General features: G+C 41.7%; 4 protein-coding genes across 8 annotated transcripts; 3 read left to right on the forward strand and 1 right to left on the reverse strand.

Moving 5' to 3' along the window:
- The first annotated feature begins 5,723 nt into the window (after window positions 1-5,723).
- LOC147887183 (pentatricopeptide repeat-containing protein At3g09040, mitochondrial-like) lies at window positions 5,724-9,962 on the forward strand. 2 transcript variants are annotated; one of them, XM_087394731.1, is made up of 2 exons: window positions 5,984-6,161; window positions 6,403-9,962. In XM_087394731.1, the coding sequence occupies exons 1-2, from the start codon at window positions 6,117-6,119 to the stop codon at window positions 8,773-8,775; spliced, it is 2,418 nt and encodes an 805-aa protein (XP_087250857.1). In that variant the 5' UTR covers window positions 5,984-6,116; the 3' UTR covers window positions 8,776-9,962. The 2 variants fall into 2 exon arrangements, with proteins under 2 accessions (XP_087250856.1, XP_087250857.1); XM_087394730.1 differs by having other exon boundaries at window positions 5,724-9,962.
- Window positions 9,963-31,722: 21,760 nt separating this feature from the next.
- LOC147887184 (uncharacterized) lies at window positions 31,723-32,719 on the reverse strand. Its single transcript, XM_087394874.1, has one exon. It carries the CDS (start codon window positions 32,673-32,675, stop codon window positions 32,133-32,135), a length of 543 nt encoding a protein of 180 aa, XP_087251000.1. The 5' UTR covers window positions 32,676-32,719; the 3' UTR covers window positions 31,723-32,132.
- Window positions 32,720-54,760: 22,041 nt separating this feature from the next.
- LOC147887185 (uncharacterized) lies at window positions 54,761-58,541 on the forward strand. 3 transcript variants are annotated; one of them, XM_087394926.1, is made up of 5 exons: window positions 54,761-54,892; window positions 54,977-56,048; window positions 56,333-56,800; window positions 56,982-57,537; window positions 57,728-58,541. In XM_087394926.1, the coding sequence occupies exons 2-5, from the start codon at window positions 55,554-55,556 to the stop codon at window positions 58,189-58,191; spliced, it is 1,983 nt and encodes a 660-aa protein (XP_087251052.1). In that variant the 5' UTR covers window positions 54,761-54,892; window positions 54,977-55,553; the 3' UTR covers window positions 58,192-58,541. The 3 variants fall into 3 exon arrangements, with proteins under 3 accessions (XP_087251052.1, XP_087251055.1, XP_087251053.1); XM_087394929.1 differs by having other exon boundaries at window positions 55,422-56,048; XM_087394927.1 differs by lacking the exon at window positions 54,761-54,892 and having other exon boundaries at window positions 54,911-55,290; window positions 55,422-56,048.
- A 5,658-nt stretch (window positions 58,542-64,199) lies between these two features.
- Window positions 64,200-65,928, forward strand: LOC147887186 (uncharacterized). 2 transcript variants are annotated; one of them, XM_087394999.1, is made up of 6 exons: window positions 64,200-64,409; window positions 64,518-64,666; window positions 64,765-64,830; window positions 64,923-65,144; window positions 65,235-65,343; window positions 65,505-65,928. In XM_087394999.1, exons 2-6 carry the CDS (start codon window positions 64,603-64,605, stop codon window positions 65,593-65,595), a joined length of 552 nt encoding a protein of 183 aa, XP_087251125.1. In that variant the 5' UTR covers window positions 64,200-64,409; window positions 64,518-64,602; the 3' UTR covers window positions 65,596-65,928. The 2 variants fall into 2 exon arrangements, with proteins under 2 accessions (XP_087251125.1, XP_087251126.1); XM_087395000.1 differs by lacking the exon at window positions 64,518-64,666.
- Window positions 65,929-72,089: the final 6,161 nt, after the last annotated feature.

Below are 72,089 nucleotides of genomic sequence, written 5' to 3' on the forward strand. Positions count from 1 at the left end.
ACCCAGTAGTAGATGACAAGGCCAAGTCTCCACTTTGAGCAGCCAGCCAAGATGCTCCAGTGACACCCCTCCAGTGACTCATGTAGCAAGCCTCTGAACGACGTGCATGCAAGTTTGCATAGTAGTGGATTAATTCCAATGGCCTCTTACTCTCTTGAACATGTCTAGGAAATGGTTTCCTTGCCTATTTTCCAAATTGACAGGCTTCACATACCTTATGCATTTCTGCAACCTTGAACTTAGGCAATACTGCAACAATATTTTGGGCCTGCATTAATTTAAGTCGCTTTACATTAACATGACCAATGCGTCTATGCCAGATATCAATATCTACAACTACATCGGTCCCATGTGCAAACATTATTGCACTCAATTCAGGCATGTCCGCATCCAACATAAACATCCTGCCCTTCTTCTTCCCTTTCGCTATCAAGCGATCTTTATTTTTCACATCCTCAACAGAGAATCCATGAGGATTAAATCTGACTTGCAAGCCCTTGCTCAAGCATTTGACCAATAGAAACCAAGTTCTTGGTGATATTCGAGACATGAAATACATCAGACAGGTATTTCTTTTTTCCATCCTACATAGACAAAGGAATTTTACCAATCTGCACAATAGGATGTGCATTATCATCACCAGTCTCCACAAATCCTAGTCTTTCCATTTTCCTTGCATCTTGCATCCATTCTGCATGACCTATCATGTGGTTTGATGCACGTGAGTCAATATACCACACATCATTGCTTTCTTCTGCACTTGTCACAGAATTGGTCATGTGTTGCACCATCAACAGATGCTCATTTCTGTCATCACCCTGTCTACTAGAGGATGCATAATTGCCTTGCTACAATTTTCCAATCATGATGTCATTCTGCTTTTTATAGCAGTCTTTAACCATATGACCCATTTTACCACAATAGTAGCATTCAACATTGTTGTTTGCCTTTTGGCCTCTCTACCATCCACCATGACCTCTTTGGCTCCCCCTGCCTCTAAAGTTACCACGTCCTCCTCCATAGGATTGGTTTTCTTGAATTTGCTGCATATTTTGATTTCTGCCATGGCCTTCAAATCGGCCTACTCTACCTCTACCTCTACCTCTACCTCTACTCTACCTCTACCTCTACCTCTTCCAGCATTTGAGTAGAAGACAGCTTCTTTTGAAGTTCCTCCTGAATAAGATGCACCACCATTTCTCTGCTCTTCAGAAATTAGAAGAGCAATCAACTCCTCAAAATCAGGAAAATTCTCACAGACGGCAATGGATGTCCAGAATTGTGCACAATCCTTTCCTAGACCATTCAAGGTCACAGAAACTAAATCATCATCTTCCACTAGTGACCCAATAGAAGCAAGTGCATCTACAATCTTCTTCACTTTCATGTGGTAGTCATTGATGCTCATATTTTCTCTCTACACATTATGCAACTCTTGCTTGAGCTACATTTTCCTGGCTTACGTATTTGTGCTATACATTTTTGTCAAAATATCCCATGCCTCCTTCGGCGTGCTTGTATTCCGAAATATGCACAATCATAGAATCTGAAATATTGATAGACAGCTAGTACATAACTTTTCTGGCTCTCTCATGCCAGCCTTAAAATGCCTTCGACTCCTGTTGATTGGGAACATTAGGAATAACTGGTTCTTGTTCAGCTCCAGTAATGAACTCTCAATAGCCTTTTCCCTTAAGGAAATTCGTCATTCTAAACTTCCATGCTTGGAAGTTGTTCTTATCAAGCTATTCAGTGATAATCTGTGAAAGAGCATCAGACGCTATTATAGAACACTGCAAAATATTCTGTCATTGCAAAAAAACACAACTTCTACCTCACAAGAGCAAATCTGCAAAACTAACGAGAGTGGTATTTGGTGACACAGTCACTTCCTAGTGACGATATGCATCAATAGGCAATAAGAATGATTCTGTCACTCCCAATATCTCTGTGCACAGGCATATGATGTAATTTCTACAATAACATTTCACTGACCTGCAGAATAGTGGTCGCACAGCAAAAACAGGGTACTTTCCTGAGTGCCTACGGAAACCTTTTGCCACCAAAATGGGCCCCGAAATGGCCTCAAATCAAAGGGCGCTGAAATGTAGCATATACTGCCCTCTCACCACACTGCAAAGGGCATCCCAATCTGAAACAATGCACTCTTGCAGTGTCCGGCTGTGCTACTTGCAGAGATTTGCTCCCAAACTCGAAAAAAAAGGAAAGCAACACTGATTTTCTTACTAGGACACCATGAAGTTGGTTTGCTTTCTTGAGCTCCTTACCACGAACCGAGCTCTGATACCATGTGAAGAGAGTGGAAGAGAAGGAAGGAGTCTTACTTGCAGCTTTCTCACATACACAATGGGGGAATATACACAAAGGTGGAGGCTGAAAACTGTTTTCCTCTTCTTAGTTGTGAAAGCCAAAAGAACTCTAAGTACAAAAGAATAGGTGAACCCTATATGTGGGTCTCAAACCAAACTCAGCTAACTAAGGTGGCATACTAACTGAGCCATTAACTAGAGTACATAAGATAGCTGTCATCCAGCTATTATTCATGGGCGGTGTACCAACCGCATCTGCAGCTAACAAGTCGGTGACATGAATGCACAATGGTCACCTTGGCATATCATGAGTGGAGCTCGATATCTCAATAGTTGGACCTACCTTTTGATGGGTTTCCAATTCGAACACTTATATGAACATACCTGGATGTGTGTGTCTTCACACCTATGGGCTACAACAATTGTCTCCAGGTGCTATTACTCAAGTCAAAAGTTGTGGAGTGTTTTGCTATAATGATCTGATGATCTTCAATGCATAAATATCTTGTGAATATATAATACCAAAAAAATTTTCTATCCTCCCTCCAAAAAAAAACCATGAGCAACTCCCTCCTACCCCCAAGTGCTTATGTTACAGAGAAAAACTTTGTCAATGATTGCTTCAGTCTCGCCTGCGATGAGTCTAATGCAATGACTCCTGACCTAAAGCACTATTAATGCTGACCCACTACTATATAACACCAGTCGTTAATAATGATGCTAATGCCAATCATTGTTATGCTACGAATAAAGCTGCTAATGTCAGTCATCACTATGCTAATAATGCCAGTCACTACATTAATGCTAATGGTGACCTGCTGCGTTATTAGGTCAACTATATGAGAGGGTAGCCTCATTCTGCAAATTCTCACTTGGCAGTGTACTTGGACTCTATCAAAATTTTCTCTAAAATTTCAAATCATTCAGACAACCCCAAAATCAACCCAACTTTTGTACTCGCTTCATGTTGGCCTCTTCTTCATGTCCTCTTAGTGCCCAAGACCTTTTTCTGCCAACAAGCTCAAGCTCAATCCCAACAGCAAAGCTTCTTTAGCCTTCCACCTTCTACCACTCCCTCATCTTCCTGAACTCTCTCTATTCCTCTCCCCTCTCAAATGGAACATGAGTCCTCTGCATAATAGGCTCCCAATGATCCTGGACCATCTATTGAGAATCTATCCAACAATCCACCACCCGGCCATTGAGAAAGGGAAGAATAACCGATACAAAGGACATGCAAAACTACTTTGAACATGGCATGCCAATGACATGGTTCTCCCCACCACTGAGAGCCAAATGCTTGGAAAGAATACATGAAGTGGTTATCCACGCACAATTCAAGTGCAATGCCAAGGAATTCAAGCTCTACTACCACAATGTAGAGGCATACCAAGCACTACAGGACCTGGAGCTCGTCCCACACATCTAAGCCATGGGCTTAGATATCGTAGACATGTTTCCCTACCACATGAACCTATGGCAAGTGGTAGATTTGGTCGACAAGTTCAACAACTCCTCAGGAACCACTAGTTGGATCCCTTCAAATGCCGAGTATCATTCCTAGTAGTTTACTATAGAGACAATCCACCAACCTTATGGGCCACCCCATGTCAATAAGCCTTACGCAACACTACAAGGCATGGACAAGCGGCTTGAAGGCCTAATCGAGTATAACACTAAAATTTAGAGGGATGGTTTCCAAGCATCAACTTAATTTATAATGCGACCTTGGCGAAAACAGCTTGGGTGGTCACCCTCCTCGCACAAATCCAAACATTGAGCATCACAATGTGATACTCTCAAATATGTTGGCGCATCTTTATATGCTAGAGGAGCCTAATTAGGTAGATCACTTATATATATATATATATATATATATAGGGAGATCATCAATGTGTCCACACATTCTAGGGACAAGATTGGCATCCCCATGTTCATTATTCCCATAATCCATTTTCTTTCCAATGATGCAATTCCAAAAGGGTACGAGGATGTTGCTAAAGATTGTGCATTACTCTTGGCATCAGCTAGAAGGACAACTCCTACCAAGCCGTCACCCAAAAAAAGGAAAGAGGAATAAGCAAACAAGCAGGTAGAGGAAGAGGCAGAGGTTAAAAGGAAGCAAGTGCAAGATGCTCTCCTCCAATACTGCTGGCCTTCATGTGAATTTTCAGAAATCTCGTTTGTTGTACGGTGTTGAAGATTCACCTGGGCTTTTGGGGGGATGATCTTCATTCTACTCCTCCCTACTTTGTCGAACGCCCATCCTGATGGTAAAGGGAGCAGGGGACTTGAGGTACACGTAACATCAGAGGTAAGAACTGAAACATCAGGGATCCATCTCCCCATCAACCTTTGACCTTCCGAGCTCCATCTCCTCCCCATGGATCTTCCCTCTTCTCCCCTTGCTTCCTTTATCTAGATCCAAATGGAGCTCTTGTTTGTTTGCTTTGCTGGAATCCAAGAAATGGATCATTAAAAAATTAATTTAGAAATGGCCAAGGTTGAAACAAATGCATATCCTCCTTGACCTTCCATATCCTCCTTCCTCCCAAAGTTGCCTCTTGTCTTTCCACCTCCTCCTCACTCAAAGTTTGCCTCTTGTCTTTCCATCTCCTCCCGCCTCTCAAAGCCTCCATCTAGGAGCTCTTTCTTTGTGACATGTGGCAAGCTTGGCTAATAGGTTAAAGATAGATAATAGATAGATAGGTAGAAGACTCTTAAGTGACCGCTATTTGTCTAACCATTCAACTACAATTTACCTTTACTCACCACGCCTCTCTAGGATTCCCCCTTGGCAAGCCGTGGTATCTTCTCCGCTCTCTGATTAGTTACGGAGCAGGGAGTCCCTAGTTGAGGTGGCACAGAATACATAAGGTGGGGGGAAAGAGGCTATTTACACACTGCCAAAGGATGCCCTAAGTGTGGGCACCCAAAAACATTCAGGGCGGGTGGAATAGACATCCCTCGTTACACACTAGCCGCCCATTGAGAGATCATTAAAAGAGAGGTGCCCACGGATGGGCACTCCTTTTACACACCGCCCAAGTACAATCCCCTTTTGTAAAAATGAGGGCCCGGATGGGTGTGCAGCTGGATGGGCACTCCTTTTACACACCGCCCAAGTACAATCCCCTTTTGTAAAAATGAGGGCCCGGATGGGTGTGCAGCTGGACCCAAATCATGATGGTGATTGGCTGCCCATCGGTGGGCAGCCAAGCTTGAAGGTCTTTGTCAGGGCATGACGTGGACTGTCTAAGCTTGGGCGCCGTATGTGTAACACGTGGCTTTCTATTGGTCCAAGCGCTGCCCAACCTTGGGGGGAGTTTGGTGTGTAAGCAAGTTCTCCAGGAGTTGTAAGTGCCTCTGAACTCAAATCAAAACCATTGAAACTTTTTTCCTTCTTTAGACAGGGAATAATCAGAAATAGCTAATAGTTTTTGCTCATCAGAAGAGAATGTTCCCACTGTGACCCCCATAGACGTCCAAAAATGACTGTTTTGAGCTGCTTAGCATGGTGCTTAAGCTGCCATGGCAACTTCCCCGAGCTGAGCGACGCAGCATCTTTTACTACGGCCACGCATGCCATTTGCTTCGTTTTGCGAAAACGGTGCAGGTCGGGCGGGGGTCTCTATGGCTGGTGCGAACCACCGGGCTAGCTAGTGGGCGGCCTAAAGCATGCAATGGTAAAATCGAAACCGTGTTTCTTCCAGCGTTTGCACAACGGAGGACTCATTCTGGGGCACTTACGCCGCAGACAGTTGACGTACTGTCCGAGGAGAGATCATGGAAAGACGACCTACATCAATTGCACCCACAAGACATCGAGGGGTTGGCTACTTATACTTCTCGGTTGCGTTCGTGCAGAGATACGAAAACTCTGTCCGACGGCAAGCTTGTTTTTTACCATATAATTAAAAATGGGCTCGAGCAAAATTTCTTTGTGGAAAACCTTCTTTTACAAATGTATGGCAATTGTGGGGCTCTGAAAGATGCAAGGGTTTTGTTTGACAAAATGCTTCAGCGAAATGTGTTCTCATGGACCTTCATTATTAGAGTCTATGCTGAGCAGGGTCAGGTTAATGAGGCCTTCCGACTCTTTGGACAAATGCAGGGAGAAGGCATGATACCAGATAAGTTTGTTTATCTCAGCATCCTGTCTGCATGTGCCAGCGAAACAACCCTTTATGAATGCAAGATGCTCCATACTCACATTTTGAACAATGGGTTTAAGTCAGAAATTATCGTTGGAACTTCCCTTGTTAATATGTACAGGAGGTGCAAAAGCCCAGAAGATGCTCAGAGGACCTTTTTAAAACTGTTACATAGAGATGTGTTCTTGTATAATGTGATGATGGCTACACATGTCCAGCATGGGCAGGAAAATTGTGCTCTTCATCTTTTTTATGAAATGCATCAGGAAGGATTGATACCTGACAAGGTGACATTTATCAGCACTCTTTCTGCCTGTGTTTGCATGGGAGCCTTTGATGAAGGCAGGCAGATGCATGCTCGCATTGTTGGCAGCGAATTCGAAGGGGACATCAACGTGAGCAATGCTCTTGTGAGCATGTATGGCAAGGCTGGCATCCCAAGAGATGCTAGGGTAGTCTTCAATAAGATGTCAGAGAGGAATGTTATCTCTTGGAATGCCATGATTGCAGCTTATACTCAAAATGGGCAAAGTAAAAATGCAATTCACCTATTTGAACATATGCAGAATGAAAATGTGAAGCCAAACAGGGTCACCTTCCTGAGCATGCTTTCAGCATGTGCCAGCCAAGCTGATCTAAGGGAAGGTATGTTACTACATTCTTGTGTTGTGGAGGGTGGGTTCGAGACCAATGTTGCAGTGGGAAATGCTCTTGTCACTCTGTATGCCAAGTGTGGCAGTCCAAAGAATGCACAGATGGTGTTTGACCGAATGCCTGAAAGGGATGTTGTCTCCTGGACTGCAATCATCGTAGCATATGCTGAGAACGGTCAGAGCATGAGTGCTTTCGAGCTCTTCAAGGAATCGCAGCTGCAAGGAATTACTCTAGACAAAGTTGCTTTGGTAAGTATCGTTTGTGCATGCACAAGCCAGCTGTCGCAGATGCACAGTACCCCTGTAGCAGGTGGACACCTGTTAGATGATGTTGTTGGGAATGCCCTTGTCAATGCATGTGACAAATCTGGTGGCCTTAATATTGCTCAGAAGATATTCGACAGATTACCTGCACGAAATGTTGTTCTATGGAATGCCATGATTGCAGCATATGCTCAGAGTGGACAGGGTAAAACTGCCTTGGACCTGTTTGAACAGATGATCTGGGAGGGGGTGATGCCAGACAAATTTGTTTTTGCAAGTGCTCTATGTGCATGTGCTAGTCAAGGAAACCTAACTGAGGGCATGCGCATTCATGCTTCAATTGTAGCCCATGGATTTGAATCAGATACTGTTGTAGGAAATGCTCTTATCAACACGTATGGCAAATATGGCAGCATAGAGGATGCACAAACGTTGTTTGACATGATGCCTGAACATGATACAGTGAGTTGGACTGCAGTTATGGCAACTTATGCCCAACATGGGCATGGTGAAATTGCCCTCCAACTTTTTGAGCAAATGCAGTTAGAAGGGTTTATGCCAGACAGAGTCACCTTTGTTAGCATATCTTCTGCATGTGCCAACCATGCAGCTCTAGCCCAAGGCAAGCAGATACATACTCGCATCTTAGGTAGTGGAATGAACATTGATGTTGTTGCAGGGAATGCTGTCATCAATATGTATGGAAAGTGTGGCAGCCTAGAGATTGCTCGGAGAACTTTTGAGAACATGTCTAAGAAGGATGTGATATCTTGGAATGTGATGATTGCAGCATATGCTCAGAATGGACAAGGTAAAGATGCTCTCCTTTTGTTTCTGCAGATGCGGCAGCAGACAATTTCGCCAAACAAGGTCACTTTTGTGTGTGTTCTTTCTGCATGTAGCCATGGTGGTTTGATGGATGATGGTTGGAAGCACCTTACATCAATGTATCAAGATTATGGCATAACACCAGTTGTAGACCATTACAACAGTATGATTGATTTACTTGGTAGGCTTGGGCGTCTGGATGAGGCTGAAAGCTTGATCAATAACATGCCATTTAAACCTACAGTGGTTTCATGGATGGCATTGCTTGGTGCTTGTAGATATCAGGTTGATCTAGAGCGGGGAAAACATGCTGCAAGCGTTGTTTTTGAATTAGATCCACTTAATACTGCTCCATATGTGATGCTAGCGAACATTTATGCTGCAACTGGCCAGATGGAAGAGGCAGCATTGATCATAAAGGTGATGAAAGAGAAAGGCCTGAAGAAGGCCCCGGGATGTAGCGATATTGAGGTGGATGGTAAGGTATATGAATTTTTTGCAGATGATCAGGTTCCTTCACAGTATATGCTGGGCTGCAGAGTATAAGAAGACAGCTAAATGATGCACGGTGTGCACCTAATGCAGACCTCCTGCCATGTGGCCTGGTGAAAATGAGTATATTCTCGACAGTCATAGTGAGATGCCAGCAGTTGCATTCGGTCTTATTAGCACAACTCTTCTTGTTACAAAGAACGTTAGGGTGTGCACTGACTGTCACTCGGCTACAAAGTTCATATCCAAGATCTATGCTCGGGAAATTGTTGTTAGGGGAGGCTTATGCTTCCATCATGTGAAGGATGGAGGGTGTTCATGGGGGGGACTATTGGTAAGTTTTGCCTAACTTACATATGCCTTCAATGTTGGAATGGTCACCTCCCCATCTGTGAGCCCCCAAATGAGGAGTGCATCGGGGGGGTGGAACAGAGATGGAATGGCCTGCCACATGGACAGCATCTTGGCTGTCATGGGCAGCACCTCACAAGAAAAAAGGCAGAAGGGCTGCCATGTGGGCAGCACACAGTAGCCTGGACATGGCGACACATGGCGGGTGACATCAGCAAGGGTACAGCCACTGTACGGATCAGTACGGGCTGCTGCAGGGCAGTGTACGGAGGTGTGCAGGGTGCGCCAGGGTCCTGAACAGAGGTGGATCAGTAGCAGCATGGAGTCGCACTGTTGCAGCAGGTATTGGGCAGGTCTATGGCCTGCAGACAGGGCTGGCAGGTGGCAGGGTAAGCAGTCCAAAGGGGCTGGGCCCTGCATGGAACAAAGGGCCAGCAAAGGGCCCTAAATAGGGTTGGATAGGCAGCCAACCAGCCAACCATCTGGTCGGTTGGTTAGGGCTGCTACAGACCAGCCAGTCGGCCCAATTAGGGCTGGCTGGTGGGTTGGTTCTGGAGGGCCTTGTGCCCTATATAAAGAGGGCCTTTATGCCCTCATATCTCATCTGGAGCAGCACTTCAGGGAGCAGGAAGGAGCAGCAGAGCAGCACCAGTTGGGCCTTTGACCAGGAGGTGAACTGTGCTGAGGAGCTGCAGACTTAGCTCACAGAGGGATGCCTACTTAGGCTGACATTCATGGCAGCAAGGTTGAGAACATTTTGGACGGAAAGTCTACATTTGCTCGAGGTGGAGCACACGAGCTCGAGTCTAGAGATAGCTGGCAGACAGGAGAAGGACCTTGTGGTAAGATCAGAGGACCACACACGCGATTGGTGGGACTCTGGATCTATCTCTTTTGTATTGTGTCCATGTCTTTGGACGGAAATATATTATTTTGGTGTCTTCTATATTTGGCTGGTTCATTGTCTGTTGATGAGTTTGTGCACCTATAACAATGCACATATGTTTTAGTCATTCCACACCACACACCACAGTGTGAGCTCTTGGGAAATTCTGTGTCTTCCGTTGTGCGTACCCTCTGTTGGTTGATTTGCAACATTCGAGTCTCGCTTTGCCACGTCTCTTGGTAGATACAATCACACTCTTTCCCAACTTTTAAAACTCTGCCTAAAGGGTTTTCAGGCTCCTAGATTCTCATAAAGCATATCTACAAGCTCAAATTTCAGCATAGTGAGAAAGTCACATTCGAAAGAAAAACCAGTAAGTTTAATTCTAGTGGAAGCAACAAGGAAATATGATTGGTGCACAAGAATGGTTGTTAAAGGCTTCTCCATTTGCCATAAACACATTGGCAAGACCCTTTGCATTTCTTGTAAAAGATGGTATTTCTTGAGCGACTTACAATGCATATGTTGTATAAAAGATGCATTTCTTGCATGAATAAAACTAAGTGAAGACCCCTTGCTCAAAGGTGACAATCTCATTTCCTTTTGGGAAAAAGAACTTTAGTTTGGTATATGTATTGTTTTGTGGGGAGACATTTGACTAGGCTAGCGTATCTAAAAGAGAGCTCACATGCAAAACCAAAGCTTGACGGGTTTTGTAATGCAGATTGGTGAGGAGGTCCCAAATGCAAGTCTATATCTTTTTTTTTTCCCAAAGAAAGGAACCTTCTATTAAAGCTTTAAAGAAAACCTCATACAAAACAGCAGCCCTGAAGGTGCTGAGTATGGAAAAAAACTGGAAAAGGCTGAAAGAAGAGCAGCCCCGAAGGTGTTATGAAAAAAAACCGGAAAAGGCTAAAAGAAGAAACCAGCCTATTCCAGAGAAACCTAGCTCACTGCCTAGGGAATCTCTGGTACAGGGGCTAACAGCCAAGTAGGGGGACTACACAACTAGCGACTCCCTCTCGGAGTGAATGTGTAGAAAACTCTTGAAGGCCAAGCCTTGCAAAAACGTGCACGCCTTTCGATAGTCGCCTTGGAGCTTGGAGTCCCACGCTCCCAAGTGGACCGTCGAGTGTAAATGATATCCTGCCAAATGGCAACCAGGGTAGCCGAGGGTGAAACCGGGTGCTCACCCATCACAAGATTGCAACGAGCCACCCAAATGTTCCAAGCCGTGATGATGGCTACCACCTCCCAAACACTATCCTCCCTAGGAGGAGGAGCTAGACTATCAGGAGGGACTCCTCGTGGAGTGCTATCCTCTGGATGCTCTGACCCTGTATCCTATAGGCTGGGGAGATCTCATCAATCTGAAACGTGTGTCCTCCCTCTGTCAACCAAGCCACCATCCCCCAGGTGTAGTCTCTCTGAAGACTCTGCATATGTATCATGATCCTGAGGGCTCCCATCCAAATCCTCACTGCGCTATGATAGCTCCACATGCAGTGCGGGATATAGTCTCCAGGACATCATCGGGGCAACAATGGCACTGCCCCTCCACTCGCATCTACTCCAACCACAGTCCGATGGGCAAGCCTCCGTGGGCGGCCAGCTAGAAGAAGTATGAAATCTTCCTCGGCCGCAAACTGGACCACAACTGCGTCCAAAACTCGGAGCGAATATCCTGAGGCACTCTCTGGGTCACCCAATGCCTCTCCCTCGAGGGGGTCCACCTCGACGAGTCCATCTGAAGCCTCTTGCCAATCCATGTGGTGTAGGAAAAGAAGGGCACCTCATCCACCTGCTCAGCTAGGCCACCCCTGGAGGGCCAGAACCACTCTCTCGGATCCCACTGGACCTCCCTCAGGGGTCTACCCTCCCACATCCAAAGGCGCCATCTAGGGGCGTCTTGCTCTGAGCTACTAGGAGGGTCAATGTGCCACTCCTTCCCCAAACGTCCCACCACTCTGATCATCTGCCAGTGAATCCCATCAAGACTCCCATCCATCTTGGGGTCTCTCTCAGTGAGTAGGCCTCCAGGTCCTACACGGAAGAAGCCGGGGTGTGTGCTGCCTCGCTGCATCAATATCCTCAAGGGAACACCACTACGGGAAAACTACCCCAACCATTTGCTATCTCTCCAAACACGAAGTCCTTCCCACCAGGAATCTGGAATAGCTAAGTCAATCTCACCCATCCGCTACCCTGCCCCTCGCAGATGTGCTAGGGCATCAAGCCTCGCCTCTGCCTCCATGGGTAATCTGCTCCAACGGCCAAATGACCTTGCTGGACCACTGTCCCACTATGCCCAACCAATGTGAGTCTGTTGTCCTAGCATACGTCCCTCCTGATCTCTGATCTCTGGGTGCCACATGAGGGGCTGGCAATCAAACTCCTCTCTACATCTGGGCGGAGCACGGATGAGACCCCCTGTCAGTCTCTGCCAGACCTTGTGAAGGCTCTTCATCAAGGGGGAACCGTTCCTCGTAAGGGGGGTCTCTAAGAAGATCCATATATGCGAAGGCTGCCACTGTCCCCCAGTGCGTGGGGTGTTCCTTAGAAGCCCTCGCTGTAAGAGGAGCTTCCAAGGCTCTGCACCTAGGGTAAGGCCATGAACCACCAACTTGCCTAGAAGGGCTCTGCTCTACATCTCTGGATCAATGATACCCAAGCCTCCCAGTGCCTACGGCATGATCACCGTCTGCCAAGCTACTCGGGCTCTAGTGTTCCTCGTACCGTTTGAACTTGCCCAAAGGAAGTTCCGTACCAACTGTCGGAGCTGCCCAATGCAACCTCTGTGAAAGGCACCAGCAGGAGGCGATATACCAGGCTGTGGCAAGAAGGACCTGGTTTGTCACGAAGGCGCAACCTGCTAGCGAGAGTTTGGTCGAGCTCCAATAGAGAAGCTTGCGCCGAACACTCTCAAGGACCGAGGCAATCTGCTGCTCTACTGTAATGTAAATACCAACCTCGCATCTGAGATATCTCGCTGTCTGGCTGTGTGGTATCCATGTGAAGCCAAAGTCACTCCCCCACTCACAAATCTCCTGTGTCTCCTCAAGGCCTGTGAAGAAACCTATGGATTTTGTCCAGTTGATCCGTGCACCCGAGGCCTCATAGTAAATAGCCAGGGCGCCCCTGACTCTCTCCAGACTCGTGGTGGTGCCCTCAACATACGAGGCCATGTCATCTGCAAACTCCAAGTCAAGTAGCTTCTGTTGTCTGATTGGGAGCCTCAACCCTGTGAGACCCACCACCTATGATCTCAAGTAGTAGCCCAAAGCCTCCACTGAAGAGGAAGGGAGCGAGTGGGCAACCTTGGCGGACTGAGCAAGAGAGAGGAAAGGCCTCGCCCGTGTGTCCTCTGATAAGTATCTGACTAGAGCTCCCTGCATATAGCGTTGAAACTCCTCTGACCCATTTGTCTAAGAAACCCAATCTCCGCATAGTGCCCTCAAGGAAGGACCACTCCACCCTGTCGTAGGCCTACTTTAAGTCCAAGAGAAGGATGGCCAGCAGCTGTGACTCCTCCTTGGACCACAATCCAGTGCCTTTTAGAACGTGAAGATGTTGTCCAGGATGTTGTGCTCCTAGACGAACCCAGTCTGTGTGTCGTGGATGATGTTGGTAAGATGGGGTTGTAACCGCAAACTCAAGACCTTGGCGAGGATCTTGTATGCAGTATCAAGCAGAGTGATCGGTCTCCACTGTTGGATGTCTGACCTATCTCCCCCTTTCGGGATCAAACAAATCCACCCCCTGCTCAAGGACTGAGGGAGAAAGCCTGTGTGAAATATCTACTAGCAAGCTAAATGGAAAGGGGTGGAGATAATCTCCCAGATGTTCCGAAAGAAGGCTAGAGTCAAGCCATCCTCACCCGGGCACTTCTGGGTTGGGAGAGCCTTGAGGGCTTCCCAGAGCTCCTCATCTGTGAAAGGCTCCTCAAGTCTGCTGCATAAATCCGACGAGACTACTATCAGAACGTGATCCCAGACTACATCCCACGCCACAAGACCAGCTGGGGTCATCCTCTCCATCAGAAAGAGCTGGCTTAAAAACGGGTGGTCAGGTCTAGAATCTCTTGCGGGTGAGTGTGCATGATGCCTTGCGAATCCCGGAGACGCTGCAGTTGTGTGCCTGCTGATCGGGGCCCAGTGATTTGAAAGAATTGCTTCATCATCGTGCCCCTACTGCACCCACCGGGGCCGGGAGGAGTGGTAGGAGAACTCAACCTGCTGAATCTCCATGTCCTAAAGCTCAAGGTGAGCGCTCTCGAATCTGTCACTAAGCCACTGAGAACGTGGGTCTTTCTCCCTGAGCCACTCGATGGAAGCGAGGTCTCTCCTCAAAGTCCGCTCACACTCCTGAAGGGTCCTCCACCTAAGGGCGTGAGCCTGCAACTCCTCACTGCTCCTCTGAATCGCATCAGCCATCCATGTAGCCCAACCCTAGCATGGCGTCATCTCTGACTGCTCCCAAATCCTTGCCATGACCTGTTGGATCTCCTTGTCCTCCTGCAGGAGGTCCTGTGGAATGCGGAGTCCCTTCTAGGGGAGACCTCGGTGGGGGATGCAAGTGAAGTACTACTGGAGAGTGGTCTGAGATCGTGGTACCTACCAGAATCCCGATAGAGCCGCCTCTATGTAGTCCCCAGTCCCCAACATCGAAACAGTCTAGTCTCTCAAGCAATCCATCATGTCTCCTTTGTCCAAAGGAGAAGAAAAGGCTAGTAGGTGTCTTGCTGAAATCTGGCTCTCACCACGGGTCTTTGCCACTGATCATGAAAATGAACTGCTCCCAGGTGCTACTCTCTACTACTGACATCTCAGAGAAAGAGGCGTCGCCCTGCTTGTCTTCCCCAAACTCCAGGTTGTTGAAGTCACTTGCAACAATCTAGGAGTCTACATCCGGAAGACACTCTGATAGCCTCCTCCAAAAGGCTAGGCGGTGCTATTTGCACGTTGGGGCATACACGTTTAGGATCCCAGTCCTGGACTCTCCTGTCTGAAGTCCCATCCAAACTACCCCATCCCAGAATGATCTCGCCCTGATCGTAAACCTCTGGAAACAAAGACTGTGAGACTAAGATGCAAAACCCTCTGCTCCGCTGTCCTACTGCGGGGGACCACTCCTCTGGACCTCTCCCTCGGAGAAGGTGATGGCATCGTCTTATGGCTGAGGCTGAAAACATGTGCTTCTGAATCAAAGGATGTCCACTGCCCGCCCTACCACTGCCCTTTGCAACTCCTACCAGAGTACTAGGTACTGCGGCTAGCTACAAACACAGTCGTGGAGCCCGTGCACGTTCCAACTCACAATGGTCTAGCTCATGAGGATGGGGGTGTCGAGAACAAGGATCTCCTGTGAGTGGGTGCCTGTTCTAGAAAGACTGCCTTGTGTGACTTTGTCGAGGTTTGGAGGGCAAATAGTATGTGTCTGTGCAGCAACGTTCCAGGGTGGATACGGCTCGATATAGATCTTTCATGCCCACTTCATCATGAAGGAGACTTCCACCCCAAACAACTCTGCACACTTATGGAGGGGCCAGAAGTATATCTGCTCCACCTTTGCCTCCCACGGCAATCTCATAACTCCTATCGCCAAACCACACATCGGCTCCTCACGCATGAAGCACAGCTGAAAGTTCACCTCCACGCCATGGGTGTGCCAACGGTCTCGTCCTTGTGGCCCCATCCACTCGTCCATCATGCATGATATTTGATCTCCCATAATAGCATCGAACACCTCTGGGGACCACTTCTCCAACCCTGTGGAGGCAAATTGGAACCTCCAAACGAGATGTGTATGAGATCCCACTGCACTGATCAAACCCCCCTTCTGGGGCTGCAGGACCATGAGCGTTGCCTCCAGTGGTAGAGGATATGAGTCCAGAATCTCCAGATAGTTTTAGGGTCCTAACCTCTAGAAGTCCTGCGGTAAGGAACACCTAGGTTAGAGGTTGGTAATTGCTAACCACCAGGAGGTCGAGCCTCATCTCTCAAGATCTCTCCCTAAATGGACCGGCTGCTGTGATGAGGAAGCAGAAGGGGGCATCATCTTTCCCTTGCCTGTTGGCAGGGGTGTCAAGGCGGAAGAACCGGCTGTGGAGGTGGAGAGGGGGGTGGCAAGGGAGGGGGGGTAGGGATGCGGGGGGCAGAGGGAGGGGCAGGTGGTGAGAGTGATCATAGCAGGGGGGGCTTGGGGGGGGGGGGGGCAGGGGGAGCCCTGGAGGGGGAGGGGGAGGGGGAGAGGAAGAGGAGGAGGGGTCTAGAGGGGGAGGGGGAGGGGGAGGGGGAGGAGGAGGGATAAGGAAGACTGCAAGCCTCCCTTGCTGATCAGGCTCGCTGGGGCTCTAGATCCACTCCTTTGCAGTAGTCATTGTCGGGCTAACATCCACGACTTTCACCAGTGCCGCATCTGGAGCTCCCGGGGCTCGTTGCTGCTGCAATGGTGAGTGTGGAGGCTAAAACGTTGGAAGCAGGAGGATCATCTGGATGGGCGGTGGCCCTTGTCGCTAGGGGAGGTTCCTCCTACTATTCCTCCTTCGAGGCCTCTTGGTCAACCATGTCCCTTTCCTTGCGATTAGCCCTTTGCCTGCGGCACTTACAGGTCTACTTGCTTGGTTTCTTTTTCTTTTTAACCTGGGTCCAGTCCCCTTCTGAGGGGGTAACCCATGGGGTCTGAGACTCCTGTTGCTCTTGCCTGAGAGGGCGCTAGACTCGGGCTTGCTGACTCTGCCTGCTTTGCGGGGGTTGGGGGGGAGGCACTTGACCATGGCCACGGGGGCAACTCTCTGGTAAGGTGATCCATCATTCTGCAATGGAGACACTGGCCTGGTAACCCAAAAATTTCCACTCGTTGGCGAAGTGTACCCCCTTCAAGGGTATCTAGAAGAATCAACTTTGGGAGGGACTCTGGGCTTTGAAGCACCAATCTGATCCTAGGGACCCCGTCATCTGCTACCACCGCTATGGCCGAATCTGGCGGAGACTCAAGCACTGTGCCAAATGCCCGACCAATGGAGGGGAGGATGGCTCTGTACTCCTTTGGGAGCCCTAGGAAGCAGAGCGTAACCGAGAAGCGGGGAACATGGTGTGTCGTGTCCATGTCCTCCACTGTAAAGCCATGATACCATGCAAAGAGGTACACTAGATGCGGGCCAAGTAGGATGGGGCTCTGCTCCACCAGTGTCAAGGCTGTATTGGGGGAGTTTAGCTGCATAAGAAAAATGCCTCTCCCATAGATGGTGACCTCTTGAATGTGGTTTCCCTCTAGTGCCAAGCTTGCCTGGATCCACTCTCGCAACCTGTCACCTTGTGGGTGTGAGGCTCACAATTCTACCCACAATTGCCTTGTCCTGAAGGTACTGGACTGCTTGCTAAACCTGTTGTTTGTCGGTTGGAGAAAGAATGACCTTAATGGCTCTGGGATTCGAGGGTGCTACCATAGAGCCCCTCTAGCCAGACCAAAGGTCGCCACCAAGATCCTCTTCCTTCTGACAAACACGAATGCTCCTGCTGCTGGTGAAGAAAGGAGGGAAAGGGGGAGTTGGGGTGAGGGGGGGGGGCAGGGATGGACAATGCAGGAGGGTGGAGGCAAAGAAGGTGGAAGAAAGGGAGAAGCGGGGGGGGGGATGAACAGTGGGGGGTTAGGAAGAGGGTGAAAGAGAGGTGGAAGGGGAAGAAAGCATGGGGGGGGGGGGGTGGAGAGGAGGTGGGAGGGGGTGAAAAAAGGGGGAGGAGGCAGGGGGTGAAGGAGTGGAGAGGCGGGAGGGTGAAGAAAAGAAAGCAGGGGAGAGAAGGCAGAGTTGAGCGGGGAGCGAAGGGCGGAAGGGCACAGGCAGAGAAGGCGACGAGGAGCGAGGAAGCGGAGGGCAGAAGGGGAGGCACAGGCGGGGAGGGATGGCAAGGTGGGAGAGGCATCGGGAGGGGAGCAAAGAGGCAACAGGGCAGCGAGGCGACCTAGGCGGAGGCGAAGCGGTAGACTAGGTGGAGGGGAGGCAAGGCAAAACGGCAAGGGCAGGGGTGAGGCAACAAGGAGGCAGAGGGGAGGCTAGGCAGGGTGGTGATGGTGGCAGCAGGAACAGTCAAGTCCAGGAGAATGCAAGTCTATTTCAAGATACATCTATGGTGAATGCTCATTGTGTGTATTGGTCTAATAAGAAGGAAGCAAGTGGTATTGTCTACGGCGGAGGTTTACATATCTCTTTCCGGTGGGCATGTAAAGCAATTGGACTTCAGAAGCCATTGAAGGGTCTTGGTACATGGAGGATGAAGAGCCATGGATGAGGAGAAGACCCTAGGCATGGGAGAGGCTCCCAAGGAGGGGCGTCTTATGAACTCCCAACCTTCTAGGTACCCCCAACCTACGTTGAACATGTGGCACCACAAGTTCCACCCTATCGCCCAATGCAAGGAACCTCTGTGCTAATGCCCCATGACCCACCCCCTCCAGGAGTCCAACCGTTCCCACTGGCAATTGCTTCTCCAATGATTGGAGGCCTTGGTGTGTCCGCCCCAATGTCGGTACCAGCAACTCAATGGATGCCACCACCGGGGCTACACCCCAACATCCCATTAGGCCCACAATGGCCTCCATTAGCATCACAAATGGTGCTATCAAATGAGGCGATGCACTAGGAAAGGGGCCCACAAGGAGGGAGCACGAATCCCTCAAGGAGTCGACCCATAGCCATCTCTAAGTTGATGACCAAATTTCTTGGGGAAGGATACCCGATCTCCCACATGGAGTGATTTGAGCAGATATGTGAAGCGTTTGGAGCTCCTGGAGATCTAGAAATGGCTAATGTGTTTGGTCTCAATCTAGATGCCAAGGCAGGCCAATCATAGAGGGCTCTCACCCTGAAAGAAAAAGTCAACTGAAAAACGTTGAGAAAAGCCTTCATTGTAGGGTTCGCCCCTAGTGGACATAAATGGAGCCCTTTAATCAGTTATATGAGGTAAAATAGAATGACAAGGAATCTCTTTGGGATTACATAGCTAGAATCAAGCATATCAATTCCTCTTGCGAACCATATTGGCCCCACTTTCTCATCAGATTGGCAGACCCGAAGTTGCATGACCACCTGATGGTTATGAATCCTACCTCCTTTGAACTATGCAGCAAGGTAGCTATCCTTATAAGTGAGAATATGATGGACAAGGTAGCTATCCTTATAGGTGATAATATCACCATCGATCACATCTTCCAGTGTGGAGATGACCAAGAAGGATATCAATGAGCCCAAGGGCTTGGATGTGAGCGATGTAGCTTCAAATTTGTTGAATCCGTTGGGCCAATAGTGGAGGTCAGGGACCTCTAAGGAGGTGCCAAGCAACCCCCACTTGTTCCCACGGAAAAACATCTCATGCGGGATATGTAATGGCAACCATCCCTCTAATGAGTGTCCCCACCTTAGGGCAAGGCCAACCCTCTACTGTGCACACTGTCATAGATGGGGGAACCACGATACCTACCAGTTCCAATTTCTGAGGTCCTTGCCCCAACCTATGTATCAAGAGAGACCCACATGAGCCCTGACAGCCCCACCTAATCCTATAAGCCCACAAGGTGCCCCTTTGGCTAGTCCAGGCTAGTACAGAGAACAACAGGCTCTATCACTACCACCCATACTAGGTGGAAGAGATGGTGAAGAAGAAGATGGAGAAGAAGATGATGATGTGGCAGAAATGGGATCAAGGGGGATCAAATGGCTCTGATACCATGTTGGTAAACTGAAAGGAAAGAGTAGAGTGAACACAAACTCAGAATACTTGCATTATGGAATGAAGAAGGGTGAGGTCCTTATGTAGGCACCTCTTACATGCTCACTAACATCACTGATGACTTCAGAGCTCCACAATCATCTCCTCAGTCTGCTCCTAGATTCTCTCAATCATCCTATGTGTCTTTCCACCACCTAACTGTGCTTATGGGCACCTAACTGTGCCTCTAGTACTCACACATAGAAACCAACGTGTGCCTAAGGCATACACCTTGAGATATCCCAACAATTTCCACCAATAGATGATCCATCATCTACCCTTGATTGTATACCTGTGGGAGTATTTGGTAGTACCATTTCTTGCACATTTGGTGCATGGACAACTTGCTGTCTATCAACATATGCAGGTGGATTTACATCCTGGAAAGTGATTCTCCTCATTTCAACATCCCTCATGGGTGCCTTATGCATCTTCTTCTCATTGGAAGACTACATCATGGCTGCGTATGATCTTCTTTGCTTCTGGATCCCAGAGATGATAGCCCATCTCTCCACTTTGACCATAACCCGAAAAGATGCATTTCCTAGACTTAGGATCTAGCTTCTTTCAAAGCTCTTTTGGCACATGTGCATATGCCTCACACCCAAATATACGCAAATGAGACTAAGAGGGCTTCTTGCCACTCCATGCCTCTTCAGGAATACCACCATCCAAACTCTTACTAGGTGATCTATTGATCACATGGACTGCAGTCTTCATTGCCTCAGCCCAAAAACCACTAGAAAGACTTGCATTGGAAAGCATGCATTGCAACCTTTCTTGAATGGTATGGTTCATCTTTTCTGTAGCTGGATTTTGCTCTGGAGTATGAGGGGATGTGAACTCCCTCTTAATCCCACGTGTATCACAGAAATGCTGAAAGTCATGAGCGAGATACTCTCCACCATTGTCAGTCCATAGGCATTTAAGCGTTCTACCTGACTGATTCTCAACCAAGGCCAGCCATTTTTGAAATACCTGGAACACATCACTCTTCCGAGCTATAGCATAAGCCCACACTTTCCTAGTTGCATCATCAATGAATGTCACATAGTATTCAGCCTCGCCTAATGACCGTGTAGGCATGGGACCACATATGTCTGAATGCACCAAATCAAGCTTTTCAAACACTTTCTTTCCCCTTCTTTTATGGGCTGATTTAGTCTGCTTCCCATAGAGACAATGCTCACAAAATTCAAAATCAAAGAAACTCAAATACGGCACATAACCCAAACAGCATAAGAGTTTCATTCCATTTTGGCTCATGTGCCCCAACCTGCAATGCCACAAAGAAGTGTTTGGCTGCTCAGTTATTGCAACAACATGATCAAATACCCCTGATACATGTAAGGGATACAAAGTCCCACACTTGGCACCCCTGGCCAAAAGCATAGAGCCCTTTTGAATTTTCCAACTCTAAAAGCCAAAAGTGGTGTAAAAACCAGCATCATCTAGCTAACCCACTGAAATAAGACTCTTGGTCAACTTAGGCACATGTCACATGTTTCAAAATAAATGTAGACCCATTTGCAAAAGAAAACTTTATGTCACCTACTCCCACTATGTCACATGCATAGTCATTTCCAAGATGCACACAACCTGTCTTTCCACTGTCATAAGTGGAGAACCATTCCCCATGGGGAGTAACATGGAATGAAGCACTAGAATCCAAAATCCAATCTTTGGAATATGCATCATCTGAAGTGGTAAGCAACTCTGCAGATAAACTAGACATGAAGAGAACGTCATTGTCACTATCATGTGTGACTGCATTGATCTCCTCGATCTTCACTTTTCCTTTGTCCTCCCTTGGACTCTCTTCCTTTTGATTTGCACCCCAATTTGCATTCTTTTTCTTATCCTTTTGCTCTCTTTTCAGCTTGTAGCAATCCTTTTTCATATGGCCTTCTTGCCACAGTGGTAACACTCAATGTTCCGTGCCCTGGATTTGCTACGAGACTTCCCTCTTTCTTGGGACTTCCCCCTGAATTGTGATCTGCCCCTTTGCACATTTAAGGCTACATCTTGCTTGTTGCTGTCCATAGACTTCCGTCTAATCTCCTCGGCCAACAAGCTACCCACAACATCATCAAATTTTAGTACTCCACCAGGTGCAGAGTTTCTGATAGCTGTACGGAAGGTATCCCATGAGGATGGCAATGAACATAAGAGAAATATTGCCTTAGTCTCCGCATCAAAATTCATCTTCTGAGCCTGAAGCTGGCTAAAAATAATATTGAATTCATTCAAGTGAGAAGTAATGGAGACCCCTTCCTTCATCTACAGCTCAAACAACCTCTTCATGAGGTAAACTTTATTAGAGGCAGTTTCCTTCTCATATGTGGCACACAGTTTCTTCCACAAATCTTCCGTAGTCTGCTCATTTACTACTGTGAAATAAACTGACTCTACAAGATGAAGTCTAATAGTAGACTTTGCTAATGCATCCAACTCATTCCAATCATCCTCAGACATATTTGCAGGCTTAGCTTCAATCCCTGCCAAGGGTTTAATCTGCTTCTTTTGAATGAGCACATCCCTTCTCTATTCTTTTCACAAAGAATAGTTTGTCCCATCAAACTTTTTAATGTTGAAAACCTCTTTTTTAGACATGGAAGAGGATGCCATGATGCAAATAAAGCAAAATCCCAAATGCTAGTGCCTGCAAAAGAGAATCACACCAAATACTAGGTGTACGCAAATGTGTATGCCACAATAGAGTGAAATATCACCAAAACTCAAAGCTCAAAGCATCAAAAGATGCATATGACTCATGTGCATATACTATGCATCCATATGAGAAAATCTGGCCCAAAAGAAAATGCCAACTGCAATGGCAATCCAAAATGCCAATAAGTGCCAAATGGCTCAAGCATAAATACTGTCCATGGGCATATGCATTACCAATATCTCATCCAAGAGAGCATAACACTATCAGTGCATCACTTGCAATGTGTCAAAGTTGTTCCTCAGCATAAAATAGCATCCATGTGCAAAGCGTCCATAAAAAATAGCATCCCACAAGGCAATTTGGGCCTACCAGCACATCCAATAAGGATCGCAATGCATCCAAATGGCCTATAAATCATCCACTGCAACCCAATGCACACCACAAATGAGCGCACATGGCTCAGACTACATTCAGAGTGATTAGCATAAGGTATGCTCAAGAAATCATGGTCCCACGGCAATGACCGCTACTGAAAATGGAACCTAACTTTGCCTCAAAATATAGGTGCCATTGCATAATCAGACTCAACAAGAAAATCTACAAATATCTCTCTTCTACCGGAACTCCAAAATCCCAACCAATGAATGAGAAATGGGAGTCATTACTTATCCACAACGATGTGGCATAAATCTAAGGTTTCAAAACCTTAGAATGAAAAATGCATAACAGAGAGATGAAATCCAATACATAGAGATCTATAACTTTGAAAATACTCCACCGAATCACGCAAGAACTAACAGATAGGGTTTTTTGGGCGTTTCGAACACAATGGGACAGACGGTTTTGAAAACTGTGGTCTTAATCACTGGGTCCAACACACAGACTGAAAACCGTTATTGGAAACAGAACTATTTGTAAACTCCACTAGAGTGCAAATGATGAGCAACAAATAAGTTTTAGGACCTCCTGAGTCCACCGAAACTGACAGATCTGCAAATGGTTGCTCCAAACTTGAGTTCCAACACCCAAGAATTGACACAATGAAATGATCCTAGATTCAAGAATGAAGGTGTTTCCAAGCTCCTGAAGTGAAATGGAAACCAAAAGCAAGCAATAGATGCCTTTACAAGTCAATGCGGAGTCTCTATCGTCGAATGAAACAGGGAAAAGCTTAAAAAACGACTTTTTTTTTTAAAACACTTAACAGGCTCTCAAAACCACTTCGCAAAGCCAAAGTGACTTTTCCAAAGGTTCCTCCAAGGTCTCTGCACACTCGAATGCAAGTAAAGTCACCCACATAGCTTCCCACAGAGCTTCTCCTTCCTCCCACAAAGCTGATGAGCTTCCAAGCATTCACGCATGCTCAGCTAGATCACCCGGACTCTGATACCACTTGAGAGTGCTCTCAACAAAAGCAAGAACGGAAGAGGGAGAGAGAGAAATAGAGAGCCACACAAGTTTTGGTGGGTGCAGAACCACCCTAATCTTCTTTTTCATTCATTTATATATGTGTTTGAGTATTGTACATAATCGGGGTGAAGGCACAGCGACCTTTAACCCCCACATAACCTATGCTACATAGCACATTATCCATGTCATATAGCACACTACACACCAAACATTATGTGCTCTTATTGTGTCTAACTACACTATGGTAAAGATGAGGTGCTATGTAGCAAAGATAATGGAATATATAGCATAATTTGGGATATGTGGCACCAATTACCTTATATAACACGTAATCTATGTATATATCACCATATAACCTATGCTACAAGCACATTATCCATGTTATATAGCATAGAATAGCACATAATACCAAAGAACATCACAGGTGATCTATGAATTTATTTTGGGTAATGTAGAATGGCACAATTGATGTGATGTATACCAACCATTGATATATTTTGGGTAATGTAGAATAGTGTAGCCTAACGTAGAATGGCACAATTGATGTGATATATACCAACCATTGTGTGATATTCATCACAAGTAATGTGCTCATTATGTTATTTTGGGTATATAGTGGAGACTAACATAGAATGGCACAATTGATGTGATATATACCAACCATTGTGTGATATTCATCTCAAGTTATGTGCTAATTATGTTATAGCCTAGATACATCACATGTTAGCAATGTTATATACCATGGAATAGCACAAGTTATAGATCACTAGCATACTTGATATTACATAGAATAGCACAAGTTATCTATCCAAGTGCTACCTGATCCCTTCCCCTCTACCCCATAAAAATTCAAGAACCATTCTTGAGTACTTGATGGGCCTCATCCACAACAAACTCGAGGTGTCCTAGTCTCAAAATTTCAAGAACCATTCTTGAGTAGAATCGAACACAACAGCACTAGTCTTTTCTTAGCTACAATATTCATCATGCCATGTATTGAGGTTTAATTTTTAGTCTTTATGGGCATTACTGCTATTTCATGTTGTTTTCCCACCTATAATTCTTTGCTATCTACTATATGTCCTCTAGTCTCTGTGTACTCCATTGCACTCTTTGAGAATGGAGCCCATGTAATTGTGGGCGGCCCCTCTTGATAAACACTATAATGTTGATAAACAACCTAATCGGTGAACTCATCTCAAACATGGTAGGTCTTCACTTTCTTCTTTCCTGCAGTTGGTTTAGGACAAGCGAGAACATAGTCCAAGTCTTGCATATTGATAGTTCTTGACCTTGGTCTCAATTCCATGGGATCTAATTTGAAGATGTTTAAATCATACTCATCACTAAACTCATGGTCATACCTACAAAACTTCTTCTATTTAGGCACCTACACAAGAGATATATTTCTTGTGGCCTTGCACCATAGTGGTGACATGACCCAATACCTTTAGATCGAAGCAAATAATAGAGTCAGGGATGTGAATTGAATGGATCCAAAGGAGCTGACAAAGTCTAGCATGCACGTTGGTTTGTGTTCAAGATGGAGCATGAGGAATAATATAGTCTAGGAGATACAAATTCCGCCTATGTGCGGGATGGAGGAAAAGGAGGGTTAGGATTTTTTATAATATGAACAAATGCCAACTACTTGCAAAAATGACACATAAAACCTTTAGTTCCTTGAATTAGTGTCATGCTTTCTCATCATGACATGAACAAACTTTTATATTTAAATTTTACTTATATATACATAAATTCTTTGTTTTTTTTTTCTTGTGCTATTGTGCTATAAGTTTGTGCTTTAGTCTTGTGCTATATAGTCAAAAAGTCTAGCCAAGGGAATAGGGTTGTATGCTAATTATAGCCATGGATTGTGACTATATTGGCATAGCGAGCTCAATATTAGAGAGATTGATCAATATTTGGACAATGATTTATACTAGAGACATGGAAATACCTGACAAACTATGTCAATGCAGCACTCATGATAGATGGACTTAAGTTGGTATGGAAGATGGAGGTCTAGTGAGTGTGGTGGGGTTCTGTGTCTTCCCATAACATCTAGTGCTTAGGGGTGAGTACATTGCTCTTTAGTTGGCTGGTGAGTTCCAAATGCTGCACTCTATGGTTTAGTTCTTATAATGTGATTTGGTACAGATGACGAATTAAGCTTTCAGTTAATCATTTGAGAGTATTTGGATCCCTAACTTATGCACATGTTCCTTATGAACTTAAGAACAATCTTGTCTTCCTAAGATATATAGAAGATTACAAAGCATACAAACTACACTTAGGGGCTTCGCCCCTTAAATATGTAATTTACCATTTGAGTTCAAGTCAAGGGTTAATTCAAAGATTTAAGGCAAATTTACAGAAAACCTACAAGTTTATACAATTAAAGGGGTCACATTATCATGGAAAGTTTATAGATAAGGGATTTCTAAAATACCCCTTGAACACAAATTATACATAGAGTTTCATAGTAACGTGGCCCCTTAGAGAGTGCATGAACCAATCAAAATAATGTTGATTATCTCTAGATATGCCATTACTAATGAAACACCATCATACTCTTTAGTTAGTCTACAATATCCACTATACCTACTCCATCATGACATCCAATAATTCAAAGACTTACCTTGCTAGGACCATTAAATAATGCTTACTCCATAGTGACATTACAAAGAAAAGGCAATTAAAAAATGCAAGAAATTTTGGACACTACAACTATTATAGTTATCAATGATAGACCAAACATTTCCACTATAAATTTTGGATCTTCTTGTCACAGAAAATAACTAGAAAGATGGACTAATACAAATCCAATGAGTTTAATGAATTTCGTAGATACTTTTGGAATAAGAGACGATTCACATCTACTTTACAAAGTAGAATGGAATGTAGTAGGAAGGGAATATAGAGTCATTGTGCAATCAGCTCGATGTACGCTTGATCAAAAGAAAATTCCAAGGCCATATTGTGGGTAGAAGATTATGAAACAATACTCAACTTGATGAAAAGAACTCATGTTACACCATAATTTATTATTTAAAAAACACTAGAAGACACATTCATAGGATAGCCCTCAGTTAATCATTTGAGTGTCTTTGGCTCTCTAGCTTATGCACATGCTCTATATGAACTCAACAGTAAAATTGATATTTAATCCATTAAATTAGATGGGTTCTCCAAAAAAGATTCCATTCAAAATTCTTAGGACTATTGGCTACTTTTTTAAAGCAGTTTATTTTTTCATAGGTCTATCTCCAAAAATAATTGATCCTAGAAAAGAGCACAAATTTTAATGAAACTTTTCAAAGTAGAATAAACACATATATTTAAGTTTTCATACTTAACCACACATGATTTTGTCATGCCAAATTCATTGAATTACAAGAGATATTTTACATCACAAGATTGCCGTACGATTCCATCGTCATTGATGGTAAGAAAATATTTTTGATGGGTCTATCTCCAAAAATATTTATTTCTACGAAGGAGTGCAATTTATACAATTCAAATTTAAAAGTGGACTAAATATAGATAGCTAATTTTTACACATGACTACCGTCTTCAAAACACATGCCAAAGATCGTTTTGTTCTATTGGATTACAAGAAATATTTTATAGCCATAAATTACCTTGCATTTTATTATTCTTGGTCATATGCAAATTTATTTCAAAGCTAGGGAATTTGAGAATCTTTCGTATGACATCTTGCTATTAGCATCAAATTGCATCATATCTTCTTTTCTTAATTGCCCCTAAAAAATATTTAAAAATCAATCTTTTTACTAAAAATCTTATGACATAACTCGGTAACAACATCGAGTTGTGTAATGAATCATGACAAAACTTAGTGCTATTTATCAAGCTATGTTATGCATTATGACCAATCTCGATAACAATATCAAGTTGTGCATCTAGTTATGATAGAACGCAATGTTGTTGTTGTTGTTGTTGTTGTGTTGTGTCATAGCTTACGATACAAAAAACATCAATATAATAGCATCAAGTTGTGTCATATATTTTTTGAATTGGGAACATGTGAGGTACTTGGCCTCAGGGGATGCACTACTAAGAAACCCTATGTATCATGTGTGTTCAAGGGGCATTAAAAAAACCCCTCAACTAAAAGATTTTCCCCAATAAAGCCACCCTTCTTTACTTATGAACTAATGTATTTTTTTTCAAAATTGAATTAAAAAACCCCTCTTGTCATTTTAATCTTGTTAATTTTTTTCCAAAAGTTGAATCTCAGTTGAATTAAAATACCCCTCCTTTTGAATGCACATGGTACACTAAAATTTTGTGAGGTGAATGCCCCGAGTACTTGGCCATGTCTTGGAATGTAAATGAAACTTATCTTTGTCATAGGCTTCCAATTGCATGGCAATGTGGACATTTAGTTAATGTAATTCTAGTTCCAAAAGATCAAGTTCAACTATTATAGAAGACATGTTTATTGGACTAGTAGAAATGTGCTAGTCTGCCGTAGCCTAGGGCAGACATGCAATAATAGCTTTCAAGCTTTGTTGTTTCTATCCACTTGTAAGTGTCCTCTTAGAAGTTTCCATTCAAAAAATCTATTTATGTGGTACTTTCCACCCCCATAATGAGTAATTAGCGAAACAATACACCTAATAACGGTCATCTTAGAAATGGGTGCAAAATTTTCATCATAATTAATTACCTTTTGTAAAGGATATCCTTTGTACCTAGATTTGTCTTGTACCTATCAATGTTACAACCGAATTTCTTCACTTTGTATATCCAATTTGTCCCAATAGCCTTTTTGCCTATGGACAACTCCACTAGGTCCAATGTGTTCCCATGGATTCAATCCAATTCATCCCTCATTCAATGCTCACTCTCTTGAGCATCCTCAAGCTCTCAATTCCATCTACATCACCACTCAAGATAAATTATACAACGTGAAGTGCCACATCAGAGACCCAATACAAAGATGCAACTCACTTTATTGCGGTCGTAAGATAGGAGGAACTTTGGAGGCAATCAATAACAAAGATAAGTCTTTCCACAACTAAATTTAGTAGAAGCTTCTTCAACAACATTTGATATAAAAAAAAGGTAACCCAATGGGAATCCAATGTAGTTTAGAAGCAAGGACGACCCAATTAGCAATGACCACCTTCCAGAAAAAGTTAAGATGAATTGTGGACCAACTTGATTCTAACTATCAAAAGAACTCCATGGAAAGCACAAGCTATAACTCAGGTGTAAATAACTTCCAACTCAAGCACGTGTTACCTAAGGACTAGTAATCAAATCGATTCGACGGATTCATTAACCTTATGTTAACAAAGGGGTCAATAGTAGAGTCAAGTGCAATCCATAAGTTCCATGAGTGTGTGTGTGTGTGTGTGTGTGTGTGTGGAGTAGAAACAAGGATCCACTTATAATAATTTGAGCATGAGAGAATATGTGATAAATATAATACGATAGGTATAGCCAAAACACACTATGGAAAGGATCTAGACACACTGGAAAATTAATCTAGATAGAGGAAATTCTTGCCATATGCTTTGCATAGAGACACAAAATTCCTTAAGAGGAGATCGAAGGAAGAGCTACCACCATAGGAAGAAAGAAAAGTTTTGCATTCAAGAATTGAGAGTGGCTAAGGGATTTTCACCTCCACGATCAAAGCTAGATACCAAAGAAGGAATGTAGGGATGCCACAAGGGATCTATCTAGCAAGATTTCCTACAGCCAAGTTGCAAAGGGTTTGGTCACCAGAGGCAAAGTTGAGAAACGATTGCATCTATTCATTGAGAGAGAGAGAGAAAGAGAGAGAGAGAGAGAGAGAGAGAGAGAGAGAGAGAGAGAGAGAATTTAATGCAAACAAACAAAATCATGAGATGCCTCCTATAGCATTCATCATGCATCTCCATTGAACGGAAATGGGGACTTTGCTTTCAACATTGTTAGAGATCGAAGGAGGGGATTTGCAAGATTTGTGTGAGTCTCCTTTTTCCTACCTTAACACTAGCTATATTGCCTTAACAAGCCATTCTAAAGTTATGTAAACCTTCGTCATTTACATTAGGTAACCAAACATCTTGGAAGGCTATCCTCTGATTAGACTCCATTCCAATCCTGAATCAGTCCCTACATGTTCTTTGTGTAATCCATGGATTCAAACATAGAGTCTAGGTCATTGAAAGACTATCCAGGTCAATAAGGGGCCAGAATGAATGTCGTGTCTACATTGTGAGACACTTCCAAAGGAGCACATTCACAACTTTTTCCTTGTCTAGGAGTGGATCACAATAGTCTCAAAATTGAGGTCTTGTTAGAATTACTATTAGAGATATGGATCTATAGGCAATGATAACCATGGACTCTTGACCTTCAACCCACATCCACCTACCAATCTTACTGGATAGAAAACTTAAGGATTGAATTCAAACGTTTTATGCAAGGTCTAGATCCACAGGTAGTCTTAGCCATTAACTCTTGAGCCTCAACTCTCATTGTTATCTATGGCCAAAATCCTAGGATTTTGATTGTGTCACCGATGGGTGATTTTCCACTATTGAGGAACTAGTCTTTCCCTTTTTTCAAAATTTTACAAAGTCCACTATTGAGGGACTAGTCTTTCCCTTTTTTCAAACTTCTATAAAGTCCACGGAGAAGACCTAAAACTCCATATCCAGGGGCTAGAATACTTATTTGCATGAATTCAATGGGTAGAATAATGGGCCTTGATGATTTCATTTTCTTCATCCTTTTTGCAATCTTAAAAAGGGCCTAAATAGTTCCTCCTTACTAAAACGTATTTCCAATACATCTTCCCATTCATGAGGATTATACACTTATCTAAGAGGACAAGCATTACATTGCATCACGTATTAATTTCCAATTTGCATCATGGATCATTTAGCCTCTATTTACACTTGATAACTCTATCCAAAATAGCTCAACAATGCCAAAAGGGTTGCTACTTTGGGGTGATCCACAAAACCAAACTCACAATAAATTCTATCAACATTTTCCACGACTTTCTTTTTGTTGAGTGATTGAAAAATATACTTAAATGGCCATCGTCCACTAGTATTGATCTCATCCTCTGACTGCATCGCATCTTACATAAGTGCTCCACCTACATCCTCAACAAAAAAAGCAATATGTCATCACATCGGTCGTCCAACCAACGAATAAATCTTTCCTATGATTGGAAAGGTAGCCTTACTCCATTTTCCTCCTACAAACTTGATGCCCCTCAAACTATGAAGCAACACATTTCATTTGGCATTATACCATCTATCCCTTGCAGTATGACCTTGCTTGGTGGAATCTCAGCAACTCTTAGTAGTTGCAATTAAAAATTTCCCTCCCTTTTGTAATGGCATGTTGTGAACTCACAATAGAGGCAATTAAAAAATTCTTTCGCCAAACAAGACTCTTTCAACTTAAATAATACAAAATCTAGCTTATACAAAGAAATAGGATAGATAAACCTCCACAAAATTAAATAGTGGTCACTAATGGTGGTAGTGGTTAGCATTTTACCTTGCATTGAAGGCTACATTAAACCATCCACTACATTTGGCATAAAACTTGTTAAGCCTAGCACGTTTTTCTTAGTACTTGACTTGCTATTACTCCACATAAAGAGGCTCAACCAACCTAAAATTTGAAGTACATGGCAATCACAAAGTTGTAGACAATAGTTAAGATCTTGCCACCTATCAACTTCTCTTTTGAAGCAATTGTACGCTTATTCTCCACATTTGGTCTTCATAAGCTCCACGACGTTCTAATTGCCTCTAATAAGATTATAAATACCATGCAGATCATTTCAAAGCAAATACCAAAACCTTGCTCTCCTAGCTAAATAACTAAAGGCTTAGATTGAAATTGTAACAAACTTAAAGTGCACAATCTTATCTCCATTGCAATAGATTTATCCTCTTAATCTCAAAAAAAATCTCAAGCCTTCAGAGCTCTCTTAAAAGGTTTGGAACCAACAAACAAACTTGTTTGACCATGTATGGGGATAGAGCTTCAAAGACGTGGAACCAATAAACAAAGGTATTTGACCATACATGGTAGAAGTGGAGTACTTAAGGATGGCCTTAATGAAATGTTTCCATCGTCATTGTCTTAAGGGTAGCATTAATGACCAAAGGAGGGCCAAATAAAGTAGCAAGTTCATCAGGCCACAAAAAAGATAAGACTTGAGGACTTAACGCAACAAACAAAGGAGAACGGTTTTATAAGCAGAACGGTTTTATCAAGCAAAAGATTGCACGATGGATATACTTTGCAGTCCCAATCGTCTAGGTGAGAGGATATAGAACTATTCCAATACGATCGGATTGTCCACCACACGAGCTACGCAGAAAGGATTCTCACTGAAGCGATCCGCTGGAAAACTAGCAGAGACAGGCCCAACTCGGAATACTAGATCAGTGCCGCTCACAGATATCGAATCAATACGCCACCAGATGAACAATACATGGACAGAAATACCACGGAGGTTCTGGATACGATCGTCCGTTATAGTGCCGGTAATTGTTGACGAGTATCTAATCTCGTAACTGCCCGGAATGGTGAACCTACAAGCTCCGTCCAGATGCACGACGAAACGTCCATTGCTGTCGAGTGTGTAATCTCTCCCCGAATCTGAGACGGTGCCGGGAAGAAGACCTGGCGGGAACCCATAGCTCTCAAGAACCTGGTAGACGGAAGGGTCGTCAAGAAGAGTGGCAGAGATGGGCAAAAAGGTGATGGAAACGACGAGGAGAAGCAGGAGCAGCTGCGCCTGAGGATGCATCGCAGGTAGTGGGCGATATTTCTTTTCCACAGATGCAGCTGAAAGAGAAGCAAGCGAGGTATGCATGAGAAACAAGCTCACTGGCAGTCTGAAGAAATTGAAGATCTAAGAACGACGACAGCTTTCAGGCAAGAAACATGCTTGCTTTTGAAAGTCATAAGATCGGCCTCCACGGACTAAGGGCCTTGCCTCGTGGCATCTCACTCAGGTGACACATGTCATTATCTGGTAAGGCACGGCCTCGTGCCCTTGCCCGTGTCTCCGGATTCAATCACGTCAGACCATTCTTCATGCGGCCCTGCACCCGGCGCCACACCAGCACCACCCCAGCTTCAAAATACAACTTGAGATGTGCCTCAAGGTACCCCCCCCCCCCTCCCTTGACCTCCTACATTAGATGTAAACCCGAGTGGGGCCAAGGAGCAAAGGATTTGTTGCTTGCAGTGAAGGGGGCTAAAAGGGCCATCAATCAAGTGTGAAACGGTTTTGGCAAACTGGGCATGGGGACACCTTCCCTCCATCAAAACACCAGCTCCCCACCATTTGATAACACCTTGCAAAGATTGGATGCATGGCCTCTTACCATCCACCACCACGTCTCGGCCATGGAAATCCACTTGCCTTGCTAAAGGAAAGTGGTGCACCAATCAATATCAAATTTAACCTGAATGGGCTCTCAAACAGGGAGGTATGAGTGGCCTAATATTTTCTTTATACCTGAACAAAATTAAGGAAAAAATAGAAGTTCTCTCATTTCTAAGATAGGTTCCTCTATAAGATATGAGCTATAGAGTCTTCAATGAACAAGAGCATACTCATGGACTTCATTTCAAAGTTGTGGATATTAAGCTTGGACAAAGGGACAAAACTCACGATGTTTTCTTGATTTCCTAGTAGTTCTCAAACATCTTTATCTAATAGCATTTTTTTATATAAAACACCCACCCACCCATGGTCCTAGGCTTGAAAGCGGCACTCATAGGGAGATGTCCTACCACTGCATTGTGGCTTCTGCTTTCCTAGTAGTGCTCAAACTTGTTTAGGTGCGTGAATCTATTCAAATATCTACAAGACAACCATGAAAAAAAACCTTTACAGATCACCACACATCAATCAAAGCCTTCTCAATGCTTCTAGGTGGGCATAGACAACATGTTTATGACTTTATACATGCCACCTACCTCATTTAAAAGTAACTCTTATGGTGTTTCTATTTTCGACAATTTATCTACTATCACCATACAATTGCCACCTACCTCATTTCAAAGACAAATTATGATGTTTCTATTTTGACTATTTGTGTGCTGGCCCCCTTACCTTACTTCCTTGGTCTACAAGAAAGAACCACTTTCAATGTACCTACTTTCACTTCTCTCTCTCTCTCTCTCTCTCTCTCTCTCTCTCTCTCTCTCTCGCTCCCTCTCTCGCTCTCCCTCTCCCCCTCCCCCTCTCTCTCTCTCCCTCTCTCTCTCTCTCTCTCTCTCTCTCTCTCTCTCTCTCTCTCTCTTTCCTGAAGGAAATGAAACAAATAATCATAGACAACTTCAAAATCAATATAAATATTTCATATCACCATACTTGTTTAAATGGCCTCATAAAAAATATGTACTTTAAAAAAAAAGCCATTTCATGGGCCCAAATTTATATTAGCCTAAACAAAAATGGACTAGCAAATATGAATGGTCCAAAACAAGAAAGGACTAGGGAGAGACTATTAAAAGAAAAAATCGCATTTCATGCTCTACCCATTGATGAATTGGAGTTAGTACAAAAGGTGTCATAAATTCTCAAACCATACACCAAATCAATGAACTATAAAAAGTTAAATATGCAATTTCTCATGATCTATCCAATGATGAATTGAAATTTTAAATTAATAATACTATAAGCCCTATTTTTATGGTGAGATAGGGAGGGGATTTGATATGAAAGACGTTGTCACTTGCAAATGATACCTTACCTCGACAAGATGTGATTTGGCACCCCCTAGTTCCCAAGTGAGCTAGCCCTTGAGGAGGAGGATAAAATAAAATTGGCCCAAGAACCCACTTTCCTCCCATGAGCCATCCAATCCACTCACATTGTCTCCTGAGATAGTTAGATTGTTCTACTTCAACCTGATACCACTCTTGTAGAGCAAATATTAGGGCCATGGGATTAGCTCGAATAGGAGGACTTAAGGATGATAAAAAATTGAAAGTGTCATGGGTTGTCACTTTTTGTGACTTCCAAGTACTAAGGATGGTGAAGGAGTTCTATGCATTCAAAGAGTGAAGCCTTTATATAAGCACCTATCCCAAACCCCCATGGGAATATTGATATGACAACCAACTCAAAGAGTTCTAAACATGCTGAGAGTTGACCCTCCAGTTAAGCACTTATCCCTATTCAACCCACCATCGAATGTTGATATGACGCCCATCTTTGTGATTTAAGGCCTTCTAAGCAATATTGAATATTGGGAATGACAAGATGGATTATGCATTGATAGTTACTCATGACTGTGAACCCATGATGAATGTTTCTAGACAAAGTAGAACTTTACAAATTAAGTTTCAAGCACACATCAAGCAAGCTAAACACACTCCAAGAGGAATATGAACCTTTAAGAGGAGGCCATGAGAAGCTCAATGCCCTACATGTAGAGTGCAAATCCAACATTGCCATGGCCAAGGGAGAAAAAGCTTCAAAAAGGCAAATAATCCACATGGAAATGTAGTCCCAATGTCAACTAGAAGAAAATATCACGTGCTATAGAACAAAATGTAAGGCACAAAAAAAAAAAAAAAAGCACATGAAATAAAAACAATAAAGGGTCAAAGCACAAGATGTCATGGCTCTCACTTAAGAGCATGACTCACTAAGGGAAAACTGGAGGATACTAAGTGCAAGGGGATGAGAAGGCTCAAAGGCTATCCAGATTTAGGACTTACTAATGAGATCACTCTACCTCCTAGACTAGCACCCTCCAAGATTGCCATGCTGACATGACCTCGAGCACCCAAATGAAGGTACTTGCTCCCAGGGCTCGTTTGCCATATCAAACTTGGTGAGCCCTTCTACAACACAAAAGTAAACCCAATCATTAACTAGCTCCTACAAACAGGCTCCCTTTGAATCCAAGTAAAGGAACCTTCTTCCCTTGCAACATATGACTCCCCCTCCACAATCATTATCTTGGGAAATGACTTTAAGTCTATAGTGCCTCATCCCATGCTAAGCGTAAAAGGCCTATGGCCTCCGAACCACCAGCCAAAACCAAGCAAAGCTGGTCAAATCTCTATTCTCTAGTAGCCAATTTTGTTCATGAGGTTGAGCCTCTACTTGTATCATTAGATGTTTTGTTGCCCAAATCCATAGCCCTCTCAAAGAAGGATGAAGAGCTATCTTGGGAAGGATAGTTTAGAAATAAAGTATATGACTTTGCCTACCAAAATAGCTAGGATCACTTCACTATTTGAATACCACCAATCATCTACCTAGGTAAGCTTGTTGCTAGAGTATTTGCTTGACATTGTGAGGCTATACGATCATACGATTGATATCCAAACACAAGGAATATGTTGCAAAAGGAGAGGGCTAAGGATGGGGGAGAGAGGCACATCATCATGGAGCATATTGTGGCTTTGGAGAAGCCTACAACAGAGATGCTACTTGACTACTTCACCCACCTCTTCAAGAAGATCTAAAAGCTTTTGGCGATCACACTCATTGAGTCTTGCTCAATGTAGGCAAATCTTATGATAGTCACAATTATGGCATATTAGACCCATGAAGACCACTCCCATGGGAGTTCCTCATGACCCCTAATTTTGAATCTAGGCTAGAACAATCTCTATAGGATGCATACGCACACACTAGGGCATGGGTTACTCTTGGTAATTGATTTGAGTGCATTTTCCTTACTCTTTACTTGAGTTCATCAATAGAGGGGATTTGAGTCAAAAGTGTGAGATTCATGAATTTGAATGGCTCTATGTGTAATTTGTGTCGTATGAGAGTAGTTGCACTAGTGCAAATTGTTAACACCAAAGGAAAGTAGCATTAACATCGATGACAAAGTCCAAGGACTAGGGGAAAGGAAAAGAATATCAATGAATGAAGCATCTGGCCAAAGGTGAACTGGCCAAGAAGGAACAGCAAAACTCCAGTTGCAAAAGACAAAAGATGAAGGAAAAAGAACAAAGGCAGGCAAAATAAATGGGCAAGGATAGAAATGATCAATAAAGGCAAAGCCCATAGAACCAACAAGTGAAGCAGAAGGGCCAAGAAGGTGGGTATCCTGAGGAGGTAATGAATTGATAGGTGTGGTGCAAAGGACTAACAAACACCACAAAACATGGTAGTTGAGAGTTGTTGACATGATGGTAGGGCAAAATGTCTAGTTGAGGAAATCTAGGCTCAAGGTGCAAGTGGATGAGGGAATCCAAGGACATGTTTGACCATTTTGCAAGGACCAAATGGCTTTTGTAGCCATTTTAAAAAATCAATTTGAACTTGATCTTAAATGAACTCAAGTGTACAAGTATATATTTTCTATTATTTACTCTTTTTGTTAGCAATCTTGTCAAACAAGAGATGGGTGTTTCTTTTTTAAGCACAATACATGAGATTGGAGGAGTCATGGTGGGTACCTAGTGGTGTAGTTAGGGATAGTTTACTTTTGGTGTAGTGAGCGATACTTCACTTTTGAAGCTGCTTGAACTCAAGTAAAACTCAAATTCTAGGGTTTATCCAAGTTATAATGATTTTTTGACATTGAATAAATTCTAGGGCTGATTTTTTATTGATTTCAAGATCATTATAGGTAGTTTTGGTGTAATGCAAAAATTTGTGCTCCATTGAATGAGGGTGAATATGGAGTCCAATTAGAGAGGTATCCCTTCTTTTTCTTATTAAAGAGCATGCTTTCTCACTTAGAACATGATTTTGGAAGTATGTCTAGATTTTGTTCAAATACTATTTTGGCCATGTATATGCTATCAGATCAACCCCTACACTGAACACACATTATTGAAATGAGATCTATTAGTAGCCTTCTCAACCAAGTATGTGTTGCCTTGTTGTTAGGAAACCTACTCAACTAATATATTAGTGCTTTTGTTCATAGCTTTTAGGTCCTATATTAACTCTCCCTTCTTTTGATTAAGATTATTGTGTATCTTTTGTACTTCTCTTATTTACTTCCTAGAAAAAATATCTCAAGAAGGCTTTTGTAACTTGATACAAATCCTATAAGTAGCCAATGATATTAGTTGAACCTCCTGTGCACTAGCCTTGCCATTTGCAAGGGAAGTAGTTCATGTGTTATTCTATCATGCACCCGTTGATGGCATCTACTCAAAGGAAACTTTGAGAATGATTGTGGGGTTCATCATCTTCTACTCCTTTGAAGTCCTAGAACTTCATCTTGATGGGTGGAGACTCCATCTTGTGTGCCTTGGACTCGGGGTGCTCATGGTTTCTCCATCTTTATGCCCTCTAGTCTTTGGGGGTGCTATCCTCTAATGTCTTTAGAGGCTTCTTGACTAGGGGCTCTCATGTCTTAGGCTTCTTGGGATCTCAGTTATGCCCATGCTTTGGATTGTGCCTTTGGTTTTATCTTGCATGCTTGCAAGTTAGAACCTAAGGCATGCTCTCACTTTGGATTAGGCCTTTGGTTCTATCTTACATGCTTGCACTCCTAGTCAAGTGTGTGTCTGGACTCCAGACTTTGTCTTTGATTGTCTTGTCTTGCACAGTGATCTTTGTCACATGCGCATCTAGACTTCCAACTTTTTCTTTCTTGGTCTTGTCTTGCACAAAACTTGTGGTCAGATACACCTCTTGACTTTGGACTCTCTTTGTTGGTCCTATCTTGGATGACACTCTTGGTCAGATGTGTGTCTCGACTTTAGACTTCTTTCTATGTTCTCTCACATATCTTATCCTTTTTCATTAGCAAACTCAATTAGACACCCATATTAGTAGATGATATTTTCATAGAAGAACATAGATGTAATATGCACCAAGTTATCTTCTAAAGTTGAGTTGCTAGCTAGAAGAGAAAATAAATTCATCTTGAGATTTTTGTACTAAGGTCCAATTTATGAGATTAAACATTGTTTTCCCCTTGAAACCTACTTTAGAAGATTATTTGATGAGTCAATCCCATGGATTGGGATATTTTAATGGTGGCTAGAGCAATCTTAGGGTAAGCAAAGGGATAATGGAAAAGATTCAGTGGTATAACAAGGTCTTTTCTAAGTTGCTAATCAAGGTTAAACCCAAAAATACTAACAATGGGATGATGACAATGGTATCATTGATGCTTGGAAAGTTGTAGGAAAAATGCTTACATGGCAAGCTAGTACAAGGCTAAAAGGGGACCTTCCATAGGTGGGAATAGTAGTCAAGGGTAATAAAGAAAGGTAACATTGTTTGTGTTATCTTTATGCCTTCCAAATGTTTCATTGAGGAGGGCCATAATAAGGGGATGGAGTTTTAACACTTTTTTTCTTGAGGGCGATATGTTCAAAACATGAGCTTCAAGTGTTGACGTGATTAAGAAACATTTTTTGACCTTGTATTGAGGAATGTTTTGTAATAAATAAGTGAAAGATTTATAATCATGTGAGTCTATTGTCATTCAAAGTTGCATTGGGGGCCCTCTTCTTTCCTTTGATTTTTCTAAGAAATTGGAAATTTTCCCACTTCATGGGCCTTTTTCGTAAAATAGAGTTTGAAATAGAGATACATCCTCACCCGTTTCCCTTTTCCCACTTTTTCCTTCCATACCATCCTAGTCCTTGACAAAATATGAAGAGGGGAGAGGAGAAGAGTGGAGATAAGGAGAGAGGTCATAGCCAGAGAGCACACCACAAATGACTAACTGTACATTAGATTTAGTTGAAAAAGTAGAATATATACAAACCCATTTAGGGTTAGGGTTAGGGCATCTAACCCTTTCCTTTATAGCACTCTATATGTGTTAGTGCTATGCACATGTAATCACATGATGTTGAGTGTGGTCTCTCAACACCTTCCCTTAAGATAAACATTATGAAGAGGGGAGAGGAGAAGACTAGATAAGGAGAGAGGGCACAGCTAGAGAGCACACCACAAATGACAAACTGTTCAGTAGATTTAGTTGAAAATGTAGACTATATAAAAACCCATTTAGGGTTAGGGTTAGGAAATCTAACCCTTTCCTTTATAGCTCTCTATATGTGTTAGTGCTATGCACATGTAATCACATGATGTTGAGCGTGGTCTCTCAACACCTTCCCTCAAGATCAACATTATGAAGTAGGCCTTCCCTCAAGATGATGATTCTGGGGAATTGAAGAAGGACTGAGCATTACATTCCATCACACCCCTTTAATGGGAATGTCCTTCCTCTGTGTCAGACCAAGAGCTTGATGGTGTTTCTTAGAAAGATCTTTACCGAGCGGTTTGGTAAAAATGTCTGCAACATTCTCTTTGCTATCACAATGCTACAGTGTGATGTCACCAAGTAACACTCTTTCTCTAATGAAGTACTCTATGACATCAGTGTGCTTTGTCCTGGAGTAATATACTGGATTATTGGCCAATGCTTGAGCTAATTGATTATCATAGTATATTGTTGTTGGCTTTGATTCATCAAAGTAGTCTATTTCTGACAATGTTCTTATGAGCCATATAGCCCCACATGCACCTGTAGTGAGTGCCCTATATTCTTCTTCAATCAAAGATAAAGAAACAGTTGACAACTATGATATAGCACCTTGAACAAGGAAAAATGCATATCCCTATGTGGATCTCCTGGTCTCATGATAGTCACTATCATAGTATCTATGCAACCGTGGCTGACTTCCTTTGTATTCTATTCCAAACTATCTTGTACCTCTTATGTATCTAAAGACTCTTTTGGTTGCATTCCAGTGAGACTGTTTTGGATTTGCCATTAACTGTGCTAGTGAACTTACTACATAACAAATATATGGCCGTGTGATAGATATATAAGAGATCCAATGAGCTGCTTGTAGTACCTATCATCGACTATAGGCTTTTATGAATCTTTTGTAAGTTTCAAACTCTCTTCCATGGGAGTATCTACACAAGTGAATTGTCTTTGAATGACATGACTTCTGTTAGATATGCTCAATGCCCCACCCTCCTGGTAACCACCAGTGATCCAAGGTGCTCAAGTTGTAAGGCCCCCATATGAGGAGAAGCCATGTGTGAGCCCGAGACACTAGATGGATCCTGACTTGCATGTGAGATGAGATCTATCAATGAGACCGTTGATGGTAGAGAGGTGATTGTGTGGGAGCCGCTTGCTCTCGCTGGGATCTAAGGGCCAGTTGGCCAATTGGGGGGTCCCAGGGGGGCCAACGGCCCCCCTGGTGGGAGTTCGAGGGTGAGAGCCCTTGAGGCGATGGTATAGGGAATATTCTCTGAATATTCCATGGACAACTAGTCGGTTCCACCGACTAGGTTGACTAGCTAGCTCCATCGACTAGATTGATCTGACTACCGCCCTATTAGCTATAAAGAGGTGACCTTCCTAGTCCATTATATTAAATCAGATTAGGTCAGATCTTATCTTCCATTCGTAGCTCTTCACTAGTATCTATCTAGATCGCCATCTAAGCTCCATTGTGGGAGTGTACAAGTGGACAGAGCCATCATCTATACTAAATCAGTATTGAAGGAAAATTTTGTTCGTCTCCAGTTACTGTGTACTCTCTATTCTTTGTTCAGTTTCTGTTCTTTTGCACCGTGTAATTTAATAACTTCTACAAAAGTTCATGAATGCTAAAGACATGTATTCACCTCCTCTATCTGATCTCATGACTTTGATCTTTCTGCATGTCTCATTTTCTACCATGGCTTTGAATTCTTAAAATATGGAAAACACTTCAGATTTCTCTTTCAGAAAGTAGACCCAACATCTATTGTAGTCATCGATGAAAATCTAGTAAAGTGAACCATTAATGCTGCAGGTCTGGGTCCCATACATTTGTGTGAATCAAATCAAGACTACATCATGCTTGAGAGGTGCCTTTACCGAAGTTGATTCGCTTTTGTTTGCCACAGCAGCATGCTTCGCAAACTTTTCCACGAAACTATAGCTTAGGAATCCCAATTGCCATATTCTGATTCCTGAGCTCTATCAAGCTTTTGAAATTGACATGTCCATATCTCTTGTGGCATCTATTATAGTTGAGCTGACATGGCATGCAAATATGGTATTATTGCTAGCATTCTGAACAAGCGTCCTTGCTTGAATCCTTTCCTACTAGCTGAAATCCTATGGATTTGTTGTCTCTGATATTGCATTCATCTCAATTGAAGATGAATCGGTAGTTGTGTTCCATCATTTGACCTACTGACAAGAAGTTCTTGCTAAGCTTCGGAACATAGAGTACATCTTTCACCGATCCTTTTGTACTGGTGAAATTGTTCATAGGGATAATGCCTGTCCCTTGAACTAGACTTGATGTATTATCTGCCGTGTAGATGACATTCTTCTGACCTTCTAATGGTTTCATGTCTTTGAAACATTCTAAATGCTTTGTCATATGATATGATACACCATTGTTGATGTACCAAGGATCCTGATCTGCTTGATCGACTTGATAGCTAAGTTCCTCTTTTGAATTGTAATCAGTGTCTAGATACATTGTATGTGCATGAATGGCCTAAGTCCTGAGTTTTTCACCAAGTAAAACTGACTGAAGTTCTTCCAATGTTGGAATTTTCCGTTAGATGGCAATATTCTAGACTAGATTCTTGTATCCCTCTCCTAGTTCATTTAGGATGACTTGAACCATTTTTGTTGGATTCATGGTCTCTCTCACTCTTGCAAGTTGATTGTTGTACTCTTTGATCCTATGTACGTAAGCATGACCAGTTTCATTGTGCTGTTGTGGAAACTCTGTTTGATCTGGTTTGTCAGTGTGAGAATCCTGGAAGTGTTCTTGGACTTGTACAGATCTCTAAACATACCCCATGCTTCTTTTGATGTCTTGATGGTGTTGAGATGTCTTAGCATGACATCTTGCACATTCTGCTTGATTAGATGATATACATACTTGTCTTTCTTATTCCCTTCTGCCTGTGCTTGGGCAATGGTAGGATCTATTGCAGGTGTGGAAACTGTTTGTGTAGTTGTAGATCCCGATGTAGATCTCATTGTGCTACTCATGCCATGACAACAGGTGGAGTAGAGCTACTACTAGCTGGATCGTCCAATGGTCTAGGTGTAGATCCATTGACATAGTCCCATTTGTCCTGAAGTACAAGAATGGTGTCCATTCGATATTTCCATGTGCCATAATTGGAGTTGTCTAGCTTAGCAGATGCCTCCAGATTCAGGACTGCTTGAAGGACCTTGTTGGTAGAGAGTCTTATTGTCATTGGAGATAAGTCGTTTAGTCATTTGTAGCACAGATGGAGCCGAACTGTGGGCTGAACCATGGGCTATTGAAGACCGTAGGCTCCAAATAGTTGGAGCCTTTGATGAGTTGCTATTGTTTACCTATTCGCAGAACTTCTCTCACCAACTCTTCAAAGAAGAGAACAAATTAGAATTCTTTGTTGGAGATGTTATAAGGAGCTCGTGAGCTTGGAGACTCACTCTCTCAATGGATTTTCTCTCAATGAAGAACTCTCCCTAACTTTCTCACAAATTCTCATACAAAGAAAATCTCTCACTTCCTCACAAATAACCTCCAAAGAACTCCTCATGAAGTGAACAGAAACCTTCACAAAGATGGAATGAGATTAATGGAAATATCTCAAGAAAAATGGATAGAAATCTTTCTCAATCACAAGTGAACTCTCACAAAAATCTCTCACATATGATGGAATTTTCTCTATAACTCAACGCAAACCTTTCATCATCAGAATGAAAGAACAATCACTCGCTCTCAATCAATCTCACTCTCACATGATGATCTTGATGCCTCAGTGGAAGGTAAGGGAGCTTTGATACCATGACAAAATATGAAGAGGGGAGAGGAGAAGAGTGGAGATGAGGAGAGAGGGCACAGCTAGAGAGCACACCACAAATGACTAACTATACACTAGATTTAGTTGAAAATGTAGAATATATACAAACCCATTTAGGGTTAGGGTTAGGGCACCTAACCCTTTCCTTTATAGCAATCTATATGTGTTAGTGCTATGCACATGTAATCACATGATGTTGAGCATGGTGGTCTCTCAACATCTTCCCTCAACATCAACATCATGAAGTAGGCCTTCCCTCAAGATGATGATTCTGGGGAATTGAAGAAGGACTGAGCATTACATTCCATTAGCCCCTTTCACTCATCCCTTGCCAACCCCTTTCCCTCATCCCTCCCATTTCCTATTTCCCCTTTCCTCCATCTCCTCTGATCCCCTCCCATTCCAACTTTCCCATTTCCCTCATCCCATCTCCCATTTTCTCTTTCCCCCATCCCTTCTCCTATTTCTCCATCCCATTTCCCTAATCCCCTCCCATTTTCTCTTTCCCCCCTCCCTCCATCTATTGATGCTTTTAACCCACTTGACAATAAGGATTCATGTAAATGGTTACTATGGTAGATTCTATTGGTATTAATAAAGGTGTCGATGCCACTAAAGTTAAGTTTAAGGTGATATGTCTGAGGTACATAGATGCTAAATAGAATGGAAAGTATGTTATTTTCCTAAGGAAACTACCTTGCAAATTTTGAAGTCTCCTTTGATCCTTGACTAGCAATCCTCTTGATATTTTGGGTTCAAGATTCAAAGTATATCAGTGTTTGTGCTTTAGTATTGGATCACAATTAGCACCCAAAGGCACATGAACATTTCTAGTTTAAAGGTTCTTTAGAACATGCTATGAAAATAAATCCTTTAAGACAATTGGATTTTGGGATTACTATGAAGGGTAAAGGGAGTTCTTGCATTGAAGGTAATTGCTATGAAACTACATAGCTTCAACTTATTGAAAGGATTTATGCATGCTTCAAAAGATAATAAGATAAGCAATTCAATGGAGGAAAATAGTCAATTCATTGTATTGAAAGCTTACAATTTTCTTGTCTAATGTTGTGGCATAATATTCAAAAGACACTTTATTAAGCAAAAACTTTAACGATAGTTTAGATCTCATATCAATGCTTTAGCTTGCTTGCCTCCTCATAGTCAAAATAACTTGGGGGGGTCAGTCATCATATGTAACCCTATCATGTGAGTTTAACAAAAGGATATTTTTAATATCTAAAATTTACAAAAATTAATTTACATAAGGGAGTTTTTAAAATGATTTTGAAAAAAGTGTACAGATTAGTATAGAAAAAGGGTACATTTTATTAATGGAAAAATTACGAATAAGGGATTTTACAAATAGGTCTTGAACGCACATGATATAGAGAGTTTATACATAGTGACCCCCCTGAGCAAAATAATTCCCCTCTCATCTCAATAGTCATCTATCCACTTCTTTGTCCTCTCTCCTTTTCATAGCCCTCTACTTGGCAACCATCTTCTATTAAACAACTTCCCCACCTTAGAAAGGTCAAGTACCGCACTCTGCTTCTAGCTACCCAAATGTCACTCTTCCCATGTCCATCTAACTATCTAGACCTTCATGCCTCTAGAAAAGCCTTTGCCCCTTGACTTATCATGGTCTACCTTGATTGTGTGAGTTCCTTGACCCTTTGTCTAGTTTGAAGGGTCCTTGTTTTCCCCATGGCCCCCAATATTTGGCATGGACTCAAATTAAAGTGCACCATACACTTTCTAACTTCCCTCCTGATACACTTTGCAATCTTACTATCCACATTATGTCAAGGATTTGTGAGCAGTCTTGTAAATTACCACAAAGATATTTTGCCTTCTCATCTCATATGCAATACATCATATAGCATGCACCTAGAGTTAATACACCTATTCTTGATTGTTCAATGGTTTGATTCCATGTAGATTAATACCTTATTTATATAGCCTTTAAGATAATGGAAGAAGCCTTTACACTTGCCTTAATTTATCTTTTTTGTTGTTGATCTATGTGCAATGGTTTGTTCAAAACCAATTCTTGCACTTATAAAGGTGTTGCAATTTTGACTAGTTAAAGGGTGTGCTCTATGGGTACTATGATACTTCTATTCTTAATAACTTTCCAAATCAAATGGACACTTAAGCATATCCTTCCTCATGATATGAATGATGGGCCATTTGAGTTCATTAATTTTAGCTACTGGTAGTGTCATTTAAACCACTAGCCATAATTAAGTAGAGCCTTACTCATGATATGAAAATGTGGGTCATTCAAGTCCAATAATCGTGGCTAGTGGTGTGGTCCTAAACCAATAGGCTTGTGAAAAACTTGTCTTGTTAACCACTAGAATGTGCATAACTATTCTTATGTTCCAATTTAGTTTTATTTAGTTTACTCTAACTTTCCTCCAATCCTACAATTTTTTCACAATTTTACTATTCTTGTGGCTTTCATTAGCTACTAATCTAGTCCATTGCATTATCATTTCAATTTAATAGGACCAATTGACCAAGTATAGTAAGGCTTGAAGTTAATGTAAAATACAAAGTCCTTTCCCAATAAGTAATGCTCAAGTAATGTCAAAATTTATTTACACTTTAGACCATTTCTACTAATCTAGTCCATCGTGTTATCCTTCCTATATAATAGGTCCAATTAGTCAAGTATAGTAAGGCTTGAAGGTCAATGTAACATAAAAGGTCCTTTCTATTTAGTATGGCCAATTAACTAAGTACTAATCTAGTCCATTTTGTTATCCTTCCTATTTAATAGGGCCAATTATCCAAGTATAGTAAGGCTTGAAGATCAATGTAAAATACAAATTCCTTTCCCAATAAGTAATGTCAAAATTTATTTACGTCTTAGACCATTTCTAAGGCTTCCCTTTCCATGGTGGTGTAATTAATTTCTACGTCATTTAATTGCTACTAGCAAAGGCATCTAGGTTGTCCTTCTTATGTTCACTTGGTGGCATATGACAATCTCATGAGACAATCCTAATTGCATATTTGGATCCATCAGTTGTTGGATCATGGAAGAAAATGGAGGGCACATCAAAAGATGAAACAAGAGGAAAGATCTCAACGATGCTATGCAAGAATGAAAGAAAACAAGTACAAAGTAAACTATGTAGTGTACCCTAGGACAGGGTGTCCTAAAAGTACAATGTGTACCAAGTGACACAAGTACTATGTGCATAGAAGCACCACTGTCAAAAAACCAAGTAGACTAAGCCTCTAATATCGTTAAACAAGAATCATGTATAGAAGGAGCATATTAACACAAGCCCAATTCTAAGAGGCAAAGTTGGCCAATTCAAGGCCATCATTATGAGGAGGAGCATCTGAGATAGCAAGCCTAGACTCTTTCTTCTACTTTTCAGATGCAATGTGTTTTCTGCATTTACTCATATCATGACCTAGCTTCCTAGATGGAGCATATAAATACAATCAAATTGTAGGCCATCAAGCATAGAAAGCTCCCTCTGCAATCACTCTATGACATAGTCTTTTTTATATCCAAAGGCTGGTGATGCTAATGTTTTCAAAGAAATTTATTGCATGCATGAAACAACATAAATTCTTCAATCATCCTATATGATATGTATCATGTAATCCACATCATATGGAAAACCCTAACAAGATGGTGCCCAAACATGAGTTATAGTTCACTTGTGGTGTGGCGAATCGGGTCATTTAAGGTATTCCCATCTTGCTGGAAATGAAAGGGCTAGCCACTTCACTAGCTAGATATGTCTTGGGAGCTAGCTCCAAACTCATGCATTAGAGAGACCACATCATTGTTCCCTATGCCATTGTTAGCCTCTCCATGAGTCCTCATTGTCCTCTCATCCTATGTGCAATTCTACTAAATAGACTCATTATTAGGTAACTATATCCAATGATGGGATCAATAATCAAAGGAGGAAGAATCAAAACCTAATGACACCAAGTAGGGACACTTGGCTAGATGTACATGGTAGCTTTATGCTACAACTAGCTATTTTGGCAAAAGGTGAGAGATAAGGCTTGCAACCTCATCTAGGCTCATGTGTGATATTTGTGACTCTAGGGACTGAGCACTCAACTCAAATGCAAAGGGTGAGGATCTATTAGTCAACATAACTACACATGAAAATAGAAAAACAAGACCCTTTATTAATTAGCTTGTCCACAAGTACAAAAAATAGAAAAATAAATGAACATGGCATGGTTGATAGAGACATGGAGTTACCTTAACAATGGAGTCTAGAAAAATAAGTGAACATGTCATGCTTGATAGAGACATGCATTTACCTTAACAATGGAGTCTAGACTAAGTATGGATGTGATGTGATTCTAGTAGTGAGATAATTGGCTATAAATACAAGCAAAGTGAGGTTAAGACTTATGAAAGAAAAGAAAAATGGAGAAGAGGAAGCACACAAGAGGTACGCTACATTTTTTCTCTGTGCCTTCTTGTTCTCCATCTACCTTCTTACCTTTTCTTTCCATCTCTCTTTCAAGTTGTATTGGAATGAAACTTATATCAACTTAATGTTGAGGAGATCTAGATGGGACAAGGAATACAAAAAAGTGGATATAATCTCCCTTAGAAATTCAACATTCTCCATTTTGAAAAAACCATGCTTGCTTCTTCCTGAATCTAAAGAAACCCAATGTTTGAACACCAAAACAATTGAAAACGAAGAAAAAAATGCATAGAAAAAAAGTTAGGTAAGAAAAAGAATAGACGGAGAGGAAGGAATGGCTACTTGAAAAATATTGACATATTTTTAAAAAGCATCGGTATAGTCATCGATATACCTATGGATGCTTCGTATGAATATATCAGCAACTATACCATAAAAAACAATACAAACCATAATATGGGCTTTACTTAATTGTTTTGTGCATTTTTCTCAAAGGTTGACATATTCGACATGTATGGATGTATATAGATGGCTGGATAGAGTTCCTCATCATTAGGTCAAAGCTAGTGCATGGGAGCTTCATAGAGTATTTCTCATTCATGCATAAGGTGCAAGACGATGTGAGAATCATTTTATCTTCTAGCATGCTCAAGATTAGAGGAAGTATTATTTTGAATTCTAGATGGTGATCAATCAATGAGTGAATGAGTGGTTTGAACGAGTGATTTTCCCATGTTGAAAAATGTCCATTTGTGCACTTTGACCATATATGTGTGTGTTGGTTGGATATTAGACTTTGAAAATGCCCTAATTTAAGTAAATATCATATCCTTGCAAAGCTCCATATGGTTTTGATGTTGTTTGTATGGTTGAGCATGCATGCACGATGCATGTGTAAAGAAATGGGCATCCATGGGCTTCTACTATATCTATGTGTGCTTGATGGGTATATACTTTCCAAAGGCCTTAATTTGAGTAACTTTAATATGCTTGCAAATTGAGGGCAAATTCTCATGTCCTGCAAAACCTTGTACTACAATTGACCACTATTTTTGCGTCCATAATGTAACTTTGTACTGCAGTTCATTGATTTTCATGTGGTAAAAAAATTTCATATGGATCATGTCATTTACATCATTGGGCATCAAGAAATATGCATCAATGGCTTCTACCATATGTTCACGTAGCACATCCAATGAGTATGCTACTTTTCAAGGTATTAATTTGACAAATTTTCACGTTATTGCAAAGTTTTATGTGCATCATATGTCATTTGAATAGTTGGGCATGCATATTGTCTTGTTTTTAGCTATACGTGATGCATAAGCTAAAGAAATATGCACCAATGGTCTATTACCATATGTGTGTGTATGACAGGTATAATCTGCAAAGGCATTAATTTGATCGAGTTTCAAGTGCTTGAAATGTTTCATGTGGGTCAATTTTGATGCATCATTGGGCATGTGCAATTCATTGTTTTTACTCATCCATCATGCATGTGGAAGACATATGTATTGGGTGGGATTTTACCATATGTGTTTGTGTTTGACACTTTGTAGAAGCCTTAATGTTTCATGTGGGTTAGATGTCACTGGCATGGTTGGCCATGCATGTTTCCTTTTTTTGTCCATGCATGATACATGCATATTTCCTTATTTTTATTGCAAGGTGAGAAATATGCAAAATAAATTCCTCCCTTTGCAACCTAATATAGCCATGTAGTCACAAATATTTAAGGTATATTCTAGGCATGTTGGAAAGTCAAAGAGATCATCCTTAGAGTAGGACAATGTAGAGGACTTGCGAGTCATGTATCAAGTAGGTGTTCCCAAGCGGGAGATAGATGGCATGCATCATGGAATTTTCACCATATGTGTATGTATGATGCATATGATACTTTGCAAAGGCATTACTTTGATCAAGTTGCATGTATGTGTGAAGAAATATCCCACCATATGTGTATGTGTCTGATGGATATGAAATTGTGTAGAGGCCTTAATTCAAGGAAATTTAATATGGATTAGATGTTGCTTGCATGGTCGGCCATGGGTATTTCCTTTTTTTGTCCATGCATGATGCATGCATATTTCATTATTTTTATTGTGAGGTGAGGTGCAAACTATATTCCTCCTTTGCAACCTGATATCCATGCAGTAAAAAAAAAAAAAGATCTTCTAGGGACGTTGGAGAGTGAAAGAGAGCATTCTTAGTTGTCAAGAAAGCTTTTTTCTATTTAATTTTAGCATTAGTAGCTCATGTGATTCTAGGACATCTTATGCATTCTCTTTTGCGATCACGTCTGCTAGGCCTTCTTACGTGCAGCTCAACAAATATATCTACATCTGATTTTGATTGATCTTCATACACTCCCACTCTAGATTACCTTTAGATCACATTCCTTGAGCATTCAAGACATTGAGAACATTCAGGTCATTCAAATTATTAAGACTTTCTTGTAGAATATGCCTTAGCATTCATATATTTTTAGGTTTATGGGACAATTTTATAGAGAAAAGTTTCTTATCTGCACGTGCCATACTTGACCCTCCAATTCCCAATGTTATGCAGTCCATGGATCCCTCTCTTGAGAATGAGTATGTAGTTTTCTATCATCAAGCATCATTTCATGGATCTTATTATGCTTCCACTTGTCTTATACAATGCTCCTATCGGATTACATTTTTTAGCTGTATCAATCACCTAAACTTCTAGATTCTTCTTCACATCAGCTTAACAATCCATATCAACTTGTGACATGTTCAGCTTTGGTTCCAATATGTGGCATGCAGCCATTGACTATGTATATATGAAATCAAATAGTTTTTGAGCCAAGAGGACTTTTTACAAAAATGCATATTTTCCTCATCCCTACCACATATGTTTTAAGCTTTATTCCCGAAGGAAAAGGATGGTTTAAATATAATTAAGAGGGAGAAATGAAAATCAAAGTTATGTATAGGATCTAAGCTATGCTCAATGTAATCCAAACTTCCACTCCATAGTCACTGTCATCACACATGCACATACCACTCTAACACTTTTCAATTTTGTTTTTAAATTTTTGGTTGCTATCAAATGCATCAAAAAATATAACAAGATTTTGTACAAGAACCCTCTATTTATCTAGTGCAATTTAAGAGAGGGTGTTGAGAATGGTATAACTTGCACCATAGAGATAGAGTATAAGGACAAACCCTAATCGTAATCCTCCGAGGTGAGCATGTACATATTTCACTTTCTTCAGAATACAACATACTCTCTCTCCCCCCGATCCTCCAATAGAGCTATGTCTACTCATCCATAATAAAATGTAAAACTACATTATAAAGAATGTTCTTACTTAACCAGCAATATTCAAATTAGGTGGACTCTTGAGGGAAATGAAATTCGAACACACTAAGAACATTAACACTAACCTAGTATAGGAAAAATATATACATGAACCTACATAATCTACTTGACTAGCAACCTAACTAGGTTGCTAGTGCCAGCTAGTTTGCCATTTTAACCATTGCTCTAGTTAGACAAGGCTAGGAAGCATGATATTTCAACCATTGAGCTGGTTTGTAAACTAGCCAGGCTATTGGTTTGATGAGAATGAACTAGTTGGATTGGTTCACAACTAGCTTACTATGATAACCATCAAGATGGGATAGTTTAGTACAATAGCTAAAAAGCAAGCTATTGGTTGAACCAGCTAGTTCCCAAATCATTGGGTGGTCTAGATAGGGCCATGAAGCTTGTTGTTCAAAATGCTGGCCTAGTTTCCAATCTAGTCGAAATCAATTCTTGGATGGCAAACAAGCTAGGTAGATTGGTTGGCTAGCTAATAAGCAACCCTTGCAATCCGTATACAATATATTCATTGAACCTCACAAAAAACAGCTACACCCAATCATGATTTAGCCCTTTTAATAAGTATTTAATCATATCAATATTGCAAATGGAATGTGCTCTATTATAACAAGATTGCATGTTGATGGTTATGATCATGAACTATGCAGTGCAAAAGATACTATTGTTATTCATTTGAAATGGTCTTTTCAATCAAAATAACATCTATATCACAAAATTTATCAACCTATTATACTTGCATCACAAAATCTATTTTGTCATTCATTCTAAATGCAATAGCATAAAATTGTGATTGCATCTCAAACCACAGCATATGGCAACCCCCTCACACAATAGGAGTTTGAATATGCAATAGCATAACAATGTGCTTTATCTCAAAAAATAGCATATGGCGAGCCCCCAATACAAGAGTAGCTTAAATATAATCAAACTATAGCATATGGCAACCCCCTCAGACAATAGGAGTTTGAATGTGGATAATGTGCTTGTATCTAAAAAAATAGCATATGGCCAACCCCCAATACAAGAGCAGCTTAAATATAATCAAAAATGGCATGAAGGCTTTGTCCATTTCTTGCCATCTCACACACATGTCGACTCTCAAATGAGCAAGTATGGTTTTCATCATCTTTCCACTCAGCTGGTTTCAATCTACTCAAAGTAAGGTTCTCAATAATTATTTCTTATTGTGTGTTAATGTTGTGTTTGAATTGAATAACATAAGAATCATAGTTTTGGGGTGAGTTATGATCATCTGATATTAATCCACATGGCCAAATCCTGAGTGCATTTTTGTGTGATTATTCTTTTGTATATTTGAATGTGTACTTCAAAGTCCATTTCTTTTGTCTTCAATTTTGTATATGGTGAACTAATACATGTGCATTTTGTAGGCCACAAATCATAAAACATAGATGACATTGAGAAGTCCCCACCTTTAGATAAGACTACACTTGATGGTTGCCAAATAGCCTCCAAAGTGAGGATGATGACTAATGAGACCCATGACTGTGTAGCACCTAAGAATGCTTTATGAGATGCTCTGTACCTCATCTTTGTTACTTTTAATTACAGACATGTTTTGTACACACATTTTTCCCTTTTATATAACATGCCGCATTATGGCATTCTTTTCCCCACATATTGAGATTCTTTTAATTCCATTATGTGTTCCTTTCATTGATAAATCTTGTGCTCAACTTGTCTTTTATGCATTGCCTATTCTTGATGTAAAGTTGATATTACATCAAATTTTAATGTTTTAAGCTTGTGAGTTGTTGTTATATGCGTGACATCATTGCAACACAAAATAAGCCAAAGAAAAAGAAACCAACTTAGACCAAGAATTAGCCACATTTGGCACTTGGAAGTGCACACCAAGGAGAGAGTGGGCAGAAGAGGGAAGCTATGAATTTTGCTTTGCATCTACTTCAATGCTTATGTAAAAGTCACGAGATAACAATGGTTAAAAACATCATCACATACTTGAACTTTGTGGTACTCGTAGAAATGTAATTGCTAGCTTTTTAATTTCAACTTTCAAAAACTCTATGAGACAAACATCACATAGGAATGTTTAGTGATAGTCATACACAATATGATGTTAGTAGCATATTATCATAAAAAGCATAGCTATGGGTTCATCCTTAGCGTAATATTCTGAGGGGAGATGGAAAACAAAATCCCCAAAATCCTTACAAAAGGGGGCCTTGGAATTTATAGAGAGAACTTTTAAATATGTATCTATATAAAAGGGAGTTTGGGGACTCCTCTTTCTTTGTCCTGAGACCTCCTTAAGTCAACCAATAGTAATTATGGTTTACTCTAAGAATAGTATCACCTAAAGACACAATAATAAGATTGATTATTGTCCTTATGCTATAAGGCAATGATTATGACACCATTGAGGTATAGGATGGCCCTATTAAGAGTGACCTTTATCACTTTGCCATGGCCCTTAATGTAATCCGTTCATGCTTACTTTGTACATAGAAGGGTAAATGTGGCTCTTTACGGTACATACTAGATTGTACATCCTTTTATAGTAGTCATATGTCATATGTTCTGGTTTGTACTATTTGGCCTTCTTGGGTGAATACGATCACACAACAATGTGTGGTGCATAATAATGGCATGAAGTTGCACTATACTTGGTTATGAGGTTGTCTAACACATTTCCTTCTAACCTATCACACCTTTTATTTTGACCATTATTGCTTGATATATGTATATCAATAGATAACTTAAGAATGCACATTTTCTTGATTCAAGATATGGGGAGCGCCTCATTTCCTCCTCCTTTAAAATGTGTGAAAACCCAACATTAGGAGAATAACCAATTATACAATGAAGCTTCCATTGACAAGGATGCCAAAAATAAAGGTAGTTTCGATCAAATTTCACCATGAGCAAGGAGGGCTTACAAGAATGGGCATAATAGGTAGTAGGCAAGGATGCACATCTATGTTCAACTCCAACTAGGATCTTAAACACAAACTAGCCATAAATTTATGTAAAAAACGGAGTAGTAGGAGAGTCATCAAATTGGACTTTTACTCTTGGTGAACCTCCCCTTTGAATTGCTCCAAGGTAGCTGAGGAGGTGGCTTATTAGTTGAGAAATCTAGCGTCTATGCTCGATCACAATGCCGTCTAGGGTGATGGGCAAGCACTCCACCTAATTAGGAAGGGTAGGTGGAATACAGTTATTCAGCGAGAGCGGAGGTGAGGTGGAGTGGCAAGCTATCTGCAAAGGGGGTGACAAGGACGACATGACGGGACGTCACTATACAATGAAAAAGAATAATGGCAAGGAACTTTTATTGTGCGAGTTCATGAAGGGCACCCATCTAGCTCAACCCCTAGCCACCAATTCTAGTGTCTGTCCTCAAGGGCTCTTTCCCTTCTGTCTTGGGAAGGGCTCTTTACACATGGGCAGAGGCACCCTTGAAGGAGTGTAAAGAGTACTTTGGGTTTTTTGGCTTTCACTTTCATTTTCCCAATTGTGGGCAAAAGCCAGGTAAGAGGAATGAAATTCTGTTTTTGCTCTTTACAGCATGCAACTCCCAAAACAAATCTCTGGATTTGTAGCTTGTTTGCCTAGCTTCGCTTTCGACAGATCTCGATCTTTCTTATAGTAGTGGGCGTGTCATCGGCATTCAAAATTTTCGACTTCAGCGCCACTGAGAGAGAGAGAGAGAGAGAGAGAGAGAGAGAAGGCGGTAGACTGAGAGAGAGGGTCCTTTCAAAACGGGATTTCTCTCTCAGATGTAAAATTTTCCCTGCATTGGACAAGCCCAGGAGGCGGGGATGCGTACAGATGCTGGAAATGTTGGGTAAATTTGGGTTCTATCAAGCAGGGACGGATAAGGAAGCGCTTGAAGCATGAAGAAGAGGAGCAGAGCCAGAGTAAGAGAGGTGTGAAGAGTTGCGAGGGGAGAGAGAGAGAGAGAGAGAGAGAGAGAGAGAGAGATGTTGCATGATTTGAACTTTACCCGATCAGTGAGCAAGAACATGAAAGATAATCATGTTCTCGGGAGGAATTGCAGGAAAGTGAAGTTGGCTTGAAAATGGCATCGGGATTGCAAATTTGAGCAGCACAAGTGCACGGTGCTTGTTTGTATCTTTTGAAAGTTGAATCATCAGCAAACAACGGAAGATCGAGCGCCGACGCTCCCCCTATGGCTCTGACAGGCTTGGATTTTCGCATTCCAACGAGGGTCGCATCGCCCATGAGGCCTTCCATCGACCTGAACAAGCACGCCTTTGATTTGAACGAGATGCCTGGGGTAGCAGTGCACACGGGAGGAGCACCTGTTGCTGCGGATGCGCACGGCTTCGCGGTGGCCGATATGGGTGCTTATGATGCTTCGGCAATGAACATCTGGCCACCCAAAACGGGGGGATGGCTGGAACTCTTTCGCAATATGTTCGGGCAGGAACACATCAACGGATGTTTTCTTGGCATTCCTCAAGTGGCTAGCAGAGTCGCTGACCGGAGTTTTGATCGCAATTGGGAAAGCAGAAAGCGCAGCAGAATTAGCGATCAGACCATTCATCGTGCTTCCCAGCAGCACAAACGCAGCCGAACTAGCGCGCAAACTCCTTACCGTATGTTACTGCCAAAGCCCCCCAAGACTTTTCAGACACCCTTTCACGGCATCATCCCTAAGCAGGTGCAAAATTGTGAGCAAATTTTCATTCGCATTCCTCATTAGGACAGTGTTTGTGCAAAAATTGGAGCAACCTTTCATTTGGATTTCTCACTTGAACATAGTTTTGCATTTTATCAATTTATCCATTATCAGAAATCCCTCCTCGTATCAGTTCTGGGCAAATTTCTTTACATCTGAGAAACCTTCTCATTGCATTTCTACGTTTGTGGAAATTAGCAGAAATTTTGAGCTCGTCCCTGCATTTCCAAACAATGAATGAAAAATTTATTGGCATGTCTGAGCAGGAGTTCAACAGCAGCAGATGCCAGCAAGCTTCCCCTCACTGTTCTCTGCAGGAGAACCACAGCATAATGTTTCATGGCATTCCTGCACAAGACTTAAGTAACAGCAGATGCCAGCAAGCTTCCCCTCACTGTTCTCTGCAGGAGAACCACAGCATATTGTTTCATGGCATTCCTGCACAAGACCTAAGTAACAGCAGACGCCAGCAAGCTTCCCAGCACTGCTCTCTGCAGGAAAACCATCGCACCATTTGTGAGCAGACTTTTCAAATTCGTGAGCAGAGAAATAGCGAGAGTATTGGCAGGGGCAATATCCCAGACTCAGTTAGACAAGACGAACTTCAGTCACTTTCTGCAGATGAACACGAACCTTTTTCTCAAATTATCGCATCTCCTGATTGGTTACCCGTGGGGTGGATAACAGAGCTGAAGACCCGAAAGACTGGTAGTACGGCAGGTACCAAAGACAAGGTATCGTTGATCTCATCCTAAAACCAAACATTTTGAACAATTTACTGCAAATGCTTCGTTCAGATTTCTTTTCAAAAAACTTACCAGTTGTCTCAAAAGATCAATGTGGCTGCTCATGAAAGAGGAAAATCTTTCTCGATTAATTGAGAAGCCTATCTGACCTGATTATGATTGTAAACAGTACTACAAGGATCCAATTTCCGGTCACCGGTTCAGGTCAAAGAATGAAGTGATGAGTTTTCTCCAGACTGGGCGTATGAGCAGGTATAAACCCAAAGTTAAAAGCTTAGAAGGCAGTCAGTTTTTGCCAACGTCCAAGGAACGGTCAGCCATCCACAATAGTATCCAGTTGCATCCCTCAAAGTGGGTTGAGCCTCCCATGCATCAATCAATTTTAACTCCTGGCCTAAGTACAAGTGCCCTGAAGACCTCGAATTCCAGTGTCTTGCCAAAAGTACCTGATTGTGTGAATGATTGGATACCCGAAGCATCTACATGGCAGACAAAAAGTGTGCCCAATTTAGTTTTGGAGAAACTCGCTGTTAAGAAGGAGAATGGATTGTTGTTAGGTGGCATGCTGGCGAGCCATGATCTTGCTAAATTTCTAAATGTTCAAACTCCAGTAGAAGGATTATGCAAGGCTACTCAGATCAAGGTTGATCCAAAAATCAAAATGGAAAGGGAAGAAGAATTGGGCATACTTGAATGTAGGAGTCGGCAAACTTTTCATGAACCAGGTCTGTGCTTATTCCATTATACAAAGATGATAGGATGCTTCATGGCTGCATGTTTAGATTGCAGAACACTGTCAGCTGTTAAGGCAATTTAGGTGGTGTTTTAAATCAAGAATTGTATCATGTTTGCATCAGGAGGAATTCAATGATGTTCTGTTCTGCTAATATTCAACGTCTTTCTTTTGCTGTACAGTTCTGCACAGTAAAAGTCGAATACTTGGTGATAATTCACTGCGATTGCCTTTTGAGCACAGCTTTTCTAGAGTAAACGAACTGGACAGAAAGGATGTTCAAAATCTACATGGGGTTTTTATTGATTCGTCTCTGCAAAAATCAGAGTCACAAATGGTGTATGCAAGACCTGAAGTTGATGCAAGGATACTACAAAAAAATGTACTTCTTCCATTTGAGACAAAATCAAAGGGCAATACTTTGCAAGTTACTCATGTCTCTTCACCTTCTGTTAGGTTTGGGGAGATGAATCCTGGAAAATGGCCTTTGAACAACACATCATCTGAAAGAAAAGTTGCAAAATTGACACCCAGGCAAGGAAAAGAGTTGCTTGTGTCATTAGGGAGAAAGTTATGCTGGCAATTTTTGGGTTCAGCTGGTAAGACTATCTTGCATCATTGCAAGAATCAGGACAAGGTGCCCTGATATTCTATGCCAATGGTCTTTGTATGTATGGTGATGCTTTAGGTTACTTCATTTTCTTCGGTCAGCAGGGGGCTATATACAGCCCTTTCATAGATATTGCTACGCATTGAAATGCATGGCTTTCCAGATAGGCCTCTCAAGCTGTGCATGTAATGCTGTTAAAAAGGCAGATTTTTTTCATACGGGAGGACTTTGAACTGGCAGAGCGCTTTAAAGGAAAATATGGTTCTTTGTTTTTTCTTTCCAAGGTCGCATAACATTTGCAGCTCGGGTGGATGGAATAAGCTAATGCACTGGGCAGCTCAGCTAGCACAGTGTTCGCAGTGAGCCTGCAAGGCAATCTTGCTTGATTATTACATTTTCAAAGATGATTTTTTAAATTACAATTTTAAATCTCACTCAATTTGATTCATTTGGATAAGCCTGTCTATTGGAATTTGTACATGCCTTTTATTGTTGTGTAGGATTTCTTTTTGTCTTGGGTCATTGCTTACGTTCATGTTATTGGCACGTTGGGGGGGTGAGTCCTTCCTGATGTTGCTTTTAAGGCATGTGCTGGTTGACAAGGGGATCGAATGTGTCATCAATTTTAATAGTATTATGTAGAGGCCTAGAAGATTATTATTTGCTGACGTTTTATGGGCAGAAGAGCAAAAAATCTTCATCGTCGTGAAAGAGACAGTGCATGTAATTCCTTCAGTCCTTGTTTTTTCCTAGTGCTGAGCTTTAAGTTTGAAACTTTTAAGGGTTTTGAACTTCAGTTTTAACAGGCGAAATGGTGACTGGCTGAATCAAGATGGGTCTGCTCCTATGCTTTGATTTTTGTATTTTCTGTCAAATATACTTGTGAATGATATACAACTTTTATGTTTTGCTAGAGTATCCTACCAAAGGAAAGATTGGTGTCTGGATTAAATTGATGCTCTCTCAGTTTAATATAGTTCTGGTGGTTGGATGTAAGCTTCAGTATGGATTTGCAGATGTTTAGCATTGATGAGCAACGAAGAAAATAACAAAATGATCAAGTCTTTGCATAGTGGAGAACATGGATGTGGATTTTATTCATCTATTCATCCTTTTAGATTTTATGGTAATAAGGTGTACATTGTGGGAAGGAAATATTGAGGTGCATTAGTGTATATAATGTGAGTCTGTATAGCAATTTGTCACACTCCTTGGAGAAATTCGAGCGGAGGGAGCTTGGTAAGTTTGCTTGGTGTACTGATATAGCTTGTTAGCCACACATCTTCTGCACATGACACATGTACGGGGCAGATAATACTGCCAAAGTCTGATAAAGTTTGCTCTGCGAATGCTTCTTAGTGTCCAATACATGTTCTGGCGGACAGGCTAGAGGAAAAGCAGCAGGATGGAGGTATAACAAAAAGAGTGGCCTTGTGGCAGGGTTTCATGTGACTGATGCTTCTGAAGTTGCACCATCCTCCAGTGGAACTTGTGAGCACTTGATTGAGCAGAAGCATTGGTATTTGTACAGAATGTTGACAGGTTTACAGCAGAGGCCAATTTACCATGTACAGGCTGACTGTGAGCGGGATGATCAATTTATGAGCGTTGACTTCTATCAAGTTATATGCTGGGCAAGGCCAATGTGGGGATGGGATATTTGGCCTGTGCCCTAATGGGCATACCGTTAGGACTTCGCCTTGGTATATAATGGGCATAGCGTTAGAGCAAACATCAGGGACTCCAGCTTAGGAAGGAATCTATATAATGGGCATACTAATGGGCATACTTTAGAACCAAACATTAGGGCCATAGTCAGAATATATGGCAGACTTTTGCCTCTGTTGGTTAGTTTCTTCTTGAAAGTAGACTCTTCCCATCTAATGAATAGGTGAGACTTGGTACTACAGGATGCTGTTTGTGTAGTGGGATAACCACCTTAAGCTGATATGGAGGTTTGGCTTATTTGTTGACTTTGCCAGCTGTTCCAATAGGGTCTATGCTAGGTGTTCCATGTGGGGCACTGGTTTAGCCAAATGAATCACAGTTATAGAATGCTATATTTCATGATTGTTCTTGAGACAACGTTACATCAATCTATCGTCGCAAAACTTGCTCGTACTACCCCCCCTGATGGCATCTTTCATGCATGTAGTATAAGCAAGGAATGCACTTCTGAATCTTTCTCTTGAGGTAGAGCCAAATTGTTATTCTATCTCATAAGGCCCAGAGCCATTCGATATATCCTGAGTGCTGTTGTATCACATCAATAATATTTGTTGCTCATATGACTGATTATGGCATACTCATACTTTGATTAAAAAAATTTGCAGATTCCAATAATTCACACTAAAAGCCTATTGCCAGTCAATTAAATGCCTCAAATCTTTTTGTGAAGTCCTTAAATTGAGAGGATGAAAGGAGGTTGGAACACTACCATCTAATAAAGGACCTAAAGACTTCTTCCTTCATTTTAAAGTTTTGTGAATCCTCAACATTCTTATTCTTACCTTTTTTCTCCAGATTGAAGTCCGTTCACTGAAAGCCACTAGCAACGTGAGCTATAACGCTCTGGAAAGTCATTTTCATCCTTGCATAAAACTTGTTAAAGTTAGTGAAAACCTTAAATTGAGAGGATGAGAAGAGGTTAGATCAGTGGGCTATATCTTACCATCTAACAAAGGATTCAAGCTTCTTCCTTAATTTTAAAGTTCTGTAAAATAGGGTCTAAGAGCATTCATTCCTCTCCAAAAATGGAGCATTCTTAAGATCAGTTTGAAAATGCGTGTTCAAATCCTCGCTGGATGTTGTCTTTTAAAAAACAAGCTTCTCTAGCTTACCGCTTTCCTCCTTTCAAGACTCCTTAACAGATCTCTACTATTAAAGGTTGGATATTTATATATATATATATATATATATATGTATATATATATATATATATATCTATATATATATAATGGCGATGAAAGGAATTAAGAAACAAGATGGAGCTTCTTCATTATCGATTGATTGGAGGAATGCAAAATTTTTCCAATTTATCAACTACAGCCTCCAGAAACAGCTCACAGCTTGCAACACTAGCTCTGATATACTCGTAAACTGAACAAAACTAAGGGGAGAGAGGGTGGGACATCGCGAGGCATCACATGTCATGTGACATAACTTCTTGTGTTACAATTCGAGAAGCAGTCGAGTACCTACGTTTACAGATTGGTTGCATTATTCCCTCTAAAGCTCTTGTACGGGTTTAAGAGATGCACCACTCCCTCCACAATTCATGTGCGGAAATCAAATGATAGCTCGGTTGCTAACCAAGCTATATTGGGGTGGGTGGCTTGGTTGAGTGGTTGTACCTGGCGATCCTTCGAGTGCCTAGGCACCCTTTCGGACGCGTGCGTATAAAATGGCAAATCTGCTCCAAATACGTAGCTTTAACAAAGCTCGTCGCCCATCTGCTTATCCTGCGTCGCTCTCCACCATTTTCTTCGTTCGCTTCCTTTTCAAAGAAGCTCCACATTTATGCAGGTAGCAACTAATGGGTTACTTGATTCGTGATCAAACTTTGAGTATGCATCCACAAAGGCACCAAAATGTGAAACCTTATATTTCCGGCGAGTTCTCTCACTTTATTGCTCCACCATGGGTTCTTCATAGGACTCATCTGTGTTGTGACTCAAGATGTAGTATAACCTCTAGTAGTGTGTCTCCAACAGAGACCTTATGGGGATACAACCAAAGTGTCTCCCAGAGAGACCTTATGGGGAGGCAACCAAAGGCAATTTCTTAGCATTGGCTATAATCTCGGAAAGATAAAATAATCCAATTATTGAAATTTGAGCAAATACTTTTTGGCCTGCCCTTAGAGGGTAGCCTTAGCAATGGTTTTACTTTGGCAAAGCTAAAATAGGGGAGTTTTTAAATTTCATAAATTCTAGATTTTTCTCATTGGGCTTTATTAAAGCTCTCAGCTCAATAAATGGGGCAATTATGCACAACTAATGATTTTGGGTCTCTCTCTCTCTCTCCACCACTCATCCCTAGCCCACCCACCCTTCGCCTCCCCATTCTCTCTCTTAGCTTCCCTCACTCCACCACTAGTTTCCTTTTTCTCTCTCTCTTAACTTCCCTCACTCCACCACTTGTCCCTAAACCCCCCCCTTTGCCTCCCCATTTATCTTTGGCAAGCCGATTGAATGACATGTGTCATTCATCTTTTTTCACTTATTTTCTGATTGGGCGAAGGTAGTTCATGTGGGTTTCTTGGAGCAAGCATGTAATTGGCCTTTGCTGACTTCCCTGCACATCATCGTTGTGTGTTTCATCTTTCGATCTTTGTTGGTATTTCGAATTCCTGTTTTGGGTGGATATCGATTGCAAATGCTTTTGTTGTATCGTTATAGGCGAGAGGCAGAGCGGCACAATTAATGTTCTTTCGGCACTTCTGTGTTGTGCACCTTAATAAGTTTCTATTGTTATGAGCCTAGTTAGTGTATGAGCGTGAACAGGTCGAATGAAATGTTCCTTCGGCTACTTTAGGCCTACTCGGGAGGAAAGGCTATAGTGACAAGTCCATTTTGTTTTCATAAAGATGACAAAAATTCCATTTTTGGCCTGCCCGGGGGGAAAGGGGGGAAGGGCTATAATGACGAGTCGGTTTTTGGGAAGATGATAAATTACTATATTTATCTTGGCCGCGTGTCAATATTCGATTCGATTTGGGTCTCTGGCTGCATATACATGAATCTTTGAAGTCTACATGGAATTTTGAAGTCCACGTGGCCAATCCTGTTTGCGTAGTGGGGCATTTGCCAACAGATGGTTGACAGACTATTCTGGATAGCCTGCGGATTCGATAGCATGCTGCCCGCAATTACGAACCCAGACCTTTCACTTGCCACACGGCACCCAGACCTTGGTTGCTATACTCCCGCCCTCATGGGTGTCCCTCCGAAATCAGCACAGAGAATCTTCATATCAGATAAGGTGTTGCCCTGACTCGGGTTACCTCGTGAGCAGACCTTTTAATCCCAGGGGTTTATTCACGGCCAAGCTGTCAGTTAACCTTATAATGATATGGCACACATAAGAGGTCAATATATGACCGTAGCTCGTTGCATAGACTCCCTGTGTGCAGATCGGCAGGTCGCTAGTTTGATCGGTTGTGTGCAGGTCTGCCTGGGAGGAATCTACAGCAGAATATTCGAGGCCTGCGTGGCGAACCGCCAGTGGTGGCGATACTCATTTTGCCACGTGTTGGCAAGCTATCTGGGATCGGGTTCCAACAGACTTGAGGTCCCGAACCCTGAGTTCCACGGTGGTTTAATAGCTCTCACTTAACCTTATAATCATATGGCGCGCACAAGAGGTCAATATACGATCGTAGCTCGTTGCATAGACTCCCTATGTGCAGATTGGGGGGGTCGCGAGTTCGATCGGCTATGTACAGGTCCGCACGAGATGAATCTACAGAAGAATATTCGAGGCACGTGTGTCGAACTGCCAGTGGTTGAGTGGCGAGACTCATTTTGCCACATGTTGGCAAGCTAACCGAGATCGGGTTCTAGCAGACTCGGGGTCCCCAACCTTGAGTTCCATGGTGCTTTAATTTTAAATGTCCCATCGGCCATCCGATGGCCGGGATTCACACGGCGAGATCGATGGTGGTGTTCAAGCTTGAGGATCGCGTCGAGCGAAGAGGAGATCTCGCCCGCGTGGTTCGACGGCTTCTGGGAGACTTAGGCATTTTGAGGAGGTCCTTGGAGAAATCGAGCCCGAGCTGACATCGACACGGCCCTCCACATCAGCAGGCCCACACGTACACGTTTTGCCATTTTCTATGAGTTTGTGCATGTGGCCTCGTCCGTCTTTTTGCACGCGTGATGTGGGAGTTGCCACGTCTTGTACTAGCCCTCTGGCCGATTAGAGAAGCAGCGGAGCTTCTCAAACCAACCAGGCACTCCCAAACGCCATGCGCATCGTAGACGTTTTCTTCCTCCAGAGACCACGCTATGGCTGCTCTTCTTCGCAGAGGTTGGCAACGCTTGCTGAAGCTCAGACGTCATCCATGGAATTAGCGCGGGAAGGGTTCGCAAACCTATCGATCGTTCGTTCGATGCGCCAATCGTGTTTCACGTATCTGCATGTGTACTTGACCTTTGGGCAACAGAGGTGATGGAGAAATTCGACCTTTGCACAATGGAAGTGATGCAAATACATGTGTTGCCAGATGTATGGATCTGCCAGCGTCGCTCTAGGTATGTAGTTATCCCTTGCAACTCCGGATCGTGGGTGACCATCAAATTCATCGGTTGGAGTTTCCAAGGGCTATTTCGTGCCCGTCTCCAGCAGAAGAGCTATTAAAGCGAGTCCATCCCTACTCCCTGTGCACTTCTTAACTTGCGTTATTGTACCCCTATCATCTAAACAAATCTATCCAGTAACCTTACAATGGCCTTCGATTCAGCTATCCCTGCAGAATCCATGGACAGTGACAATCTGAAATTCGAAGAGGGTACTTTGTCCTTCTGCTTCATCTTACGCTTCCTTCCTTTGTTCAGATATATCTCTGAGTGTAGAGTTTCATAAACGATTTCGTTTGTTTGCTTGCAGAATTGGAAAAGTATTTGTACTGTGGTAACATAGCGGCTGTTGAAGAAGAAGTTGAAGACATCATGGGTACCAGTCCCCATACTTGTATTATTGTGCCAAGATCAGATTAGTAAATCCTTGGTCATAGTTGATTAACAAATCATTTTTTTATTGTGCAGGTAGACAATGTTTGGTCGAATTGAAGGAGGAAGTACAGGATTGCGATTTTCGTATGACTGATTTGGCAGATGAAGGGAGCTTGGTGGCAGTAAAAGAGGAAGTTGAAGAGAGTGAATTCGAGGTGAAGGAGGAGGTCGACAATTCTGACTTTGGGGTCGCCGATCGTGAAACGCCTAATAAGAATAACTTTAGCGAGGTGATGCAAGAGACGTCTGACAGTGGTAAGTAATTTTTGTTTAGCCCGTGACGGTCTTGCTCTGTTTATTTGCTGTCGATCAATTCCAATTGTGGCTTTATTTGATTTGATGCAGCGCCGTTTTGTGAACCTGTTCTCGAAACGCTCAACATATTAAGGTGTGGTTGGGAAAACGTCCCATGGAGGAGGGCCCTTCGTTCTGTGTGGCAAGCAGACCAGTCGAGGTGCAAATTTTTTATGCCTGCTCCCCTCTTTGTTGTTTATGTTCTTCACGCCTTTCTACGTGTAACTGCTCTTTGCATATTGAACCTTCCACTGATTGGTCCAGGACCATCCACCCTTCCGCGTTCTACAGTAGTTCACATTTTGCTATTTTTTGAGACAGCTTCCCCTGCATATTTCCGTCCCCTCGACTGCCAGCATGTCATTGGAGGTCGACTAAGTGGAGGTGGTGGTTCTACACATGTGAGAGCTGAGCGGCCAAAAGTTGTCGAGAAGAAGGACAGGAAAACACTGAAGCGGGCGTATCAGAGCGCAGCAAAGTTTGCTTACGAAGAAGGTTTTTGTTGCTATTTATCATAGTTTATGTGCTTTCCAAAAATTCTGTTATGCAATACTTGTTTGTTGTTTGGAAACTGCATATATATAGCGAGTCACTCTTCATGGACTTGCAGGCTATTTGTTTAAAAATCCTCGCGCCTCCGCTTATTGCACCAAGCACAATGGATGTTCTGACCATATTCTAATTGGCTGCGGATCCACATCAAGTTCATCATAATTTCATATAGCATCTCCCCTAGAATCTAGTACAGTCACAGTTTTTTACATATATCGTGTGTTGTACATTTGCAAGAGCTAAGAGATTTTCCATCGCATGGTGCTCCATACTACATGATTTCTTGCATTTAGTTGTCATTAATCCCTATGCTTCTTAATTTTCTCGTCAGGCAACAATAAAAAGCTCCAAATTTGTACTTAACTATTACATTATGTTCTTTAAAATAAATTGTTTTTCTAATAAAATATCGCAACAACTTCTTACTTTAATTTTTTTTGCTCATTTTTAGCATCCAAAAGGTCATGCAATATAGTGCTAGTCTAATCGTTCCTTTGGGTGAGAGCTTCGTTGTTGCTGAAGGAAACTCACTTCCCATACTATCTATAGACCTATTGTCTGAGTTCATACAACACCGTTTTGCCTTTGAGTGTAAGTTGTTGGCCAAGTATGGCACTTTTAAAGCACGAAACCCAAATTACCCAATATGCATCCCTGCTGATCTTAGTGATTGCCGCAATTGCGATACCATAACTCTAGTTGTTCCTCATGCTTTTGTGGAACAATATAGGGAGCGCTTAGAGCTTGATTGTTTCTATCGCATTGAGGGAGCGACTGTGCTACCAAAGGCAACTAGGGAGGGTAGGACAACAAGCTACTCCCTACATATTAATGCCACGACGGCAGTGATCTGTGGAGATCGTTTCGAGGGTACTATTGCCTTTCTTCCGGAGGCCACTATTGCATTATGTTTACCTTGGGCTTCATCGGCTATAAAGTCTGGTTTCGATAACATATCCAGTGTCATTGGTATGATTTCCTTTGTCGTAGTCAAGCTGGACTCCAAGGGCAGTTCGAATGATTAAAATATTATTGCCGGTGGACCTTGCAACAAGGATAGAGCAGTTGTTAGTTGATTGAACAAGTTGAAGTTTTTCATTAACACTTACACCTTCTTTCTTAGAGTCAAGATTTTGATGCAATTTCAATTTGCCAACACAATTTGTATGAATAGTTAACCTTCGTCCAAGCATAGCTTATCCAAGAATTCCATGACAATGGCATAGCTATGCACACTCTCAGAAATGTGTCGTACATGCGTGCTCATGATTCATTGTGTCTCTTTGACTTCACAATCTTGGGAGATGTTCCTGAAGGCAATCAGAGGGAGGAGTTACAACAAGTTTTCATCAACCAAGTCTCTGGTCTAGGATATGGTAGAAGGGTAAGTTTAAAAGCATTTTCGTAAATGCTTTTAAAAATTTATCCACCAAAACGTAATCAACAATCGTTGTTTTGTAGGTCCGCGGTATTTTACATTTCAGTGGTCTGAATGGGCAACTACTAGATTACATCTGTTCCATTTGCTCTGGAAGTCGTGTTAGCAGGGACCTGACTAAACCATTTTGTTTCACATGTGACTATCCACACACAGTTGTATGCACACCTTCTCTTAAGGGCATAATTCTTACTGAAGATGGCTCAGATGTTGCAGTGCAAGTTAGAGGGTCACATGTTGACGATGTGCTTTGCTTGGAGGTTTCGTTTAAAGGACTATACGATGACAACATTTTATGTGTCTGCTCAATGCTACTGGAGTTGAAGCCAACTGGCTTTTTCACCATAAATAGTTCTAGCCATATCATAGCCTTTGATGCAGAGTGACATTACTTAGAACAACTCTCTTGTTTTGGCTTGTTACCTACCACTGAGTGAGAGAGGCGTTGATGCCCTCATTTTGGGTTGCTATACTTGCAAGGCTTTTACTTTATTTGTGTTTGCCCTGGTGTTGCAATAAACAAGTTTTGGTGCCATTGTTTCATTTTCCAAAAAAATTCCCTTTATAGCATTGTCCATTTTGCTCCATTCTTTCTCGTGTTTTTTTTCAAACATTTTAAAGTTGCAAGTGTAAAATAAAATTTCATATCATAATGCAATTTCCAAAGAAACTACATAAATTTGATCTCGATAAAACAAAAGCATTTAATGATAATAATAAATTTAACACAGATATCATTAAGTGTGTGCAACAATTTGTCCCAAACAGTACGTATGAAGAATTACTCGGCTTGTTGAGCTCATCAATTGCAACGTCAGGGACCTTAGAAAAAACTCCATGGTTCTTTTTCAGTAGACTTTTATGTGAACCACAACCCACCTCAATAACGCAAAACGATATTGCATTGTTTGTTCGCACTACATCATCTTCTCGATTCTTACTACATGATTCACTTCTTCATTTTTCATAGCAACTTCAACTTCACTTTGAGCTACTACTAGTTAATGACAACAAAGTAGTCAAAATTTTTGAGGTTGGAAGGTTGCCACCAATGCAATCACATACGATCTTAGTTGATGAGACAATCCATCCCACAACCATCTATCCTCTCTTTAAGGGATTTCTAATTTTTGAGCAAAGCCATTTGAGGATTTGAGCAAATTGGATCAGAATGCAGTTTCTTTGTGTCAAAGTTTATGAAAACAATCCAAGTGTATGGACCCCTTTTGTAAAGAAAGGGGTCGTATTGCTTAAGAAAAGAAATGGATATCCTCATTTCTGACTAAACAAGTTTTCTAACTCTTGAAGTTCATGAAATGAGGCCATGATTATGAAACCGTTTTGTAAATGAAGGGTCCATATTGCTCAATAAAAGAAGTGGTTGTCCTTGTAAACTAATAAACCACAACAACCAATAACCAAAAAACAAATCTTCAAATAAGTTTTCAACCTATGCAAATGAAAATGAAGACATGATTTATCACATAGAAGACATGTTCAAACTTTTGTGATGTAAAATCATCCTTCAAAATGTCCTACCACAATTATCAAGTGGAGAATAATTAGCACACTATCCTTGTGGTTCAAATTACTTATGGAAAAAAGGATTTCTTATATCCAATCCAAGGTACAAAAGGAAATGTAACAAATATAGCCAAATTTTAAGTCAATATTTTACACTCATAGTTTGGTATTTTGCTACTAGTTGTGTTTAGTTCATGTTATTTCAAATAAGTTTCCTACAAAGTGTCCTGCCACAATTATCAACAAGTGGAGAAACAAACCAAAAATTTACACAAGGAGAAATGCAAAAGGCTCCAAAAACATTGTTCTTGTGGTTCAAAATCTTCATGGAAAAAAGGATTATTATAGATATCTTTTCATTTTGTATTCAACATCATGAAGGTTCAGTCTTCAAAAAAATACTATTTTTGTGGTTCAATATCCTCATGGAAAAAGGATTATTATAATAGCCCTTCCATTTTCTGTTGACCATCATGAAAGTGCAGTCTCCAAAAACTAAACCTCAAGGCATGCAGGACAATGCCTGGATTATCTCTTTTTTACTCAGGGTGGCTTGGTGAACAAACATATTATTTCTGCTATCCAATCCAAGGTATGAAAGGAAGATGTAATAAATATGTTTGCATGGAATATAGGCATCCAATTCGCATGATCGTCCAATGAAGTCTTCACAATTGCAAGAAGGAAATGGAGAAATGTCAACCTTGTATTCAATACCTTTTTGCATTGATCCTTCTGTAGAAACAATGAACTCAGCATGCTCCATGGCCTTCATGACTGTTGCGTCCTTAACAATGCATTTCATGACCAATGACCTCTGAATTCTATCTTCCATTTCTTTGGAGATTTTGTTTCACCATCTGATTGCTTTGCCATCTCGACGCCGAGGTCGATCTTCGTGCAATACTATTGTTTCATCATGGGCTTGAATTGGTGAAGCACAACTTGCACCCGCCATCGGAGTTGACACTCCTAATATGACAAACCCTGTGCTTGTCAACCTGGTAATCTCTACACTTGTCAAGGATGTTCCTGATTGAACCTTCCACCTTCTTGGTGATGGTCCTGGAATACCTGTAATGTTAGTTGATGGCTTCCACGTGTGGGTTACATCATTTCCACAAAACCAAATCATTTGGGAGCGCACTCCAATTGGTGTTTGAATCCTTCCAAAGAATGATGGTGCAACAACTTCACGTCGATTTTCACGATCCTTTATATTGACAAGCTTGTTACATTTTCCTCCTTGTCCAAGCCAAGCCTGGCAACGGACTTGGCTTGTTACAGGAACTCTTCGTAATGCCCAATTTGCATCATGCACTTCATATTCTTGTACACTCTTGGAATCATCATTCTCAAAACTCTCTGTTGCAAACTTAGATTTTGGAGACATGGAGTATCTTTTCTTATTTACATAACTGTACTCAGGGTGGTGACTATCATCCTCACATATATTTGAAGGCATTGACTTTTTTTCCTTCGCATAGTCTTGTCATCTCCATCATTAAAAGATACTTCAGATGCAACACCCATTTCCTTTGCAACATCACTTGTTAGATCAACAACTGTTTTGGCACTAATGTCAATCCGAGATTTTGAAGACCTTTTTTTAAAGGTCTCTAGACTCGGTCCACTTCCGATGAACTGGCCCTTCAAAAAAGATGTGTATCTAGAGCTTTGTAAAATTGCATTTGAGAGGTCACTAATAGAGGCATTGTAGAGACCAACATATTTGACATGGTTCAATCCAGCCCTCCAACTACCATGAATAGACTCTGCTAGATTTGTTCGAGGTATCAAGTACTTCTCGTTAGCTAACATACTCTGCAAACCAAGCATTGCAGAGATATTGTAATGGCAAAATTACATTATTAACATGATAAAAAAAACTTCAAGAGAAATACAAAACCAACCTCTATAATGTAGTGGCCCCAATGGGAAATCCTAGCATGCCACCATGCAAACCAAGTTTCAAGCCATGGCAAGCCTGAATCACTTGCATGGCCTGCATTCCACCATGCCCTTAGGCTTCTCATTTTGACTTCTGCAGCTTGCTCTGTAGAGGCATCCTTCCAGTGTCTACATCGGATTTTAAATTCCTCTTGGCTACCAACTTTTATACATGCCTTTGCATGGGAATGAAGACTTTGCTCTCAATGGAAAAGGCAAGAACGCTCTTTCCCTTCCATTATATTGTCAGGGCCACCATTAAAAGTGGCACATACAGCTCTCTAGTTGGCTTGGGCCTCATCTGCCATGAACCCTTTTCTGTATTGTCAAACCCTTCTGAAACCATTACTTTGTTGAGAGTATCCCAAAATAGAATTTGTGCGTCAGTATCTTCCACCTTGAAGTCACAAGTTGCAATTGTTTGCAACTCTTGGATAAAAGGATTAAACACATGGCAAGCCATGGTATTTCAATCTTTCATTCGCTTCACAAAGTCAAACAACACCCAACAATGACCCAGTTCTCCTCAGGTCTCATTTTATTTACCAAATCAATCCCTGAACCAGAACCTTGGGTAGACATTTTAAATACATGACACCTGCTGAATGAACTATGTTGCAATTGTCCAGGAAACACTACACTTTGGAAATAATTATATCTACAATGTCTTTTCAAGTATAAAATTCCATCTAGCCCATTTGACAAAGGTCAAGAGTCACGTCGACCCTCCTCAATCCATCTTGATAATCTATACATCGACATAAAGTTGGTCAATATTCATTGTAATAACATAATTTAATAAACCAATGCAATAACAAATATTATGGTAATTACCTTCTTTTGTCGAGCAAAGGTTCACATTGTTTTAGCAAATCTTGTAGCTCAACATCCGACATCTTAATCCCATCTTGCACTTTCTTAAAGTTTCCATAATAATGTCTTGGACAATTATATTTTGTATCCCTTTAGGGCATACAGCACCACCAGCCCTCACCATTTCAGAAACTTTGGTTTTAATGGCATCCTTTGTTCTCCTAGTCAAACCATCTCCAACGGGATGATTATGATGGCCATGGTGTATGACTGCACGAGTAAGATTCACACCATCTCTACATTCTGGCATGCAGAGTAACATTTCACAGTAACATCTCTCCAAGCAAATTGGTGGATGACCACAATGTATACATGATAAGGAGCCATATGATTCAATTGACACATTTGCTGGGGCCACTCTAATCAATCTCCCATCCCATTGTGTCTCATTCTCTATCCCAATTCTTGTTTTATAACCACAACTTGCATTTATACAACGGAGGTGACCTCCACATTCCTTTCTACGAACCACACCAGGAAATACTATATTTGTTGTAATAGGATCATTCCAAACATGACCATCAAATTTTGACTCCGTACCTTTTGTGCGATGTTTCACTGAAGTAGCT

This window comes from Dipteris shenzhenensis, chromosome 23 (genome assembly GCF_047967505.1).
Source record: "Dipteris shenzhenensis isolate YYH24624 ecotype China chromosome 23, Dip_SZ_1.0, whole genome shotgun sequence".
NCBI lineage: Eukaryota > Viridiplantae > Streptophyta > Polypodiopsida > Gleicheniales > Dipteridaceae > Dipteris > Dipteris shenzhenensis.

Coding starts and splice junctions, on each gene's coding strand:
- LOC147887183 (XM_087394730.1), top strand. CDS start 5,845: ATGGTGCTTAAGCTGCCATGGCAACTTCCCCGAGCTGAGCGACGCAGC.
- LOC147887184 (XM_087394874.1), bottom strand. CDS start 32,675: ATGCATACCTCGCTTGCTTCTCTTTCAGCTGCATCTGTGGAAAAGAAA.
- LOC147887185 (XM_087394926.1), top strand. CDS start 55,554: ATGGCTCTGACAGGCTTGGATTTTCGCATTCCAACGAGGGTCGCATCG. Junction 56,049..56,332: donor ACGGCATCATCCCTAAGCAG/GTGCAAAATTGT, acceptor ATGTCTGAGCAG/GAGTTCAACAGCAGCAGATG. Junction 57,538..57,727: donor GCAAACTTTTCATGAACCAG/GTCTGTGCTTAT, acceptor TTTGCTGTACAG/TTCTGCACAGTAAAAGTCGA.
- LOC147887186 (XM_087394999.1), top strand. CDS start 64,603: ATGGCCTTCGATTCAGCTATCCCTGCAGAATCCATGGACAGTGACAAT. Junction 64,667..64,764: donor CAATCTGAAATTCGAAGAGG/GTACTTTGTCCT, acceptor GTTTGCTTGCAG/AATTGGAAAAGTATTTGTAC. Junction 64,831..64,922: donor AGAAGTTGAAGACATCATGG/GTACCAGTCCCC, acceptor TTTATTGTGCAG/GTAGACAATGTTTGGTCGAA.